At 33.1% G+C, this 72,089-nt stretch overlaps 2 protein-coding genes, 1 long non-coding RNA gene and 1 pseudogene across 3 annotated transcripts; 1 reads left to right on the top strand and 3 right to left on the bottom strand.

Moving 5' to 3' along the window:
- Positions 1–15,921: 15,921 nt before the first annotated feature.
- Positions 15,922–16,600, bottom strand: LOC126702259 (uncharacterized). Its single transcript, XR_007647695.1, has 2 exons — positions 16,414–16,600; positions 15,922–16,336 (listed from the first exon to the last, which is right to left on the bottom strand). It is a non-coding gene; the product is annotated as an uncharacterized LOC126702259 (long non-coding RNA).
- A 2,185-nt stretch (positions 16,601–18,785) lies between these two features.
- LOC126703155 (uncharacterized) lies at positions 18,786–39,505 on the bottom strand. The gene is made up of 3 exons (XM_050402083.1): positions 38,768–39,505; positions 38,351–38,453; positions 18,786–22,740 (listed from the first exon to the last, which is right to left on the bottom strand). The coding sequence occupies exon 3, from the start codon at positions 22,465–22,467 to the stop codon at positions 21,514–21,516; it is 954 nt and encodes a 317-aa protein (XP_050258040.1). The 5' UTR covers positions 22,468–22,740; positions 38,351–38,453; positions 38,768–39,505; the 3' UTR covers positions 18,786–21,513.
- Positions 39,506–52,406: 12,901 nt separating this feature from the next.
- On the top strand, positions 52,407–58,183 carry LOC126702729 (bidirectional sugar transporter SWEET5-like; annotated as a pseudogene).
- A 5,130-nt stretch (positions 58,184–63,313) lies between these two features.
- Positions 63,314–69,084, bottom strand: LOC126701669 (serine/threonine-protein kinase STY13-like). The gene is made up of 6 exons (XM_050399974.1): positions 68,588–69,084; positions 67,499–67,620; positions 65,122–65,318; positions 64,808–64,982; positions 63,967–64,101; positions 63,314–63,875 (listed from the first exon to the last, which is right to left on the bottom strand). The coding sequence occupies exons 1-6, from the start codon at positions 68,934–68,936 to the stop codon at positions 63,669–63,671; spliced, it is 1,185 nt and encodes a 394-aa protein (XP_050255931.1). The 5' UTR covers positions 68,937–69,084; the 3' UTR covers positions 63,314–63,668.
- Between the last annotated feature and the right edge of the window lie 3,005 nt (positions 69,085–72,089).

Genomic DNA, 72,089 nt, shown 5'->3' on the forward strand with positions numbered 1-72,089 from the left:
TTTCAGTCTTGTTATCTGCTTTATGTCAAGGTACGTAGTCACCTTCTGAGAGAAAGATTAAGAGATAAAGAAACAAAAGCAACAATTTCATTATTATTCAAGGTGATACAAAGAGGAATGACATGGATCTATTTATAGATAACTAGCCATAATTTAATTGACACACAAGATTCAAGACTATTGGCTCACTAATCTCTCATATGTTCTTACTAATATCACGTGTATATAAGAAATACAATTGTGATAAATGTGATTAGGGTCCTAGACTACTGATCAACTCACTCTTGCTTATCCAACTGTAACTAACTTTCCTAATCTAATTCCACCGTTGGGATCTCATCCATTTTAGCGGTCTGTGTATGCTTTGCAATGACTAGCTGACAGTACGAACATTTGTTTTAGCATTTTAATGTGGCTAGAGCGTGCGGTTTGATGGGGCATCAAAATTGAGGACAGAGTACATCATACCAGGATCTATCAAAAGCTGGTTATTTTTATGGCTTGAAAGTAACTTTTTGGAGAGAGGAATGCTAGGGACACCAATTTTGACACAATTTTTGTATCACAACTCACCATATGGCGAGTTGTGATTAATAAAGGGGTGTTTCCATATGGTCTACTGACACACCTTATTAATCACAACTCGCCATCTCCATATGGCCCACTGACACACCCTTATCAATCACAACTCGCTATGTAACACAAAGTTGTGAGAAAATTAATGTCCCTAGTATTTCTCAATTTGAGAGCAAGAGTAGATAACCATCTCTAAGGTGCTGGTCACTAGCTTGTGAGCAATCTAGATTGGCAGAAATAAAGGATTTTGAAGGCACTGGTGTTAATGCTTTATCCATTTATAATTTTGCATCCAAGTCTGAATCTATATTTAGGCACAATTCACAGTTCACGAAGAAGCTAGGTTGGAAGGAAAGGAGTACAGTGAGTAGCCAAAAGCGATGCAAATCCAATTATGAACATATTAAGCAGCAGACCCGTATGTGTACCAATCATATCAATCACAAACGAAACCACACCATATTCTTCAATCATTGCAATACGTAAATACAGAACATATATAACTGAACAGGAACAATACAGTACAGAATAATATACACCTTATAGAAGTTGCAAAACCATACTAGTCTTAGGTATTTAAACTAAATTAGATCAGAGCATGGAAGTAGTATAACGTACAAGAAATGCATAATTTTGAATCGCTCCAGTCAGTTCATATATTCAGAGGGACTGAAGTTCTACAGTACCCAGCTGGCTTCTGGCGCTGTTGCGTCCACACTTGCATAACTTAAAAATGAGTGCTGCAAAGAGGATCATCAGCACTACTATCGCTGTAGCGACTCGGATGTGTAGTAAGAACCATTCTTCACTGTTACCAACAAAAACAACAACAAAAATTGGTATAAAAAATTGGGAAACGTTAATAAAAAGAAAATTTGAGGTATATTATTACGTGTTCCGAGGAGGCGGAGGAGCAAGAGTGAAGTAATGTGGAGTGGGAGGAGCTAGAGGCAGAGAGTTTGCAATTGGGCTGGTAGGCTGGAACCCTGCCATTGATGTGCTTCCTGCTTCCTTCAATTGGAGAAAAGGAAATATGAGATTTAGGGTTTTGTGGGAAGACGTACTGGTGATGAAAAGTCATTTGTCGGGTTTACTTAAAGTCGTTCACTTTTGGTTTATTAGTATATGCTTTAAAAGCATGCATTAAAAACCCCTGAGAGAGTGTGAGAAGAAATCCAAAAAGATAAAAAGTGAAAAATAGAGGAATTAATGGTATCTGCCACTATCTCTCTATCTCTGTGTGTGTTGCTATCGTGTGCATGTGAGGCGTGTTACGGTCTCCTGTGTGTGTGTGAGTGAGTGAGACTAACACTTCCTCATCAAGCGTCACATGTGTGTATGAGAGGCTGGATTCGACAAGCTTGGGAATCTGTTTAGGGCTTTTTGGCTGAGGAGTGAGATATTATTTTGCCGTGGATTTAATTAGAACCGGGTTAATATAAGTTTTATCAGGGTTGGGTTAAGTTTATACAGTTTTGGTCATAAGGTATTTTTGGTATTTTATTTTTTTTGGGTATTTTAAAATTGAGTTCGGTTAATGTATCCTCTAAGGATATATATTAATTATCCATTTTAAGAATCTTTTTATTAGAAATTAAAAGAGCTGTCAAACTTTCAATTTCTCATAAAAAGTTTTTTAAAATAGTTTCTTAAAGTATGCCCTAAGCTCATACGTTAGCAAAACTCTTATACATATTCTATATTACAAAAATGGGTATCTACTAAATTTACCACTTATTTTGGTCTAATATGTCTGAGTTCCTAAGAAACTTGGCCACAAGTATTTATGAACTCTTTTAAGTTCATTCTGATTTAGCTCTCTCTCTCTCTTGGACCCCACACCCACTTAAGTTAATTTTTGTAATTTTCTAAATCAAATCTTCCAAGGGTTTTGCTAGAAAAATAGTACCCACCTGTCAGAGCTAAATTCATTTTTACAACATTCATTTGTCCCTCATGTGTTTACTCTTTTCTGCTTTTGTGTTTTAATTCTTCCAGTTTCAAACACGTGGCCTCTAGAAAAGTTAATCCTCGTAAATCTACTCGTGCTGCATCCCTTGTTCCTCTCTTTGTTGATTGTGATCATACTCTTTTTCAAACTGTTAAGCAATTTGAAAATTATCAAGATGATCAATGTCTTAGGAAGATTTAGGGTGAACAGGAAATATGAGTTGATGAGTTGGTGATGTTCTTGCTTCTTTGGGCTCTTCTATTGTCTAGTCCATATTGGAGAGAGTGGTTAATCTTCAAGCTACTCAAGGGGAGATGCTGCAGTCCTTTTTGTCTTCTCAAGGTACACAAGTTCAGTTGTTGGAAACGCCACTATAGGCCCAGCAAAAAAATAATAATAATTTGAGGGACATATAGTAATGTTTCAAAAATGCCACTATAGGTCGTTTTAGAAATGCCACTATAGAGGTCCGTTTGGATACTGCTTATTTTACTAAAAACTGAAAACAATAAAAAAAAATAATTTTCAGTTACTACTCATAAATGAAAATACTGTTCATTTGCCTATTTGCACTGTTCATGGGCATGAACAGTGCAAGAGGCGCTGGTCCAAAAATTTTTTTTAAAAAAAAATGCAAAACGTAAAATGCTGAAACGCATTAGCTATCCAAATGCTCATTAGGTCTTGGTCTTACAAAGTCCTATAGTGACGTTTATAAAACGCTACTATAGCCCAACTCAAAAAAAAAAAAAAAAATTGCCACACTTTCCCGAGTCTTTTGGGTGAATATTGCTAAAAATAAAGTTTATTTGTGATATGTTTATTGTTCAACTTTTTTGAAAAAATAAGGAGAGAAGCAAAATTTGGCAATGGTGTTTTAGAAATTTTAAGAAAAAGTATGAGAGAGGAGAAAGAAATAATATGACGGGAAAAGAGAGGAAAAATGAATTTCTGTGATGTAGTTACCAAAATTCTTGCCCAAGTTGTGTGTTGCCCAAAATAGAGGAGTGCCTGAAATAGAAGAAGTGTCTGAAAAGGAGAAAAAAAAAAAGGAAGTGTGGCAATGTAGTTGCCGAAATTGTTGGGGAGAAAAGAGAGGAAAAAAAAATAAAGCAATGGAGATGCTGAAATTGTAGGAGAGAGGGTAAAAGAAAAATGACAAAGTTTAACTACAAAATTTGTTGTAATTTTAGGTTACAAACTTACTCAATATTTTTATTGGAGATGAATTTTGACAAATCTACCATTGGATTACATCTTCTTCTTATATCCTCCATGCTTGCAAAATTTCAAGAAAATTAAAGATCAATAGGTTTGTCATCAATAAATTGTTTAAATTGTAAGTTTTTATAGTTAAAATTATGCATAAAATATTAGTTTATAAATAATATACAATTGACACAAAATTTGACATGTGTATTAAGAGAGTAAAGAACATGCAATTCAAACGTTAGATTTTCAAAATATATAGTAATATTTATTTTATTGAGTAAAATTATAGCCTAAAGTTATAACTAATTTTGTAGCTAAATTTTATCCAAAAATTTTTTTTTTTTTTGCCTAATAATTGAATCCAGTTTTTATCTACGAAAAAAAAAATCCAATGATTACCACAAAATATCTAAAAGCTTATTGCCTTCCTAAGAGTATTACCATCAGGTGTGTCAAATGCCAAATATTTGGCATTTGACACATCAAACACCAATATTCATGCTTCATGAAATGTTCCAAATCTCAAATTTTTTTTGTAACATGCTATAGTGCGGTTTCATTTATGAAACCGCACTGTAGCATGTTGCATAAATTTTTTTATCATTTCTTTCGTACCTAATGGGAGTATCTCTAATTTCTCTCTCTCTCTCTCTCTCTCTCTCTCTCTCTCTCTCTCTCTCTCTCTCTCTCTCTCCACTACTTAAGATAATTGCTCACTGATCTTTCTCACCGATTTGAAGCTCAGCTCGTCGATTGAAGCTTGCCGATCTTTGCTCATCGATCTAAAGTAGAGCTCGCCGATCTTTGCTCGCCGAAATGAAGCACGCCAATATGAAGCTCACCAATCTGAAGCTGCGTCGTCCTCTGCACCTCTCGTCGCCTTATTCTCCACAACTCGTCGCCGATCTCGCTGCTGATGGTTGGTTGAGTTTGATTGGTCTATTGGGTTGGGGTTTTGTTGAAGATTTTGAGGGCTTTTTTTTTTTTTTTTTTTTTTTTTTCTCTCTCTCTCTCTCTCTCTCTCTTTCTCTTTTGTTGAGATTTTTGGATTTGGAATTTGTTGGAGGATCCAGTGATTGTGGTTGTAGTTTGTGGCGGTGGTTGTTGTTGTGGCGGTGGCTGTTGGTTCTAGATTAGTGACGACTGCCACTAGGCTGTGTGTTTGTATATTGCCTGGATTTTGAGTAAATATGTTATTTAATGTGTCGTATATATTATTTTAATGTTTAGAATCAAAGAATAGAACATGTGATAAATGGTGTATTGTAAAATAATGTGGTAAAATAATAAAAGTAGGTTTTTTGTGTTAAAATGACATAATTTTGCAACGCTTGATGGAAATGCTCTATAAGATTAGAAGTCAAATATTAATGGCATAATTGGATCCACCATTTATCTACTAAAAAAAAATAAAAAGAATCCGATCATTAGCACAAAAGCACAAAATCCCACTTTCCCACACTTCCCACCTACCCCATTCAAAGTTTTGAATAATAATATTTTAAAAATATTGAAAATTAGTGGCTAGATTCAAAATAATTAAATTAGTGCTTCCTAAAAAAAAACAAAAAATCAAAATAAGTGGCGAGTACCTTTTCCCATTCCCAAGTCCAACCCACCTAACCACCCTGCTCATGGTTGTCAATATCATATGATACGAGATACATATTGTACGATACGTATCGTATCATGTGGAAAAAGTTCTGTATCGTATCGGCGTATCGTAAGTGTTCATGAATCGTACGATATAATGTGCGTATTGTATGAATCGTATCGTATTGTATCGTAAAATCATACATATCGTACGATACATAGAAAAATACTTTAAAATGAGATTTTTTTTTTGGTCAAAATTTGTACTTTTATTGAATCTAACAAGTTGTTAGACTTGTTTTTAGCAAAAAAATTATTAGTTTACTTAATTTAGCCTACTAAAATAACATATTCATAAGTTTTTTTCCCGGCTCTCCTACAATTGGACTACACAGTACACACTTAACTTTCACTTTAATATTTATTTTTATTTTTATCATTATTGTTATAAGTCCAAGATAATAGAATGCCAAAAAAAAATTATAAAAAAATTATTAAAATAAAAAGAACAAGAAAAGATAGTAAATGTTAATGACGAATAACAATGAAGAAAATTTTAATGAAGAAATAAATTTGAAAAATTATAAACATGATGATAGCGTTGACTTAGATGGGGTTAATTAGGTAATTTGATGAATATGATGAAAATAAATTATTATTTTTGGTTCATTTGTAATATATTATCACTTTTGAATTTAAGTAATTTGAATGTGTATGTTATTAACACATGCTAGTTTGATTTATTTAGTTAGCTTGTTAAATATTATTACATTAGTGATGAAAAAATTAGTTATTAGTTGAATACATTCAAAATTTATAATGAATATACCCTTTATATATGTATATTTATAATTTTTTATAAATTTTATTAAGTGTTTGTATATCTTACAATATACGATACGATACGATACAACGATATGAAAAAATTAAATATCGATTTACGATACGATTCACGTTTTGACAACTATAAACCTGCTTGTAATTGGGAAAGTAAGCTTCATCTTCTCCGGTTCTTCTCTTAATTTGTTCCCTTGCAGTGTAGATATTCTCTTCCTCTCTTCATCATTTTCTTATTTCCTTCGTCATTTTTTTTTCTCACTTCAGATTCACAGATCCACATAATTTCGGACCGGGTTGCTCTATTTGGGTGTGTTCCTATGAGATTTAGGTGGTGGCTAGCCGGCTGTCGCTCGTAGTTGGTGGTGATTTTTTAAAAAAAAAAAATAAATAAATAAAATAAAAAGTAGTTTTGTGGTGATTTTGGTGTCTCAGGCAATGGTTTCCGACGGAAGTGGTGGAGAGTTGTGGGGGTGATCGATGGTGGTGGTGGGATGTGAGGGTGATGGACAGCGGTACTTGGACTAATTTGGATATTTTTTTTTTAAATTAATTTTTTAATATAGTTCAGCGATTGATTTTTTTGGGTTGTTCATCATTTGTGTTTGATGTTTCTAGGTGGTTTATTGTGTTTGTGTTTTATTTTTCTAGTTCTTCAAATCTTTATCTATTTAGATATGTTGTTTTATTTTTATTCTTTTCTGTTTATGGAATTTTTAAAATTTTAGAGCATTTAATTTTATGTTTCATAAATTTTAAAATTTATTTAATTTATTTAGGGCATGTTTGGTAGATTGTAATAGGCGTTGTAATGTAATAGTTATTCCTATGGTGTAGATATTCTTTAGTTTGGTTATGTTTTTATTACAAGGAATAATCATTCTTTATGAATAGCTATTCTTTAAAATGAGGAATAACTATTCCTTTTTAAAAGGTTGTATTAGCTATTCCTTAGTAAGTGCAATAATTTCAAAACTTAATATATTTCCAAGTAAACAAACTTTCCATATACATCTAACAATTATAAAAATAAAAATTCATAAAAAATAACACATATCTCTCTTAAATTTAAAAATAACAATTTTTAAGGAAATATAATTGTATGAGTGAAATTTCCAAAAATAAATGTTAAGTTTCATTCTAATGTTATAACTCATAACCAAACTAATGAATATGTTTAGTTATTACATTACAACACATTTTATTCCTGGTAATAAATATTACAATTCCTGTCGTAATTCTTATTCAGTGTACCAAACATACCCTAAGACAATTTAGAAAGTTAGTTGTGAGGTGTCCGAGGACCAAGAAGGATTGAATGCCAAATATCACATATGATCCCACCCGTAAAAGCGTATCCAACCCAAGAACTTCATCTACCCGAAAAGGGATGGAGATGCGAGGTATCGTTCTATGAGAACCCGATTGAAAGGGATAGAACTTGGAGAAGGGGTCGGGATGGGGGGAGGAAGCTTCCTGAAAGGGTATACCTTCCCCCTCCGCATTGAATGCCCTGCAACAACCTTATCAACTACATTAATGAGGAAATGACCCCTGAACAGTAGTTTTACAGGTAGCAACCCCTTCTACCACCTTTAGCAGCACTCTGATGGGACAAGTATCCTGAGAAAAGCCCTAAGACATACAAGTGGAGGGCTAGCATTGCCCGGTGTAAAACTTGTATCAACCATATATAAGAACTCCACCTCGGAACTAACCGAGGAGAGCTTTATTCTCAATAACTACATGTTTTGTTTTCCTTTGTTTGGGCTCCTCGGCCTTAGTCTTGAACTTAACTCAGAACTATATTAGGATTGTCTTCCCACCCTCTATGTAATGATCTTTTATTGTTTGGGCTTGGTTTAAAGCACAAGGTACTACTGTTCTAAATGGGTTGGGGTCATCAAATTCTTAGTTCCTACATTAGTTATTGCATTTTTCACTTTCAAAAATAGTCCTTAGTTTAATTAATTTATCCTTATTCTTGAAAATAAGAAATAAAGTTAAAACTGTAAATAGACAAAAATTAAAAGAAAAAAACTTACTAGTTATTAACTCTCTACTAGATAGTCAACTCCCACTAGATAGTCAGCGTTAATCATAAAAAATTAAAAAAAAATAACTTCCCACTACTCGCGTTGAAAAAAAAAAAAAAAAAAAAAAAACTATACTACCAAAAAAAAGGGAAACATTATCCCACGTTAAAAAAAAAATGATAGGCTAAACTATCCCACATTTCTTTTTTAAACTATTATATTTTCAATTTTTTTATGTGTTACTTATTTAGATAAACACGCAAAAGCTTCTAACTTTATATTTATTGTATTGTACATGACTACATTTAATAGCTTCTCACACATAAATAACTTTTACTTTTCTCAGCTTCCCACACGTAAACAACTTTTACTTTTCTCTTTTTTCTAGTTCTCACGGCAATTTTTTTTACACCACCTACATAGCTACCTTCTCCAACAAAAAACAACAACAACAACAACAACAAAAAAAAAGAAAAAAAAAAGAAAAAGAAAACCTACATAGCTAAACTCTTATATACTCTTATATTAAAAACTCTAGTAATGATAAAAATAAAATAACTAGTAAAATAACTTACTTCTCTACTTGGAATGACATAATGCATCTAATACAGTTACTATGAATGATTGAGGATTAAAATTGTAAAAAGCAATTAAAAAAAAAAAAGTTAGAATGCAAAACTAGTAAAAAAAATTATAAAAGGGAGAGAGGCTAATTGCACCTAACACCAGATCCTAATCCTCTCTATTGCTACTTTTAAGCAACTACCATCAATATATATATTTCTTTTGGTATTATTCACTTTCAGTTTTAAACCTAGAGTTTTTGTTAAGTTTATAAAACCATACAAGCCATTGAGTCACCTATAAATATTCATAGGTATATTATCATATTCTTAATACTTCTATATTATTATTATTTTTTTTGAAGAATCAAATTATATGTTTAATGTTGCCCTCCAACATAAATTCTTGACTCCACCACTGTATATATTTACAGTACAATAATGGCGTTTTGTGGTGCTACTATAACCCAAAGGATCCTATAGTGGTATTTTTAGGACTTATAGTGGCGTTTTTTTTTTTTTTTTTTTTGGCGCCACTGTACCCCTTATTTTTGTAGAGCATGCTTTATAGTCTATATTCATTTTATCTTTATTTTATAGAATTGTGAAACATTTTGTTTATTTATTTTTCTTTCCAAACGTACCTTGATGTTCTTTTTAAGGTGTTTCAAGAAGGAAAAGTAAATCCTAATCAAGATTGACTGTCTATTCTTGCAACTTCTAGGATAATTATTTTGGTAAGCTAGCTTTCTTTCTTTTTTCTTTTTTATTTTTTCTTTTTTAAGTACGCTGGTTTGGTTTGAGTTTGCTTTTATTTTTTATTTTTTAATATTTAAATGCTTATTTTGGTTTAAGAGTTGTTATACTAATAAAATAAATTGTTACAATATTTTCACAATTGTAGAGATCTCAATTTCTTATAGATCAAAATAAATTAATTATAAAATGAGACTGTGTCCAACCACAACTGTAAATAAAAATATTGTGAAAATATTGTAACATAGGTGTTAATTCCTTATAGAACAAAATAAAATAAAATAAAATAAATATCATATCAGGATCCACTACAACTAAAAATAAAGGCATTGTATTGTAAAAATGTTGTGACATTTTGTTGTTATCAAACCATTTTCATAACTTTTAAGGTGTAAGTTTCTTATAGGTCAAAATAAAAAATAATAAAATATCAGATCGGGATCCAACACAATTGAAAATAAAGGTATTGTGAAAATGTTGTAAGATGTTATTGTATTACTAGGTGGTAGCTTGGTTGTTTTGATTTATTAAATTTGGAGAGTCAAAATTCACTATTTCACGCACAGTTTTCTTAGGCTAGCTTTTTGTTCTTTTTTTTCTTTTTTCTTTTTTTTTTCTTTTTTTTTTTAATGAAAGGTTTAAAGTAAAAAAAAAAAATTAAGAAAAAATTATGCCCCAAAAAAGGGCCCCTTTATGTTTGGGCTAGTTTCATTCTCCCTAATTTTTAAAACTAAGCAAATATCCCCTACTATTACTCTCTCAGTTAAACCATAACGAGTTCTTATAATTCCTAAAATATTCTATTGTGTAATATTTAAAATACCCCCACTAAATTTTAATATTACAAAAAATTTCTTCATGTATTTTGAGTTTTATGTGGTAGTTGTACTTAGAAAGTTGGAATGGTGATATTAGGTATTTTATTTGTCACCTAGAAAATGTTGATTTGCTAGATTTGAATCTTCTAGACTTGTAATTTAATCTAACGGAAACTTCAATGACACATTCCTTTTGTTATTTTTTTTTCTTACTTAAAAGGGTGTTCATTAAAAACTAAGTAAGCTAAACATCATAGCTAAAATCATAAAATGTAAAATGATAAAAAAAAAGGGTAAAATATCATTTTCATCTCTAAACTTTCACAAAAGTTCATTTTTAGTCCCTAAACTTTCAAAAGTTTGTTTTTCATTCCTAAACTCTGCAAAACGTTCTACTTTTCATCCTTCTGTCTATGTCTATTAGTTTATATCCTATGTGGCCTAATAAAGTGATGACATGGTATATGACTTGTACCATACTATTTTATTTAAAAAGTTTTGGACATGTGGCACAAATTTATTGGCACACATGGAAAAAATAATATGACAAATTTACATGAGAGGCAAAACCTAACCTTCTTCCAAAGCCACGAAAACCCAACGCCCAAACCCCCACAACGGCAGCCTCAACTGGCGAGCCCAATTGACGACTTTAAGGCGGTGACCCAACCATGAAATCCCAACCCTAAACTGGCGAAAAATGACCCCAAATCTTTAGGTGCAAGCATGTTCAATGGAAATAGAAGTGGTCTTCATGTTGTTTGGATCTGTCAATCTATCAACTAAGTCTAGGAAAATACTGAAATTAGTTCAAATCTAGAGTAGTCGATTGGTCACAGTGTAAGTTCTCCAATTCTTTTGACTTACTACAGTAGGTCCTTGAAGTGTGCAAAGACATTCTAATCATAGTTCTCCTAACCAGACCGGACCGAGAGGTCGGACCGTGAAAACCGAGAACCAGGTTGAAAACCGGTTTTTTAAGCATAAAGAACCGGGCATATGTGGCAATTCCGTGAACCCCTAAAACCGGGGTTGGACCGCACAAACCGGTGGCAAGAACCGTGCGGTCCAACCCCTTAGCAATTTTTTATTTTTTATAAAAACAACTTAACACAATTTTATTCTACTTAATTAAATTATCCATCTCTTACAATGAATAAAAAAAATTATAATTAAAATCCTTCAAAGATATTCAACTTTACTTCAAAAATTAATCATAAATTTTAATGTTTTCATAATTATTATTTTATTTTATTAACTTTCTTATTTAATTATTAAATATATGCTTGAAAATCATTAAATTTCCCTCACATATATAGATATATTAGTCAATTTTGCTAGTTTTATAAATTTAATATCTATATTTAGGCTTTAATTAATTAAGACGTCATCACGGTTCGATCTCAAAAACCTTGAACCTCTCCCTTTTACAGTTCAATGAACAGTCTGGGTCTGAAAACCTTGATTCTAATGCTTTGTTGGTACCTGTTGGCTAGCCGAAACAAGATTCCACAAAACCAACCTCATACCGACATACAAGGAACTAGAGTGATGGCATCTCAGTTACCGAGCAACTGAGTTTTCAAGAAAAAAAAATCACGTAAAGTCAAAGATGAATTTCCTAAAGCTTTATGCAAGCTTTTTCACAATGACAAAAAGATTCAGATCTACCATGCAAAAATTAATGTCATCAATCGTCGATTTGGGGAGGGGATTTCATGGTTGGGGTCGCCACCTTGGAGTCGCGGATTGGGTTCGCTAGTTAAGAACCTTGAGGTTTCCGCTATTGGGTTTGGGCGTTGGGATTGCTTAGTTGTGGAATAAGGTTAGGTTTGAGAGGGGTATTTTCCTTAGATTTTTTTTTCCACGTGTGCCAATAAATTGTGCCACATGTCCAATTGTTTAAAATTAAAATAGTTTAGTCCAAGTCATATTCCATGTCAACACTCTGTTCGGCCAGGTAGGACATAAACTAACAAACATAGACAGAAGGATGAAAAGTAGAATGTTTTGCAAAGTTTAAGGATGAAAAACAAACTTTTGAAAGTTTAGGGAGTAAAAATGAATTTTTGTAAAAGTTTAGAGATGAAAATCATATTTTACCCTAAAAAAAAGAAAGTATCAATAGAAAAATCTTCATTGTGGATAATTATAGGTTTTTTTTATGAAGAATTTCAATTGTAGCATATGACATCATTCATTGCAAAATTTGAATATTGTAATAATGTCTTAGCAAAATTCAATTGCTTATTGTTGGAATACAGTGATATTTGTTATTATTTTTAGAAAATTTTAATTAGTTAATATTGTCTTTAGCAAATAAGTTTTAAAAGCTAACATGCCAAATAAATATTCATATATTAAATTGTTGCTCTAAATTTAAGTACAATGTTTTATACTTCTTCGAATTGAAGTTCTGTGTTACTTTTCTCACTCAAGCTTCTCAGTCAAACCAGCACATGCTTTGCAACCAAACTAGTGATTAAGAGTCATATCACTTCAAAGTAAATGTTATGTTCTACTAAATGTCATATCACTTCAAAGCAAACGTTATCTTGTATAAAATAAATTATTTAGTGGGACTATGTATGACTAATTACCCAACATGATAATAATATTATATACTCTTTCAACAAACTGACCCAAGAACTTCTTGATGATAACAGCGAAGCACTGATAACAGCAAAGCAGTATAGTTCTCTCCAACTTGTCCTTACACGCTAAATTTGATCCAATATTTTATTCTTAAAAGAATTAATTTTGAATGTTTGATCTTGAAGTTCAGCAGAAAACTTGTTAGTCCCCACCATAAATCTCTTATCTTACCAAGTGATATCGTTGTGCCACCTGAATTGAACCCAACAATCATAATCATAGTTGGTTTTATGATGGTATAACAAAAACTTAACCAACCGAAAGTCCAACATGAGAACAATATCAAATTTTTAAAAATATTGTAAAAAAACCAATGATTTAAAACACTCACACATGAACCCAATCAAAAGTTGTTCTTGTTACCCCTTTTGTTAAAAAATTCCACCAAACTCTTTCTCAATGCATCCTAAAATCAATATCAACAAATTAAGCCACGACCCAACTCAAGTTAATAAAATCAACATCATGCTACTCGGAACAGGTATACAGTTAACACTAACAATACACGGTAATAATTCCAAAAACCTATTTATAGAACCTACACATTAGATTGAGATCCTTTAGCTAGCTGTCATACCAAAGATAAGAATGAAAGATGCACAAAAAAATTTGTCTAAAAAAAAAAATTGTTGGTTATATCTACTTGTAGTCTTTGTACCATGTTAGGGTGAGTTTGGTTCAGCTTTTTAAAACTGGTCTTTTTGTAAAAGTGGAGTTTTCAAAAAGTGCAGTATGAAAAAGTGCTTTTTGAAAAAATTGAGTGTTTGGTAAAAACTGTTAAAAAGTATTTTTTGAAAGAGCTGAGTATTTGGCTAGCACTTATAAAAGTGGCGATTTGAGTGGTAAATTACCAAAAAAGACAATGTATATATAAAGTATTGTGAAAGTAATATGAAAATACTTTCTAAAAAATTATTCTAAAAAGAACTTTCAAAGTTTCTAAAAAAATTATTTTTTTTTCACCAATATTAACTAATAATTACCTACTACTTAAAATTTATTGTGAAAATATTGTGATAGTATTTCTCAATTTTAATTTCTCATTCTTTATTTTATTTTTCCCTTATTTCTTTACTCTTTTTTTTACATCCATATTTCCTTCTTCTTTTCTTTTTCTTTTTTTCCCTCTTTTTTTCTCCTCCACACACGTACCCTTCTCTTTTCTTTTCTTTTTTCCTTCTTTCCCCTTTTTCCCCACCACTTCCTCCAAAACATTCCAGTTTTCTTTTTCTTTTTTTCCTTCTTTGCCCTTTTTCCCTACCACTTCCTCCAGAACATTCCAGTTGCCGCAGAGCTCTCTTTCTTTTTTTTATTTTTCTTCTTCCTTTCTCTCTTTTCTCTTACCACTTCGTCTGCAAGTTTCTTTCCCTCTATCCCATCAAAACACACAAACTTAAAGGTCACACACATCACACCATTTGATTCTCATCAAACGAAGATAAAGGGGGAAATCCAAAAGGGAGGAATGGGTCAAATCGGTGCTTGATCTTTGCCTTCACCATTGCCTGTCTTCCTCAACATGCCTCCATTGTCTACTAATCTGCTTTGCCTTCACCACTGCCTGTCCTCCTCCCCCTTGTTGCTTGATCTCTTCCCCATTGCCAACGACATGCGGCAGAAATGGTCAGATCGGTTTTTTTTTTTTTTTTTTTTGTTCTAATTTCATTATTGGGTTCCTTTGTAAAATTGTGTTATAAACAAAGGGATTAAATTGGGTTTTTGGGAAATTTGCGCAACGGTAATATGAAACGCATCAACGCTTTTTTGTAATGAAGCTTAGGGCTGCTTTCGCAAAACGTGTTTTTCCTTCACAAATGAAAACATAGTTTTTTCAAAAAACGCAACTTTTAAAATTTACCAAACACACATTTTATTTATTTGATTTCAAAAAGTGTGTTTTAGCTTCTAAAAGCTGAAATAAATGGGCACTTAATGTGGTGATTTTAGCTTTTGTTGTAGGGAAATGCTGACGTTAGCATGACCCTTTGTTGTATCACTACACTAGGTGGTAGCTTGGCTGTTTTGCGTTTTCTTTTTTCTGAAAGATATGCTGTTTTAATGTTTAGTCCCATGTCAGTTCTATTCTTAGTAGTGTCCTGTTAGTTTATTTGTGTACTTAGCTGCGTTTGGGGATGATTGAAAAGTTAACTTTTAGCTTATTTCAAGTTGCCAATGTGATAGAGTTAATTATTTGCGGATCCGCATGTTAGTCGTTTCAACTTTCAAGAGCAAAACATTATTTGTGGGCCTACTTTTACTTCACATTATTTACCTTACAGCCTAAGTTGGTTTACTTTTTCTGCTATACTTTAATGCTTTCATCAAAAATGCCTTTGCCGTGTAGTCTAATGTGAACTCTGAAAATGCTTTTTGGACAAGGATCCGGTGCAGCACCTAGCATATTACACCGGGTGTAATTCATCCAAATCTTTCATAATTTTTTTTTTTTTTTTTCATTTTTCATAATCTAATTCCACCCTCGGGATCTCATCCATTTTAACAGTCTGTGTATGCTTTGTAATGACTAGCTGACTGTACGAACATTTGTTTTAGCATTGTAATGTGGCTAGAGCAGTGCGGTTTGATGGGCATCAACATTGAGGACAGAGTACATCATACCAGGATCTATCAAAAGCTGGTTATTTTTATGGCTTGAAAGAAACTAATTTGACAAGAAGAGTAGATAACCATCTCTAAGGTGCTGTTCACTAGCTTGTGGGCAATCTAGATTGGCAGAAATAAAGGATTTTGAAGGCACTGGTGTTAACGCTTTATCCATTTATAATTTTGCACCCAAGTCTGAATCTATATTTAGGCACAATTCACAATTCACGAAGAAGCTAGGTTGGAAGGAAAGGAGTACAGTGAGTAGCCAAAAGCGATGCAAATCCAATTATGAACATATTAAGCAGCAGACCCATATGTGTACCAATCATATCAAGCACAAACGAAACCACACCATATTCTTCAATCATTAAAATACGTAAATACAGTACATATATAACTGAACAGGAACAATACAGTACAGAATAATATACACCTTATAGAAGTTGCAACCATATTAGGCTCAGGTTTTTAAACTGACCTGACTAAATTAGATCAGAGCATGGAACCTACAAGAAATGCATAATTATGAATTGCACCAGAGCTCAACATGGAACGAGGCTATGCCAAAGCCTCAGTCAGTTCATATATTCAGAGGTAGACTGAAGTTCGATATCGCTTTGGCTTCTGCTACTCCGTCCACACTTGCATAGCTTAACAAAGAGAGCAACAAAGAGGATCATGAGGACTACTATCGCTGTAGCGAATCTGATGTGCAATAGCAACCATTCTTCACTGTTACCAACAACAAAAATTGGTATATAAAATTGGGAAACGTTAATAAAAAGAAAATTTGAGGTAATTATTATTACCTGTTCCGAGTCGGATCGAAAAGTACTGTGGAGTGGGAGGAGGCAGAGGCAGAGAGAGTTTGAAATTGGGCTGGGAGGCTGGAACCCTGCCATTGATGTACTTCCTTCAATTAGAGAAAAGGAAATATGAGATTTAGGGTTTTGTGGGAAATCGAACTGGTGATGGGACGTCATTCGTCGGGTGTACGAAAAGTAGTTCACTTTTGGTTTATTAGTTTATGCTTTAACTAATAAGATACGAGCGTGAGAAGAAATCCAAAAAGATAAAAAGTGTCTCATCAAGTGTGTGTCTTTGAGTGAGTGTTACACGCTTACACTCTTTTTTAGATTCTTTAGTATGTGTTAGGATTCATGTTTGTGTTTCAGATTTCAACGTTTTTCTCTTTTTTTTCTTTTTTTTTTTTTCTTTTCACGCGTTTTAGGGAGACAATTATCATTATAGTAGTACTATTTACGCACTGTAATAGCACTGTTTATAAGACCCATAGCCACTTTATTAAAAAAAAAATGGGTCCATGGTTATGCTAAAGATTTTTGGATCTTATCTTGGATGATGATGATTGATATAGAATTTTCAATTTTCTAGTACATTGGATGAGGGACTCATGCTGTAATATAAACACTTTATACTCATAAGTAATGAGTAATAAGGGTTTCAAAAACATGTGTTTTTTTTTTTTTTTTTAATCTTTTAATGGAAGAATTGAATGTCCATTACAAGGATAAAACAGTTTGAGGTCTAAAAAAATAATTTTGAATGATCCTTTTTATATTTGAAGATCACTTAAATAGTATTTAGTTAATGTTGTATATTTTAATTTTATATATAATACTTACAATTCGTACTTTTTAATATGGTTAATTTACTTAATGGTAATTGGGTTAAAATTCTGTTAATTCATAATTTTTTTGGGAAATGCTAAAGTTTCTAAAAAAAAAACTTACAAAATTAATGTAGTAATGAATATGATTGGTAGCATTTCAACAAAATGAATAACAGTCAAAATAATGAATATGAACTGTGTAAAAGCTTAAAGCTAAGCTAAACAAGAGTGACTAAATAACTCAATTTTATCTGGATAAAATCATAAAAACGCTGGTTTCTTTCTTTGTCTCCCCCACTACCAAGGGTAAAACAAACACAAAATAAAGCTAGCTTTCACCTATAAAAACAAGGAGAGAGAGAGAGAGAGAGAGAGAGAGAGAGAGAGAGAGTTTTAACAAAAATCTTATGCAAAGCCAAACCTGAAAGAAACAGAGAAGAAGGTCCAACGCAGCTTAAAAAAAAACTACAACAACAACCACCTTGAAATTTTTAATTTTTATGCTTTAAATGGAGAGTTGAAAAATTTTTAGCATTAAGTACCCAAAATGAGGTTTGAGAATTTTTGTTTTTATTTGCTAATTTTAATTTTGTTTTGTTCAAAGAGAAAGAGAGTAAGTGATTTTCTAGCTTCTGTGTGTAAAAGACTAAGTTCTACCCTCTAAAACTCCCACAGAGAGAAAACCAATTGTTAGTTATACATTAGATGAAGAAAAAAATAATTCCTCTTTTTTTCTTTTTTCTTTTTTTTTTTTTATAGGAGTGACTTATGTCACCAGTCAACATATAAAAACATTTATTAGGGGTACTATTCACATTCACTGTCAAATTAGTTATTAGGTGGTTGATACAAATTGTAGTAATTTTATCATTTTCATTTAAAAAAATTTATTTTTTTTATCTATTAATAAGTAGAGCTGGCCTTGTGTATAGGCAAATCACCGATCTTAAGCACACCATGTAAGCAAGCCCTAAATCACGATTTCCAAAACTACGGGCGACAGAGTAGTGTATTGTACAAAGATCTGGAATTTTCCAAACCTTCTTTAAGCATCAACTAGAGAATTATGTTTATACAAAAGATCCAGAGATCAAAGTGAAGTTACTGCATATAATTTACAATCAAGTTACTAGTACAAATCTTTAACAAATTTTTCGAAGTCACAAGTGGGCAGATCATGTGCAAGAATGGAATAGAAGAATTCATGTATCTTGGAGTTACGCATGGTCATAATTTGTAAGTTCCACATGAAGTAGTATTAGATTTATTGTTAAAATTTTTGTACAAACTTCTATTTTATTACAATGGATTTGTTACCTTGAAGATTGACAGTTAATTCCCCTCAAGTTTTTATTGTGAAATGGATCATTTCATCTATTTTCATAGGTCATTATTGTCATGCCCCAAATCCAAAAGGCTCCAAAGCATGGGAAAGACATCTCAAAAGTACTTGTAGATTCTTCCTTTTTGACAATTCAATCAAAATAAATCATATCAAGTACCAACATCAAGAATTATTATAATAATTCCATTAAATATATTCCCAAAGTAAGTCAGAGCTCTATGCAATAATTACAAGGTTCATTGGCCACAAAAGAATGGAAGTCTGAATAAATACAATTACATATCATTAACGTGTCCCATCCGTGAAAATAAAGTCACAACCATTATAATATACAAAAGAATGAGTCAAGTCTACCCTATAATGTACATTATCTAAATATCTCTATTACAAAAGTTTAGCCTCCATAAGTAGTTAGTCTAACTACTGTTAGCCACCAAAGAGTTGTCTCAGAATGATCATTGCCTACTCTAAAAAAGTTTGTAAAATGATGGAATGAGACAGGGCCCAGTAAATAGCATAATTAATGAGGACGGGGGAAATGCAAGTTTCATAACGATGAACAGTTACAAAGCATGTTATAATTTGGGAATTTCCAAGTAAATTCTATGAAAACATTTCCAAAAATAATATGACAAGAATGAATAAATTCACACAGCACAAAGCTTCTCAAGATGCTCTCAGGAAATTACATATTATATATTCCTCAAAATATTTGAACATGAAACTATGTACTATACACTGTGAGCAATAACAACACCGTTCCAAATCAGAAAATCTAACCCAAGACCACATGACAATCGCCGGCACAAAGCCGAAACTCATTATCGACACAAAGCTAGAACTCATCGCCAACACAAAACCTAAACTAATCTACCAACACAAAGCCGGAACTCATTGCAAACACAAAGCCATAACTAATAAGCATCACAAAGACGAGTGCTAAGATACCAAGGTCACACAGACAATAGTATCTAACTGGGTAATCACATGTCACAGCCCAAGGGTAAAAATATAAAGAGCTCACAATTTATATGAAATCAAAACATAGTTCAATTTCAAGTAGATTCACAAATATCTTTGAAATATCCAAAATATTTACAAAGTTCTCAAAGCCTTCAAACTCATTTCTTGTCAAAAAGATTTTGTATCAATTTTCCCAAATATCAAAGCATCTTTAATTTTGCAAATAATGCAATAAGAAATAAAATTCATTCTCAAGAATTTAATCAACGATGCTAATCTTTTCCATGCTAACAAATCATGCATTTCCCCATATGCATAATATGATGCCATTTTCACAAATAATCACATATATTAAAGTTACAACATAAAGCTTTCTAGGAAAATATATTTTCCATAAACAATTTCCCAAAATGTGTTTAACCCAAAAATAATGTTTTATGCAACATGGTGATTTTCCAAAAATATCCCATTACAAAGCTACTTCCACTGCAACCCGCAAAAAACTTAACTCTCCAAGCTCCAAAGGAGATTAGCTAGAATCTTTTTCCTATGGAGTTTTGCGGTGATTTTGCCAAAAAAATGGTGGTGGAAGTGGTACCGGCAGGATAGTAAGGGAGTGTGAGAGAGGAGTGTTTGTGAGGAGAATGAAAAGGAAAGAAAGATGTAAAAGACCCTTGGTTGACTAGCCAAATAAGGAGAGATATTTATGAGTGAGTGGTGTGTGGCGGGGAAATAAGGGGTAGGTGGGTCATGTGTGGCTCTTTAAAAAAATTTGATCCCCCCCCCCCCTTTTTTTTTAAATAGTGGGCTGGGGCATTACATTCTTCCCCTCATAGTAAACTTAGATCTCTTTCCATTACTCACCTTATCCATATCAAATAAGAGTCACTACCTTGCAACAATTTCACTCTCTTTACTAGAGTTGGTTGAACTTTCAACTAGCCAAGTAGGCCTCTGAATGGCCTATTCAACCTCAACTCCCAACCTTTCTAAATCAATAAGGATTTTCCTCTAAGTGGTATGCAAAGCAGCTGAAAGAAAAAATAACTAGAGACTTTCTACTAAGTGCACCAATAATGACATAGCCTTGCGGAGATGATAGCTAATAATGTAATCATAGTACTTAAACAATTCAAATCATTTCATGGTCTCATGTATTGGCTCATTCTGGTCAAATAATTACTCTAAACTTTTATGATTCATACGAATATCATATCTCTCATACAAATCATATCTCCAAATTTTCAAACATACAAAACGGCAACCTACTTCAAGTCATGTGAGGAAATATTTCTCATAATTCTATATCCTACTAAGATCCAATGTAATTCCATTCTTAGACATCACATAACCTAACAACACTACTTGATTCAACAAAAATTTGCACTTCCACAGTTTAGTAAACAACTTATTTCTCTTAGAATAAATCAAAATATCATCAATGAACACAATGATAAAACAATCCCATTAATCATGAAATGCCATATTTCAAAAATTCATAAAGAAGGGCATTAGTTAATCCAAACAGCATCATTCATGTAATGACCATACCTAATCCAAAAGGCTGCCATTGGTATGTCCCAAATTTTCGACTAGTGGAAACCAGAACAAGATCAATCATAGAAATAATTGTGCTCTTTCCAACTAGTCAAACAAGTCATCAATGCAAGGCAAATGATATTTACTCTTAGTGGTAACTCAATTTAGATTATGGTAGTTGGTAACCTCATAGACCCATCATTCTCCCTAAATATGCATACAAGCATGACAAAAAGCCAACTGATCCATGCATAGGATAACATATAAAAATCATGCTTATCTAGCAACACCATTTATTTTTTTTTACCATTAACTCTCTACCCCCAAAAGATACAAGACTTAAGCACAAGATTATTCCATAAAATATCACCAATTGGGGTAGAAGCTAATAACTTAAAATCAAGTAGTTCCAATCTCTTATCACAACTTTTAGTAAGACACTAGAAACAAAATGATGTGTGGAACCAAGATCAAAAGAACTCTAGCATGTGTGGAGAACAAAGGAAGTATACCTGTCACCATTGTATCCGTGGCTTGAGCATCCGGAGTAGTCAAGGCGTACACTCTACCTTTTACTCTTTTCTCATCATCATTACCCTTAACAAACTGGGGTGTGGAAGAGGAACCCAAGACCTTGGTAGTTGGGCATTGCCTAGCAAAGTGTCCGGGTTTCTTACAAGTGTAGCACACCTTTACTCCTTCCATGCAAGTTTGACTGTCATGGGTTTTACCACAACGAATGCAAGGCCATTTCTTACCAAACTGAGGAGGGCTACCCTTGCCTTGCCCATAAGAATGATCCCCATTACCAAACTTTTTAAGGAATCCCTTCTTTGAATTTTGCCCCTGGCCCTCTCCATGTTGGGAACCAAAGGGTTCTTGCTTCTTTTCATCATTCTTGGAGACAAGGTTGCACTTAAAGTCTTCTTCAAGACTCATTGCCCGCTTCACAGTCTCAATAAAAGTATCCACTCCAAAGGCTATAATGAGGGGGAGAATCCTACCATTAAGGCATTCCCAAAACTTTTTCACCTTCTTGGGCTCATCCGGAATCAAGTAAGAAGCAAAGCGAGAGAGCTCAACAAACTTAGTGGCATATTCTTCCAAAGCCATAGTCCCCTGAACCAAATCAAAAAATTCTCTCGCCTTGCTGTCCCTCACTACATCGAGGAAATATGTCTCATTAAAAACTTCCTTAAACTTCTCCCAAGTAGTAGGAGTATTCTCTCCCAACTCTATCCTCAACAAACGTTTAGTACCTATCCACCATCTCTCAGCAGAACCTTGAAGAGCAAAAGTGGCATACACCACCTTCTTAGCATCTGTGCATTCAAGGGCTCTCAGTAATTTTTCCATCTTTAGCAGCCAATTCTCTAGTGCCATAGGATCAAGCTCCCCATTAAATGTTAGGGGTTTTTGCTTATGAAACTCCCCAAAAGAGCAACCCTCCTTACTACGTTCACGACCCTGGACAGCTCTAGCAATCCTAGCATAAATCCTGTCTGCCACCTCATCAATCTCACCACCATCAGGAGTGACAGATCTCTCACGCTCTCAACGTTGCCTATGGCCATGCTCTGGAGCTGCAGCCTCATCTACATGCCTTACTTAATATGCTTTCTCTTTAGGAGGCATAGTGTACAAAGGTACTTATACCTATACCCAAGAAACAAAGTAAGTAAATCACATGGCAACATAGAAGGTTAGCATAGAAAAGAAAGATAAAGATAAAGGAATAGTAGGTGGAAGCCGAAACAAAGGTACAGATTAAAGAATTCATCAATCCCTAATGCTCCGACTTAGATCAAAATCAATTCCTAATTTCAAAGTCTACAGAATCATAACCTAAGCTTTGATACCATAATTGTCACGCCTCAAACCCAAAAGGGTCCAAAGCATGGGAAAGACATCTAAAAGGTATCTGTAGATTTTTCTTTTTTGACAGTTCAATCCAAATAAATCATATTAAGTATCAACATCAAGAATTATTATAATAATTCTATTAAATATACCCCCAAAGCATGGGAAAGACATCTAAAAGGTATCTGTAGATTTTTCTTTTTTGACAGTTCAATCCAAATAAATCATATTAAGTACCAGCATCAAGAATTATTATAATAATTTTATTAAATATACCCCCAAAGTAAGTCAGAGTTTTATGCAATAATTACAAGGTCCATTGACCACAAAAGAATGGAGGTCTGAATAAATACAATTACATATCATTAACTTGTCCCATTCGTGGAAATAAAGTCACAACCACTATAATATATAAAAGAATGAGTCAAGTCTACTCTATAATGTACATCATCTAAATATCTCCATTACAAAAGTTCAGTCTCCATCAGTAGTTAGTCTAAATACTGTTAGCCACCAAAAAATTGTCTCAGAATGATCGTTGCCTACTTTGAAAAAGTTTGTAAAATGATAGAATAAGACAGAGACCAGTAAGTAATATAATTAATGGGGATGAGGGAAATACAAGTTTCATAACGATGAACGGTTTACAAAGCATGTTATAATTTAGGAATTTCCAAGTAAATTCTATGAAACCATTTCCAAAAATAATATGACAAGAATGAATAAATTGACACAGCACAAAGCTTCTCAAGATGCTCTCATGAAATTACATACTATATATTCCTCAAAATATCTCAACATGAAACTACGTATTATACACTATGAGCAATAATAACACCGTTCCAAACCAGAAAATCTAACCCAAGGCCACATAACAATCGCCGACACAAAGTCGGAACTAATCTGCCGGCACAAAGCCGAAAATGGTCGCCGACACAAAGCCGGAGCTAATAACCATCACAAAGATGGGTGCTAAGATACCAAGGTCACACAGACTATAGTATTTAGCTGGGTAATCACCGGGTAATCATATGTCACAGCCCAAGGGTAAAAACATAAAGAGCTCACAGTTTACATGAAATCAAAACACAGTTCAATTTCAAGTAGTTTCACAAAAACTTTTGAAATATTCAAAATATTCACAAAGTTCTCAAAGCCTTCAAACTCATTTCTTGTCAAGAAGATTTTGTATCTATTTTCCCAAATATCAAAACATCTTTAATTTTGCAAATAATGCAATAAGAAATAAAATCCATTCTCAAGAATTTAATCAATAATGCTAATCTTTTCCATGCTAACAAATCATGCATTTCCCCAAATGTATTGCCAAATATGATGCCATTTTCACAAATAATCACATATATTAAAGTTACAACATAGGAAAATATAGTTTCCATAAAAAATTTCCCAAAATGTGTTTAACCCAAAAATAATGCTTTATGCAACATGGTGATTTTCCAAAAATATCCAATTAAAAAGTTACTTACACTGCAACCCGCAAAAAGCTTAACTCTCCAAGCTGCAAAAGAGATTAGCTAGAACCTTTTTCCTATGGAGTTTTGCGGTGATCTTGCCAAAAAATGGTGGTGGAAGTGGTAAGCACCGGCGGGAGAGTAAGGCAGTGTGAGAGAGGAGTGTTTGTGAGGAGAATGAAAAGTAAAGAAAGATGTAAAAGACCCTTGGTTGACCGGCAAATAAGGAGAGATATTTGTGAATGTGTGGTGTGTGGTGGGGAAATAAGGGGTAGGTGGGTCACGTGTGGCTTCTTAAAAAATCTAATCCCCCTTTTTTTTTATATAGTGGGCTGCGGCGTTACATTCGTCCCCTCTTATAGAAATTTCATCCTCAAAATTGTACATAATAAACTTAAATCTCTTTCCATTATGCACCTTATCCATATCAAATAAGAGTCGCTGCCTTGCAACAATTTCATTCTCTTTACTAGAGTTGGTTGAACTTTCAAATAACCAAGTAGGCCTTTGAATGGCCTATGCAACCACAACTCCCAACCTTTCTAAATCAATAAGGATTTTCCTTTAAGTGGTATGCAAAGCAGCTAAAAAAAAAAAAATTCTAGAGACTTTCTAATGACATAGCCTTGCGGAGATGATAGTTAATAATGTAATCATAGTGCTTAAACAATTCAAATCATTTCATGATCTCATGTATAGCTCATTCTTGTCAAATAATTACTCTAAACTTTTATGATCCATACAAATATCATATCTCTCATACAAATCATGTCTACAAATTTTCAAACAAAACTACAACCTACTCCAAGTCATGTGGGGAAATATTTCTCATAATTCTATATCCTATTAAGATCCAATGTAATTCCATCCTTAGAGATCACATAACCTAACAACACTACTTTATTCAACCAAAATTCCCACTTCCATAGTTTAGTAAACAACTTATTTCTCTTAGAATAAATCAAAATATCATCAATGCACACAATGATAAAACAATCCCATTAATCATGAAATGCCATATTTCAAAAATTCATAAAGAAGGGCATTCGTTAATCCAAGCAGCATCATTCATGTAATGACCATACCTAATCCAAAAGGCTACCATTGGTATGTCCCAATTTTTTTACTAGTGGTAACCAGAACAAGATCAATCTTAGAAATACTTGTGCTCTTTGCAATTAGTTAAACAAGTCATCAACGCAAGGCAAATGATATTTACTCTTAGTGGTAACTCAGTTTAGATCATGGTAGTTGGTACATAACCTCATAGACCCATCATTCTCCCTAAATATGCATACAAGCATGACAAAAAGCCAACCGATCCATGCCTAGGATAACATATAAAAAATCAAGCTTATCTAGCAACACCATTTTTTTTTTTTTTTTTACCATTAACTCTCTACCCCCAAAAGATACAAGACTTAAGCACAAGATTATTCCATATAATATCACCAATTGGGGTAGAAGCTAATAACTTAAAATCAAGTAGTTCCAACCTCTTATCTCAACTTTTAGTAAGGCACTAGAAACAAAATGATGTGTGGAACCAAGACCAAAAGAACTCTAGCATGTGTGGAGAACAAAGGAAGTATACCTATCACCACTGTATCCATCGCCTGAGCATCCTGAGTAGACAAGGCATATACTCTACCTTTGACCCTCGTGGGTTTTACCACAATGAATGCAAGGCCATTTCTTACCAAACTGAGGAGGGCTACCCTTGCCTTACCCATTAGAATGATTCCCATTACCAAACTTTTTAAGGAATCCCTTCTTCAAATTTTGCCCCCGACCCTCTCCATGTTGGGAACCAAAGGGTTCTTGCTTCTTTTCATCATTCTTGGAGACAAGGTTGCACTTAAAGTCTTCTTCAAGACTTATTGCTCGCTTCACAGTCTTAGTAAAAGTATCCACTCCAAAGGCTATAATGAGGGGGCGAATCCTACCATTAAGGCCTTCTCGAAACTTTTTCACCTTCTTGGGCTCATTTGGAATCAAGTACGGAGCAAAGCTAGAGAGCTCAACAAACTTTGTGGCATATTCTTCCACAGTCATAGTCCCTTAAACCAAATCAGAAAATTCTCTTGCCTTTCTATCCCTCACTACATCGGGGAACTATGTCTCATTAAAAACTTCCTTAAACTTCTCCCAAGTAGTAGGAGTATTCTCTCCCAACTCTATCCTTAACAAACATTCAGTGCCTGTCCACCATCTCTCAGTAGAACCCTGAAGAGCAAAAATGGCATACACCACCTTCTGAGCATCTATGCATTCAATGGCTCTCAGTAATTTTTCCATCTTTAGTAGCCAATTCTCTGTTGCCATAGGATCAAGCTCCCCATTAAATGTTGGAGGGTTTTGCTTTTAGAACTCCCCAAAAGAGCAACCCTCCTTCCTACGTTCACGACCCTGGACAGCTCTAGCAATCCTAGCATAAATCATGTCTGTCACCTCATCAATCTCACCACCATCAGGAGTGACAAATCTCTCACGCTCTCGGCGTTGCCTATGGCTAGCATTGGAGCTACAGCCTCATCTACATGCCTTACTTTACGTGCTTTCTCTTTAGAAGGCATAGTGTACAAAGGTACTTATACCTATACCCAAGAAACAAAGCAAGTAAATCACAAGGCAACATAGAAGGTTAGCATAGAAAAGATAGATAAGGATAAAGGAATGGCATGTGGAAGTCGAAACAAAGGTACAGAATAAAGAATTCATCAATCCCTAATGCTTTGACTTAGATCAAAATCAATTCCTAATTTCAAAGTCTACAAAATCATAACCTAAGCTCTGTTACCATAACTGTCACGCCCCAAACCCAAAAGGGTCCAAAGCATGGGAAAGACATCTTAAAAGTACCTGTAGATTTTTCCTTTTTGACAATTCAATCCAAATAAATCATATCAAGTATCAATATCAATAATTATTATTATAATTCTATTAAATATACTCCCAAAGTAAGTCAGAGTTCTATGCAATAATTATAAGGTCCACTGGCCACAAAAGAATGGATGTCTGAATAAATACAATTACATATCATTAACTTGTCCTATCCGTGGAAATAAAGTCACAACCACTATAATATACAAAAGAATGAGTCAAGTCTACTCTATAATGTACATCATCTAAATATCTCCATTACAAAAGTTCAGCCTCAATCAATAGTTAGTCTAACTACTTTAGCCACCAAAAAGCAATCTCAGAATGATCGTTACCTACTTTGAAAAAGTTTGTAAAATAATGGAATGAGACAGAGCCCAGTAAGTAGCATAATTAATGGGGATGGGGGAAATACAAGTTTTATAACGATGAACAGTTTACAAAGCATGTTATAATTTGGGAATTTCCAAGTAAATTCTATGAAACCATTTCCAAAAATAATATGACAAGAATGAATAAATTGACATAGCACAAAGCTTCTCAAGATGCTCTCATGAAATTACATACTATATATTCCTCAAAATATCTCAATATGAAACTACATACTATACACTGTGAGCAATAACAACACCCTTCCCAACCAGTAAAACTAACCCAAGGCCACATGACAATCGCCAACACAAAGTCGGAACTAATCTACCGACACAAAGCCGGAACTCATCGTCGACACAAAGCTAGAACTCATCACCGACACAAATCTGGAACTAATTTGCCAACACAAAGCCGGAACTCATCGCGTACACAAAGTCGGAACTAATAATCATCACAAAGACGGGTCCTAAGATACCAATGTCACACAAACTATAATATCTAGTTGGGTAATCACATGTCACAACTCAAGGGTAAAAACATAAAGAGCTCACAGTTTAAATGAAATCAAAACACAGTTCAATTTCCAGTAGTTTCACAAAACCCTTTTTTATATCCAAAATATTCACAAAGTTCTCAAAGCCTTCAAACTCATTTTTTGTCAAGAAGATTTTGTATCAATTTTCCCAAATATCAAAGCATCTTTAATTTTGCAAATAATGCAATAAGGAATAAAATCCATTCTCATGAATTCAATCAACAATGATAATCTTTTCTATGCTAACAAATCATGCATTTCCCCATATGCATTGCCAAATATGATGCCATTTTCACAAATAATCACATATAAGTTACAACATAAAACTTTCTAGGAAAATATATTTTCCATAAACAATTTCCCAAAATGTGTTTAACCCAAAAATAATGCTTTATGCAACATGGTGATTTTCCAAAAATATCTCATTAAAAAGCTACTAACACTACAACTCGCAAAAAGTTTAACTCTCCAAGCTCCAAAGAAGATTAGCTAGAACCTTTTTCCTATGAAGTTTTCCAATGATCTTGCCAAAAAATGGTAGTGGAAGTGATGAGAAGTGGTACCGGCAAAAGAGTAAGGGAGTGTGAGAGAGGAGGGTTTGTGAGGAAAATGAAAAGGAAAGAAAGATGTAAAAGATCCTTGGTTGACCGGCCAAATAAGGAGAGATATTTGTGAGTGTGTGGTGTGTGGTGGGGAAATAAGGGGTAGGTGGTTCATTTGTGGCCCCTTAAAAAAATCTGATCCCTTTTTTTTTTTTTTTTTAAATAGTGGGCTGGGACGTTACAATTATTTTGGTGTATATGTGTGATGTTTGTGTGACGTTATTTAGTAAGTAAATTTAATTATTTAACTATATACTTCTAACAGTCTTTTTTTTTGTGTGGTTTCAAACTTCATTTTAATAGATAGGGCCTAACATGTGAATTTTTTTAAATGAGAGGTAAAGTAAAAGAGACAATGATTGAACTTAAAATATGAAGTATAATTAATCTAATTAATTATTTGACTAAGAATTTGTTAATTTTGTTACTACCCGAGCCTAAAACCCTAACAAACCATTTGTTTCGGCATTGTAACGTGGCCAGAAGCTACAGCAATATGGTTCGGTTTTGCATTCACATTGAGGACAGAGTATATCATACCAGGATCTATCATAAGCAGGTTATTTTATGGCTTGAAACTCGCTAATTTGACAAGAAGAGTACAGAACCTTATCTAAGGTGCTGGTCACTAGCTCGTGGGCAACGTGGATCCGCAGAAATAAAGGAGTTTGAAGGAGTTAGTGTTAATGCTTTATCCATTAATTCTGCATCCAAGTCTGAACCTATATGCTTTCAAAAAAAAAAGTCTGAACCTATATGTAGGCACAAAGAAGCTGGGTTGGTAGGAAAGGACAGTGAGTAACGAAAAATGATGCAAATCCAAATATAACCATTAAGCAGCAAACCCATATGAGATTGTTGCTAAAAAATCCTACAAATAAAGATGCACACCCAACCAATGATATGTGGTAACAGGGAGGCACATGACTACGATAAAATCCCATCGATGGTTTACTCTTTTGAGCACTAATAAGTAGTGGAAAATTGTGTCCCGTGACAGACTGAAATTAAGGGTCAGAATTGAATGCTATTTCTAATCATATATTTTTGTAACAGTCCAAATCTTCTGCTGAAATTAAGGGTCAGAATTGAATGCTATTTCTAACCATATACTCTTCTGCTGAAATTAAGGGTCAGAATTGAATGCTATTTCTAACCATATACTCTTGCAACAAAGTCCAACCTTTAGTAAATCTTCTGTTTTAACATCCATTCTATACTCTACCGATCAAAGTTTACCACAGATATTTAATTTATATTTAATTTTAAGCATTTTTTACTCCAACTTTTTAAAAAAAATAAAAGTTTCAATAACCCAAACCATCCCACTGGTCCTTCATTACCACCATCAGCTTTCGTTGGCGCCACCAGGAGTAGATCACCGACAACATCAACGGCCAACAGCCACCCATCACCGCAACACATCCCCTACTGTAACAAAATAGAAATGAAGGAAGAAAAAGATGTGTGAACACATAGGAAGAAAAGAGAGAGAAATTGAGAGAAAAGATAAGAAACTTTCTCTAATTCTTGTATTGAATGAATCTGTACACTTATTAGGCTTATATACATCTCTGAACCTAAATACCCAAAACAGAGTGCAACGGAATAACAGAAGAATAAGAGAAACTAAGGGAGCTAAGGGAGTTAGTTACAACACGTGTAGGAATTAGTTACAGCACACGTGTGATATAATCTGAGTTAAATAAACAACTAAGACTACATGCCATTTAGCTGCTCTTCTAAGTAGACTTGTAGCTTAGCTTGTTTGTGGTGTCGTTTTACTCTTCTTTTCATTCTTCTTATTCTCTGATCCTTTCTTCTTAATTATCTGATACTCCCCCTCAAGATGAGACTCAGAACTATGTATGTTTAATACATTCATCTTGGAAATTAAGAACTTCAGCTGCTGACTGCATAATGCCTTGGTAAACAGATCTGCTAGCTGTGTATGTGTGGGAGTGAAGAATAAACGAATCACCTTTTCTTATACCTTGTCTCTAACCAAATGGCAGTCTACTTCTATGTGTTTTGTACGTTCGTGGAAGACAGGGTTCTCACCAATATAGATTGCTGCCTGATTATCACAGAAAAGCATGCCCGGTTGTGGATGATCAACTTCAAAATCCTTTAATAGAGCCAACAGCCAACTCATTTCACAAACACTTAAGGCCATTGCCCTATACTCAGCTTCAGCTGAGGATCTAGAAACTATGGATTGTTTCTTAGACTTCCATGAAATCAATGAGTCTCCTAAAAACACACAAAATCCAGTAGTAGATCTTCTGGTATCTACACAAGAGGCCCAATCTGCATCCGTGTAAGCCTTCAAATGCAAATCTGACTTTGATGATAAGAGAATGCCTTGGCCAGGGCATCCTTTAATGTATTGCAACACCTTGTAGGCTGCATCAAGATGTGGCTTTCTAGGCTTAGCCATGAATTGGCTTAGTTTATGAACTGAATAGGTGATATCTGGTCTTGTTATGGTTAGGTAAAGTAGCCTTCCAACTAATCTCCTATAAACACCCGGATCAGTCAACAATTCTCCTTGAAATTTGCTTAGTTTTAAGTTTTGTTCCATTGGCACTTTGCTGGGTTTGCAACCTGTCATTCCAGCATCTTTAAGAACCCCTAATGCATACTTCCTTTGACATAATGAAATTCCTTTCTCTGATCTAGCAACCTCAAGACCAAGAAAGTATTTCAAACTACCAAGGTCTTTCAACTTGAATTCCTGATTCAAAGAAGTTTTAAGATCTTCAACTGCTTGAGCATCATTACTTGCAATTAGAATGTCATTAACATAAACAAGCAATGCTATGAAAGTCTAATTGCACTTCTTAGTGAACAAGGAGTAATCTGATTTGGATTGCTTGAAACCATATTTTAAAATGGTTGAAGAGAACTTGGAGTACCACTGTCTTGATGCTTGCTTGAGACCATACAAAGACTTGTTAAGCTTGCAAACTAGGTTCTCCCCCTTGCTGTGAAATCTCTGAGGTAACTGCATATAGACTTCTTCATGGAGATCACCATTAAGAAAGGCATTGTTCACATCAAGTTGGACCAAATGCCAACCTCTCACAGCAGAAATTGCAAGCAAAGTTTTGACAGTAGTGAGCTTAGCAACAGGTGAAAATGTATCAGTGAAGTCTAAGCCAGCTTGTTGAGTGAACCCTTTGGCAACAAGCCTGGCTTTGTATCTGTCCAAAGAGCCATCAGCATTGTATTTGACTCTATAGACCCATTTGCACCCAATGGCCCTTTTATGAGGAGGTAAAGGTGTAATGGACCAGGTCTGATTGGCCTCCAAAGCAGCAATTTCAGATGCCATAGCATCCTGCCAATTAGAATCTTTGATTGCCTCATGGTAAGATGTAGGTTCAGGAATGGCAGAGATGAGGGAGCAGAAATGTGCATAATTGGAGGTAATTTGGAAGAATTAAGGTAATGAGACAAGGGAAAGAGGATACCTGACTTGTTGGCAGAAAGGGAAGGTGGATTATCAGTAACAACTGTGCTGCATTTAAAATCAGTTAAGTATGCAGGTGGTTTAGAGATTCTGGATGACTTTCTTAAGGGAATAGAAGATGGAAGAGTAGAAGGAATGATAGGTTGGATAGATTGAGAAGGTGAAGGATTTGCAGAATTTGTAACAAGGAATTCTACAGAATCTTCAACAGGTAAGTCTGCAGAATTGTGAACAAGTGAATCTGCAGGAGCTGAAACTGAGATATCAGTAGGTAAAGTAGCTAAAGGAACATCATGATTGGAAAGAGTATCAGTGAGAGGAACCTGAGGGACATAAGAAGAAGTGCCAGAGGTTTCAAAATCAAAGAAAGAGGCAGGTGGTTCAGCTACTGAAGGAAAAAGGTGAGATAAAGGGATATTTGTGTTTGGAGAAAAAGAATGAGGCTGTGAAATGAAAGGAAATACAGTCTCAAGAAAATGAACATCCCTGGATATGAAAAATCTCTTGGAAGTCAAATCAAGTAATTTGTAACCCTTAACTCCAAACAGGTAACCAAGAAAGACACAAGGGGATGATCTAGGATCAAATTTTGATCTGTTATGGGATAAGGTGGAGGCAAAGCAAAGACAGCCAAATACCTTTAAATGAGTAAAAGAAGGAGGCTTTCCATAGAGTTTTTCAAAGGGAGTTTTCTAGTTCAGAATTTTAGAGGGTAATCTATTGATTATATGTACAGCAGTCAATACACAGTCACCCCAATAGCAAATAGGAACATTAGATTGAAATTTTAATGCCCTTGCAATGCTTAAAATGTGCTGGTGTTTCCTCTCCACAACTGAATTTTGTTGTGGAGTGGCAACACATGAATGTTGGTGAATGATGCCTTTGCTTGCATAAAAGTCTTTTAAGAAAAATTCAGGGGCATTATCAGTTCTAATGATCTTAATATTTGCATGAAATTGTGTATTTATCATGTTATAGAAAGAAATCAGCAAAGGTCTAGTTTCAGCGATTTCATAAGATAAATCCAAGTGGATCTTGTGGCATCATCCACAATGGTAAGAAAAAATTTGAATCCATCATGAGTGAGCTTGGCAAATGGTCCCCAAACATCACAATGGATCAAATCAAAAGCAGCATTTGAAATATGATTAAGAAAGGGAAATGGAAGCCTCTTCTGTTTTGCAATGGGACAAAGAACACAATTTTTATTGCTATGAAAATTTTGTACATCAGGTATATGACTGTGTAAGGCCTGAAACTTATTATCAGAGGCATGTTCTAACCTCATGTGCCAAAGGTAAGACTTGGTAACACTAGGAATGGACATAGAATCAGATACAGAATTGACAAAAGATTGAAAAACAGACTCAAGAGTTGAAGAATCTTCTGAAACAGATTTGCAAGAGGATGCAGTGTGCAGCAGATACAGATTGTCATGTAATTCACCCACTCCAATCGTTTTCCAACAAGGTCCTGTATAAAGCACAAATTTGACAGAAAAATGAAACAACATGAAAGTGTTTTGGTTAATTTGCTAATAGAAATCAGGTTGAAGGTGAAAGAGGGGACACACAGTACATTTTCAAGTTTCAAAGTTGAAGTAACCTAAATTGTACCTATATGTGTAACTGTGACCCTTTCACCATTAGGTAATTGAACAAATGTGGAAATGGAGCTAGTGATGTGTGTAAACAAAGATAAGGAATGCACTATGTGGTCTGTGGCTCCGGTATCAAGGATCCAAACATCAGTACCATAGGCATTCTTATTGACAGGATTAACAGCAAAAACTGAATGTTGCAAGTCTAAGGAAACAAAATCTGACCAAGTATTACACACATTACCTGAAAGAGCAGAATTAGCTGAGTGCAATGCATCATTGGCAGCACCAGATGTGGATGCATGATGAGAGCTAAGCATTGAGATTAACTGTTGATATTGTTCTGAAGTAAAGGGAAATGAATTGACCTGTTGATTGCCAGAATTGTTAGAATTGCCTTGATCATCTTCAGTCAAGACTTGATTGGCCATGGCCACTCTGCCCTTCTGCTTGTAACCTGGAGGATATCCTACCAATTTGTAGCATTTTCTACAACATGTCCAAGCTTGCCACAGTGACTACATACAGGCCTCCCTTTTGCATTGATTCCTTTAGTGCTCTTGTTGTATCCTGGATATGGAATCCCTTGATTGAATCCTTGATTCTTGACTGCAAGGGCAGTTGATTCAACAGAAGGAACAACAGTAAATCCTGAATACCTTTGCCTTTCCTCTTGAATCACCAGAGAAAATGCCTTATCAATGGAAGGACTAGGCTCCATCATGAGTATTTGTGTTTTCACTTGAGAATAGGAATCATTCAACCCGTTCAAGAATTGCATGAGAGAATCTTGATGCTGGAAGGTTGTGATCTTATCATTCACACCACAGGTGCACTTTCCACATGAACAACAAGGTGAAGGCCTGAAATTCAATAATTGATCCCAGGCAGCTTGAAGATCAGTGAAGAAACCTGTGACTGTAGCAGCACCTTGCATCATAGTTGAGATTTGTTTCTGAAGTTGAGAGATCCTAGGTCCATTTGCTTGAGAGAATCGTTTCTTGAGAGTATTCCACACTTCGAATGCAGTGTCTCTGTAAATTATACTGGCAGTGAGGTTAGGAGAAACTGAATTCAAGATCCAAGAGGAGATTATTGAATTGCATTTGGACCAGGCTTGCTTCTCTAATGGTGTGATCGCCATTGATGCATTAACAGTACCATCAACGAATCCAAGCTTGCTTTTGGTATCCAAAGCCATTCTCATTGCTCTGGACCACATAGGATAATTGTCCTCCGTTAATGGTTGAGTAACCAGAATCGCACCTGGTGTTTCACCATGATGCAAGAAAAATGGACTTCGTGGATCTTCCATCGGAGTCAGTTCTCGTTGAGAGGAGAAAACCTGAGTAGCCTGAGTAGCTTGAGTATTCGACGCCATTGAAGAAGGCTCGAGCTTTGATACCATGTAACAAAATAGAAATGAAGGAAGAAAAAGATGTGTGAACACACAGGAAGAAAAGAGAGAGAAATTGAGAGAAAAGATAAGAAACTTTCTCTAATTCTTGTATTGAATGAATTTGTACACTTATTAGACTTATATACATCTCTGAACCTAAATACCCAAAACAGAGTGCAACGGAATAACAGAAGAATAACAGAAACTAAGGGAGCTAAGGGAGTTAGTTACAACACGTGTAGGAATTAGTTACAGCACACGTGTGATATAATCTAAGTTAAATAAACAACTAAGACTACATGCCATTTAGCTGCTCTTCTAAGTAGATTTGTAGCTTAGCTTGTTTGTGGTGTCGTTTTACTCTTCTTTTCATTCTTCTTATTCTCTGATCCTTTCTTCTTAATTGTCTGATACCTACCGAAAATAATTTCAATTTTTTTTTTTTTAAACAAGCCCAACAGATCCCCCACCAATTGGAGAAAAGGAAATATGAGATTTAGGGTTTTGTGGGAATACGTACCGGTGATGGAACGTCATTTGTCAGGTTTACTGAAAGTCTTTCACTTTTGGTTTATTAGTATATGCTTTAATTCAAAGCATGTGTTAAAAACCCTTGAGAGAGTGTGAGAAGAAATCCAAAAAGATAAAAAGTGAAAAAAAGAGGAATGGTATCTGCCACTATCTCTCTATCTCTGTGTGTGTTGCTAGCATGTGCATGTGAGGCGTGTTACGGTCTCCTGTATGTGTGGGTGAGTGAGACTAACACTTCCTCATCAAGCCTCATATGTGAGTGTTACACGCACTCTCTTAGTTAACTTGCTGTTAACTTGTTCATTTAATTTGTGTCATGTACATGAGTCAAAAAGGAGATCAAAGTTACTCATGGGAACTAGGCCCGGTTACGTGTATTTTGTATCAATAAAGCAACACCTATATTGCTATCAATAAAAAATGTGAAGTTATAGCTAATAACCCCCCCCCCCCCCCCCAAAAAAAAAATCAAATAAAGAATTGTAGACATGACCGTGTATATTATAATTTTACATGGAGATTTTTGAAAAGAAAAAAAATGGAGAGAGATAGAGAGAGAGAGAGAGAGAGAGAGAGAGTAAGAAAGAGAGGCCTGAAAAAGAGAAATGAGTGAATTATACTAAAGATTTTTGGATCTTTTCTTGGATGATGATGATTGATATAGAATTTTCAATTTTCTGGTACATTGGATGAGGGACTCATGCTATAATATAAACACTTTATACTCATAAGTAATGAGTAATAAGGGTTTCAAAAATATGTGTTTTTTTTCTTTTAACGGAAGAATTGAATGTTCATTACAAGGATAAAGCTTCTTAGTTTTCCATTCAATTCAATACAGTTTGAGGTCTAAAACAATAATTTTGAATGAACCTTTTTATATTTGAAGATCACTTAATTAGTATTTAGTTAATGTTATATATTTCAATTTATATATAATAGTTACCATTTGTACTTTTTAATATGGCTAATTTATTTAATGGTAATTGGGTTGAAATTTTACTAATTCATAATTTTTTTGGGAAATGCTAAAGCTACTAGTAAAAATTTTCAAAACTAATATAGTAATGAATATAATTAGTAGCACTTCATCAAAATGAATAACAGTCAAAATAATAAATATGATTAATAGCACCTCATCAAAATGAATAATAGTCAAAATAATGAATATGAACCATGGAAAAGCTTAAAGCTAAGCTAAACAAGAGTGACTAAATAACTCGATTTTATCCGGATAAAACTGGTTTCTTTCTTTGTCTCCCCACTACCAGGGGTAAAACAAACACAAAATAAAACTAGCTTTCACCTATAAAAACAAGGGGAGAGAGAGAGAGAGAGAGAGAGAGAGAGAGTTTTAACACAAATCTGAAGCAAAATCAAACCTGAAAGAAACAGAGAAGAAGGTCCAACGCAGCAACAAAAAACATGAAAATTTTACTTTTTATGCTTTAAATAGAGAGAGTGGCAAAATTTCTAGCAATCAGTACCCAAAAAAGAGGTTTGAGATTTTATTTATTTATTTTTAATCTGCTAATTTTAATTTTGTTTTGTTGAGAAAGAAAGAGAGAATAAGTGATTTTCTAGCTTCTATGCGTAAAAGACTAAGTTTTACACTCTAAAACTCCCATAGAGAGAAAACCAATCATTAGTTATACATTAAACGAAGAAAAAAAATAATTCCCCCTTTTTTTATTTGTTTATAAGAGTGATTTCCGTCTTGTTATCTGCTTTATGTCATTTTGTATAGAAACATGGTGCTGATATGTAGATATTTTAGACATGCCTCTGTCCAGAAAGGAAAGGGAGGAACCTATAGAAACTCAAAATGCCTAGTGGTGTTTATCTGGAGAATTTGCAGCAATGCATTAATGGTGAAAGCTAGGAAGATGCTCTCTGAAGGCCTGTTACCCTTTGTAATGACAAGGATGAGACAATACATAGAACACTTGTTTTAGCATTGCGATGTGGCTACAGCAGTACGGTTTGATTGTGTATTAACATTAAGGACACAAACACAGTATATCATACCAGGATCTATCAAAAGCAGGTAATTTTTATGGCTTGAAACCGAGTAATTTGACAAGAAGAGTACAGAACCTTCTCTGAGGTGATGGTCACTAGCTTGTGGGCATTTTGGATAGACAGAAACAATGGAGTTTGAAGGCATTGATGTTAATGGTTTATCAATTTATAATTTTGCATCCAAGTCTGAATCTATATGCAAGTTGGCACAGAGAAGCTAGGTTGGTAGGAAAGGACAGTGAGTAGCCAAAAACGATTCAAATCCAGATATGAACATATTAAGCAGCAAACCCATATGTGCACCAATCAAATCAAGCGCAAAAGCAAGGTTGGAGCTAAACAATCTTACAAATAAAGATATACACCCAACGAAACCACACAATGCACATCAACCAATACAAGAAGTAAACACAATACATAACTGAACAAGCAGCAAAATCAAAATCCACAAACAGTACAGTACAGTAATTGGAAAATGTCCATTAAAAAAAAATTTTGAGGTATATTGTCACCTGTTCAGAGGAGGAGGAGATGAAAATGGCAGTGGAGAGGGAGGAGGCGGAGGAAGAAAGGTTGAAAAAATGGGTTTGGAATGAAATCTTCCAGGGGTTTTTCCTAGAAAAAATACCGTTAAGAGTTAAATCCAGCTAAGTAGGACTAGGTTTGCATGGATTAAAAGGGACGAAAGAGACTACGTAAATTGAAAACTTTTTCCAAAAAGATAAATTTTAAAAATAGATGAATATAATAAAGTGAAATTAACAACTTTTTTTTTACTAAAAGATAAAAGATTTTTTTTAATAAACAAAAGTTAAAAGAAAAAGGTAAAGATTAATTAGAGTAATAAAATAAAAGTTATGAATAGTAATAAAAGGTACGAATCTATAAAGATTTGTAAAAATAAAATAAATTGACTTTTAAGTCAATACCTATGCTCTCGTTTACAGAAAATAGGTCCCACACGCTGTTTGTGTCAGAGAAATCATTCTCCAAAGATTGACATGGTAAACAGTAGCCAGCTGTAGCCCCCAGTTTTACATCGTAAAATCACCAGCAACCAACCATCACCATCTCTGCCACCCAAACACCGCTGGTTCCAACCTCAACCCCATACCAACTACTTCGCCATTCGGATCTATTTAGATCCAAACCCAAAGTGCAACACCACCACCAGAAGCTGATCCCTAGCTTGCTGCATCGTCTCAATTGCAAACCAAATCATCCGCAACCTTCGTCGAAGCCCCAAAGAGAACCGCAATCCCACCGATGGTCACGATCCGGCACAGCACCACCACCAAGCCCATCGATCCGTGCTCGCAGAAGGCAACCTAATACAGCTCCATTTGAGTTACCCACCTTCTTTAGCTTGTGAAGATGATCCTAACCGACCCTTCTTAAAAACAAAACCTAGACCCCACCAAAAACAAAAAAAACCAACTCAGTTTTTTTGTCTAACCCAAAACCATCTACCAGTCCGACCGGAAAAAACCCAGCCGGTGGTGGCCGATGTGAGAGGCTTCGGAATGTGTTTAGGGCTTTTTGGCTGAGTGAGGATATCATTGTGCCTTGGATTTAATTAGATCCGGGTAAAGTAAGTTTTATGAGTACCAGGTTTGGGTTATGTTTACACGCTTTGGTCAGGGGCTATTTTTGGTATTTTATATTTATTCGGGGTATTTATTCTGTTAAATTTAGGAATATTTGCTCATAAAAATTGGTTTAAAGATCCAAGTATTGGCTTAGGAGATATTTAAAAAAAAAAAAAAAAAAAAAACAGTATTAAATAAACTTTAAATAGTTCAATTAACAAATGTGAAAGCAATGGCAGCAAGGAAAGCGGCAGAGTTCGCCCTTGAAGTTGGTTTTAATAAAGTGGTCTTGGAAGGTGTCTCAGTAATTGTTTACAAGGATCTCAAGAATAATTAATGGTCCCTCACTGGCCTTACATGGTCACTTGATACGGATGTTAAAGCATTGATTCCTTTGTTTTCTAGCATCTGTTTTAGTCATGTAGGTTGGGCAGGAAATAAAGTCGCCCACTCACTAGTTAGAAGGGCAATTCTTTCACGAAATTTAAATGTCTGGATGGAAGATGTATCACTAGACATTCTTGATGTAGTTTAAGCTGATTTCAGCCCTCCTTGAATTTTAATACAAGTGCACCTTTCATTCTCAACAAAAAAAACAAATGTGAAAGCAGTTTTTTAAGTTGACTTCTTGGATGTACAATGTACATTACTCTTTCCCTTCTTGGGATCCTTAAATCTTAATGCACGCAACATATTTATTTTGATGCTCTTATGGTACATTGCCCTGACCCTTTCAAACCCATCTTCTCTCCTTCCTACACATATTCAATAATATGTTATAGAAAGTAACTCTAAAATTATACTACACAAATTTTATAAAAATAAAATTATCATATTTTATTTTAGGGCAAACTATATATTTGGTCTCTATCCTTTATATCATATATTTTAATTTGGTCTCTGATCTTTCAATTGTGTCAATTTAGTCTTTAATCTTTTAGTGTCGTGTTAATTTAGTCCACATCATTATTTCTTATATATAAATTGCTAACGTGACAAATGACCAAAATAAAATATTAGTTTATTTTTACATTAACAAAAGCTAATTTTTTATTTTTGTCGTTAGACACGTCAACAATTTTCATCTAAAAAATAACGGTAAGGACTAAATTAACATGATACTTAAAGGTTATGGACCAAATTAACACAATTGAAATGTTAGGGACCAAATTGAAATATGATGTAAAAGATAAAGACTAAATACTTAGTTTACCCTATTTTTGTAAATAGTGAATTTACATAAATTTTTTTTCAATTTTTAGGTAACATAAAATGACTAAAGAAATTTGATTAAAAAAACTGAAAAAATAAGAGTAATTGAAGCATTTTTCTATTGTTTCTTTCACATAATTTGTTTAAAATCCTTTTGTCAATAAAGTTAGATTAAAAAAAAAAAAAAAAACACAAAGACATGATAATTCAATAGTTATAACGAGAAGTGGAAATTTCAACCCCGAATATCACAGACACATTAAAAGGTGTCAATTAGTTAAGTTACAAAGTTTTTAACAATTTTTTTTTTTTTTTTTGGAGAAAATTAACAATTCTATATAACTAAATTAATACTACATTAACATTCATTACCTTTGATCATTTCAAATTATCCTTATTGACTTTCCTTGTAGATCATGAATTTTATATCATACTTATTTTTTAGAAACAAACACAAGGGAAAAGAAAAGAGGTTATATCATACTGTTTAAAGGTAGGTTGGACTAGTATAAATTTGAGGCTTAAGATGACATAGAAGGCAATTTTTATATTTAAATACCAATTAAATAGTATTTATTTTACTTTATATATATATATATATATATTATCATTTTAATTTAAACCATTATTTTTTACTTTGTGAGATGTAATTACTAATTGTCTTTTTAAAAAAAAAAGTTTAGGTTTTACTAACATATACTTTATTGATAACATAACAAATCCATTTAATCTTTTCATGACAATCCATTTTAAGTAAGATTTCATCAATTTTAAGTTTTTTTTTTTTTTTTTTTTTAATTTGCAAAAACGATTACAAGAAGTATTTATTAGAACCACAATCCGAGGGAACCAGGATGGTTCAAATATCTCCCATCGATAGTGAGTCCTAGAATGGGAGCTCAAAAAACAATGTTTATTACCTTAAAGTGAATAATTTAAAATGTAATTACCTCTTGATTATTATGGGAAAAATCAAGAAGAAAAAAACATCTTATTGCAAATGGAACTTATGATTACATTGTCCTCATAAAATGAGAAAATTAAAATCACATAATTCTTTTCTTAGTAACAGACTAAAGAAAAGTTATATCACTTTGATCCCAGCTTACAATCTAAAAAACAAAAATTAGATGAAAATATACTAATCTAGAACTCTTGATTTAAACTCAAAGATTATTTCTCAAAAAAACATAAAAAGATCTAAACTCAAAGACTAAGTTACTGTTACAAGATGGGATTGTTTTTAGCACCCATCTCACCTAATTCGAAGATTGGTCTCATAGAATTAATGGAAAGATTTAGTTTTCATCATGCAATCAAGCAATAATGTCATACCAAACATAATTGAAGTACAAAAATAGCAAAAAATGACAAGCAATCAATTAACTATTTACATAACCGCTGCTTACTTTCAGCGTGATGGTTACTCCACAGGTATAAGTTCTTATAAGGTGGAAGGATAAAGATTGTTGTATATATAGCTATATACAAGGATAGGTTGTAATAATGATATTTGAGTTTGGAAAATATGGTTTCATAAAGAGAAAATTCAAGTTCTGAAATTTTCTAAGTGAAAATTTGAAAATTTGAATTTTCTGGAATTTTCTGGTGACTGTTCAAAAAGGTTGAAGAGGTTTCAATCTTTGTTAATTGTTTTATGAAAAAATAACTAACTCTCCATACGTGCATTTTCATGAAACATACGTGCCTTGTCATGAATAGAGGCTTATGTTCACTTGAAAAATAACTAACTCTCCATACGTGCCTTTTCATGAAACATAATCCTATGGGTATAAATAGAGGCTTATGTTCACTTGAAAAATAACACAAGAAACACAAGAAATCCTGTGGTCATTCTCCAAAATTGTTATCTATAGAACTCAACATCTAGGTTGTATCTTGGAGACAAATTTGTGATAACCCTTTAGCAACAAAAGTGTGGGGGGGAGGGGGGGGGGGGCAAATATTGTCTAAGGAAAATGATATAATGTCCCCAAGTTATCTATTTTATATTTTTCTTTTGTGTTAACCTTGTTCTTCCATTATTACTTTGTGTAATATCCCCAACAATCTTAGACAATATTTGACTATAAGACAAGAAGTAAATGATGGTACAACTTTGAAGGTGTTGAACCATGGTTTGGTGAAATTGGATCACTTTGATGGAACCAATTTTACACAATAGAAAGAGCAATTGGCTTGGATTTGAAGAGTTCTTCAAATGATGAATCGATCATAAAGAAGATTCAATTGAATAAGTCTTAAAGAAAAAAGTTTCTTTGTTGGCAAGACAAGGTGATGATTCTTTCACATTGTGAATGCATTAAAAGCCATGTTCATAGTTTGAACATTGAATGTACGAATTTCTTGTTCATGGGCAATTTGAATTTCAAATTGATTGATGAGTTTCTTTGTTAGAATATTTGCATGTGTTGCGAATTTATTTGAATTGAGATATAAGAATGAAATTTTAACATGTTTAAATGTTATAAAGTGAAGTAGAAAATCTAAAAGATGAGAATTTAAACTCTTAAAGTGATAGAGTATATGAATATTTTCCTAAGTGATTTTCTAAACTATGTGAAGACATTAAGGAACATGTCAGAAGATCTCACTTTAGATTAATTCAGACCACATCACTGAATTGAAGAGGAAAGTCTAGTTAGAGGTATATCTAACACCGATCCTAAAGTGAATCTAAACAATGTTAAAATTTAAAGTTCTAGTAAGAACAATAAACACTTGAATGTGAATAAGAGTATGAATGGTTTTAGAAGAACAACTCTAAGGATCCCAACAATGACAAGTAGAATGTCATGTTTCCTTTGTGGAAAGAAAGTCCATTACATTTGAGAATGTAAGTTCTTAAAGAATAAGAAGGATGAAGATGGAAGTGCCAATGAAGCAATTATCATTAAGGATATTAATGCTATGGTGAGTGATGTATGTAATAAATATCAGTATATTTCATATGACTGTAATTACAAATCCTTTCAATTGGTGTTTTGATTCAGGTGTAATGTTGCATGTGTGCAACTACAAGGCACAATTCAAGACTTATGAAGAGTCTTCCATAGAACTAGAGGTGCCTGTGGACATCCAATATAAGGAAAAAGTTCATGGAAAGTACATTGTTGAAGTGAAATTGAATTTTGGCAAGACATTCTCTTGACCAATGCTATCTTTTTCATGAACCTAATATCAAGAAAAGTGAATTTGTTATTTAAGAATGGTCTTGTCCAAGAATGGGATATTATTAGGCAATGGATATGTTACTATCTGAGTGTTATTTATTAATATGTTTTGGTTGTGCTTATATTGTTGATTCTTTATTTGTAGCATGCTAGATTGAGACTTTTAAATTTCAAATTCTTGAAATTTATATCAAAACATGATATAATTTATATAAGCATGATGATTTGAATTGAATGGTGTATTAACTAGAAATGATGAATATTTCTAAATGTATATTATTCTTTATGAGTAACATGTCATAATACACCAAAGTACAGTCCCTTATACACCCTAATAAAATGGTTTGGTCAAAAGAGAGAACTCTATTTGATATGGTGAATGTCATAAACTTGAATGCAATCAGCTAAGTTCCTATCTAATCAATGGGAAGAAACTTTGTTTAGTATATGCTATGCGCATAATAAAGTTTCATCTCAAAGGTATTTCATATGTGTTATGAAATGAGAATGTGACCAAATGTTTATCATTTTAAACTGTGGGGGTGTTTAACCTTTTGTAAATGTTAGACCAAAGATGACTAATTAGTCAAGGAGCTATATAAAGTGTATATGTAGGTTTTGAGTAAATTCAAGGATACATATTTTATTAGACTTAATGTCTAATATAAGATTGAAATCAAAGGATATTGAATTTATTTAGTTTAAATTCAAAGATGATTTCAAGAATACCCCGATACCTACTTAAACACGAGTAATTGACTCTAATGTTAAATATCACATTAAGTGATATTAAATATTTAAATGTGGTTCACTAAGTGAACAAAGGTAGAGTCAAAGTATGAGAAATAAAAAGGATTTTAATCCAAATTTTATTTCATGTGAAGTTCTTGTTTACCTTATTAAAGATAATAAAAGTGTAGTCCTAATTAAATACCCATGTTATTCTTTGAGGGAAGTGATCCTAAAGTTTTAGAAAGCTTTGTGTTTCTAAAAAGATGTAGTTTTCTATTGTAAAAACTATTAATGATGAGATAGACTTGATATTATTTAATAATAATTGGATCTTAATGGATCCATATCTAGCTTTAAAACCAATTGGTTGTGAGTGGGTATTAAAATAAGATATAAAATCTTTTGGTCTAAGGTTAATAGTAAAAGGTTTGAAACAGAGGGAAAAGATAGATTTTGATATCTATACACTAGTAACTATTTGTGTTATTAGTTTGATATCTTTAAAACCATTCATATAATTTTAAATAAATTCACTATATTCTATTATTAAATTTTTGTTATATGTAATTACAGTGTGTGTATATATGTGAATTTTGGAATGGCTGAGAACCCAAACTATGGGGTTTAGAAACTCAAATTGTGGAATTATGATATCTAAGAAGTGTGGGGGTATAACCCTTAAACGAGTCATGGACTCATAAGAATGCTAATGTGTATCAAAGATGTGCTTGTTAAAGGTATTGAGAATTAACATCGAGGGATGTTAAATTCATTGTGATTAAATTCTACTGTGTGTGGTAGATGTCTTGAGTTTAAACAAGCACATATTGTGATCCTATTTTGGAAGTACCTATTTGTGAAGTATAGAGAGTACAAGAGAGTTCATTAATTGAAAATTCAAAGATCAATAATGAAATATTGGAATGTGTCTCCACATATAATTTGAATATGCATCATATAGATGTGAAGTGACTTAAATAAAATAAAAAAATAAAAAAAAAGTGATCTTGGTAAGGAAGTTTGCTTGAAAGACCTATGGGTTTGTACTTCCTTAATTAATTAAATGAAAGTCTTTTATGAATGAGAATCAAGTAAAGAAATATAGTGGAGATGTGCACTATATTAATCTCATTTTGAGATTCATGTTATCTCATTTTGTTGAGATTAGTAATTTCTCATTCTATTAGGAATTGTGTTATCTCATTATGTTGAGATTAGTGTTAAGAACTTGCTTCTTAGATTTTAATATCTTTAAAGGGGCAAAAACACTTTGATTCTAATAATAAATAAAGAAATTACTGGAAGGGCGGATGCACAGCTCGAGTTTGCTAGTGAATTAAGTACATGTTGCACATCATGTATGGAACTAAACTAAACATTGTCTTCACAGTATATAGACTTTCAAAATTTCTAAAACATGAGGTTGATCACTAGAAATTGCTTAATTGTGATGAATATCTATTAAATAGAATATTCAAGTTTAATTCTATTATTGATGTGAGTGATAATATCTATGTCTAGTTAGACAATCACTACATGTGGGGGTTCTATGTGTAAGCATTAAAGAAATAAGGTGTATTTCTTACTCTACTATGGAATTAAATTGAGAGCATTGATTACAATGATAACGGACAAGGAAACAAATTGGCTAAGGTCTTGATAAAGTGTTTTGGCCACGACCATAGTAAGCCATTTCTTGTACTATAGTTGTAAAACTACAATGGGTATTGTAAACATGAGTTGTATACAAAGTGAACTTAGACTTAAAAGTCTAAGACAAGAATACGTAAGGCAAGTCAAATGTGGTTGGACTAGTCTATTCCCTACGTAATTCTATATATAAAATAGGTCATTTACTGAAGTGTGTCTCGAGACTTGGTAAGGATAACATCCATTGGAATGGGACTAAAACCATTCTTTTAAAAGAATCACCAATAGTGGGAACTCAACCTCGAACTGATTATATCTAAGAGGTTTAAAGAGTAACAACAAGCTATTGATACGTGATTAATAAGAGCACTAAATTTGTGTCTCATTCAGGATGGATTAGTGCACACTGTTACGATGAAATTGAGGATGAGTTTTAAACTCTTAATAAAGTTCATAAATCATAAATGTTTGTGTAACAGGGACATAAGAAGGAACTTCACCTTTGTGAACATAGGAGTGGTGCCACTTCTAGCAAGAGTAAAAGGGTTTTCTCTTGTGCATGTTTACTAAACCAAGTAGAGCATAAGGCCATGATAGTACTAACAACTTGGATTTCTAAATGTGTTATGGATGTTCTCATATGTGTGTCGTTTCCAATTTCAACACATAAGAGTTTTGGTTTAAGCACCAAGCCACTATTAACTCTGTTGATTTCTTGAGCAATTACACTAAAAGGAGATTTAAGTTAAAAGACACCTTCCATTATGCATGATATGATATCAATCAAGTGAGACATATATTATTACAACCTAGTGGGTGATTGTTGTATATATAGCTATATACAAGGATAGGTTGTAATAATGATGCTTGAGTTTGGAGAATATGGTTTCATAAAGTGAAAATTCAAGTTTTGGAATTTTTTAAGTGAAAATTCGAAAATCTAAATTTTCTGCAGAATTTTCTGGTGACTGTTCAGAAAGGTTGAAGAGGTTTCAATCTTTGTTAACTGTTTTATGAAAAAATAACTAACTCTCCATACGTGCCTTTTCATGAATAAAGGCTTATGTTCACTTGAAAAATAACTAATTCTTCATACGTGTTTTTTCATGAAACATAACCCTATGGGTATAAATAGAAGTTTATGTTCACTTGAAAAATAACACAAGAAACATAAGAAATCTTATGGTCATTCTCCAGAATTGCTATCTGTAGAACCCAACATCTTGGTTGTATGACTTGTATCCTAGGGATAAATTTGCAATAACTCTTTAGTGATAAAAGTATGAGGGCAAATATTGTCTAAGGAAAACGATATGGTGCCTTCAAGTTATCTATTTTATGTACGTCTTTTGTATTAACCTTGTTTTTCCATTATTATTCTGTGTAATATCCCCAACAAAGATTGAGGTACAAGTTTTTAGAAAAGAGCTTCCCACTTATATATATATATATATATATATATATTTAGATGGGGTTAAATTGACCGGAATTTCCATCTCAAATAAAAAAATTTAATTCTCTACATATATTTTAATCACATGATTTGTTAAATTATTTAAAAGTCACATGGCTATTAGATAAGTCTTGTAACATCAAATAGACATGAAAAATCATTTAATTTAATCATTGCATAAGAGAATGGAGGATTTTTTTTTTCTCTAAACTGATTAGAGAAAAATTAAGTTCTTTATGAAAAGAAAAGTGTATTTGATCAAAGCAAATGAGTATCAAAATATTGGACCTTTGGGGGCATTGTAGCAACTAAAGGCTCGGTTAAGATTGCAGTGAATATGTTCATATTTCTTATGACTATGTTTGCGGAACAAAGCGAAATTGGTGATGAGAGTTACACTTTAGACCTCAATTTTATATTTTATGTTAATTTTAAACTAACTATCAAATAAAGCCCAATTGTTAATGAAATTAGTCAATTAACACATTCATGGCTACATAATCAAAACAGAAAATCCCAAACAATCGATCACACCCATAAGAACACTGAAGTGTCATGGAGAGAAAAAACCCAAAAAACTAGGCAGAAAACTATCTGGGTACTATAGCACCAAATGATCCATAAACAAGAATTGTCACAATACAAGTCATTTACAAAATCCTCCAATCTAAATAATGACAATATACTTGAGTCTCTTGCTCCTACTAGCAATTGATGTTAATCATTAGATCTGAGAATACCAATCACAATACCAATCACAATACCATCTTACAAAATCATTACAAAAGAGTTATCGCAAATTTATCCTCAGGATACAAGTCATACAACCAAGATGTTTGGTTCTACAGATAGCAATTCTGGAGAATGACCGTAGGATTTCTTATGTTTCTTGTGTTATTTTTTAAGTGAACATAAGCCTCTATTTATACCCATAGGGTTATGTTTCATGAAAAAGCAAGTATGGAGAATTAGTTATTTTTCAAGTGAACATAAGCCTCTATTCATAAAAAGGCACGTATAGAGAGTTAGTTATTTTTTAATAAAACAGTTAACAAATATTGAAACCTCTTCAATTTTTCTGAACAGTCACCAGAAAATTCAGATTTTCGAATTTTCACTTAGAAAATTCCAAAACTTGAATTTTCACTTTATGAAACCATATTCTCCAAACTCAAACATCATTATTACAACCTATCCTTGTATATAGCTATATATACAACAATCCCCCACTAGGTTGTAATAATATATGTCTCACTTAATTGATATCCTATAATGCATAATGGAAGGTATCTTTCAATTTAAACCTCCCTTTAGTGTAATTGCTTAAGAAATCAATAGAGTTAATGGTGGCTTGGTACTTAAACCAAAACTCTTATATGTTGAAATCAGAAACAACACACACATAAAAACATCCACAACACATTTAGAAATCCAATTTGTTAGCACTATCATGGCCTTGTGCTCTATCCGGTTTAGTAAACATGCACAAGAGAAAACCCTTTTACTCTTGCTAGAAGCGACACCACTCCTATGCTCACAAAGGTGAAGTTCCTTCTTATGTCCCTATTACACAGACATTTATGATTTATGAACTTCATTAAGAGTTTAAAACTCATCCTCAATTTCATCGTAACAGTCTGCACTAATCCACCCTGAATGAAACAAAAATTTAGTGTTCTTACTAATCACGTATCAATAGCTTGTTGTTACCCTTTAAACCTCTTAGATATAATTAGTTCGAGGTTGAGTTCCCACTATTGGTGATTATCTTAAAAGAAGGGTTTTAGTCTCATTCTAATGGATGTTATCCTTACCAAGTCTCGAGATACACTTCGGTAAAGGACCTATTTTATATATAGAATTATATAGGGAATAGACTAGTCCAACCACATTTGACTTGCCTTACGTATTCTTGTCTTAGACTTTTAAGTCTAGTGTATACAATACGCATTGTAGTTTTACAACTACAGTACAAGGAATGGCTTACCATGGTCGTGGCCACAACACTTTATCAAAACCTTAACCAATTTGTTTCCTTGTCTGTTACCATTGTAATCAATGCTCTCAATTTAATTCCATAGTAGAGTAAGAAATACACATTATTTCTTTAATGTTTACACATAGCACCCCCACATGTAGTGATTATCTAACTAGACATAGATATTATCACTCACATCAATAATAGAATTAAACTTGAATATTCTATATAATAGATATTCATCACAATTAAGAAATTTCTAGTGATCAACCTCATGTTTTAGAAATTTTGAAAGTCTATATACTGTAAAGGCAATGTCTAGTTTAGTTCCATACATGATGCGCAATATGTACTTAATTCACTAGCAAACTCGAGCTGTGCATCCGCCCTTCCAGTAATTTCTTTATTTATTATTGAAATCAAAGTGTCTTTGCCCCTTTAAAGATATTAAAATCTAAGAAGCAAGTTCTCAACACAATGAGATAACACAATTCCCAATAGAATGAGAAATCACTACTCTCAACAAAATGAGATAACATAAATCTCAAAATGAGATTAATATAGTGCACATTTCCACTATATTTCTTTACTTGATTCTCATTCATAAAAGACTTTCATTTGATTAATTAAGGAAGTACAAACCCACAGATCTTTCAAGCAAACTTCCTTACCAAGATCACTTTTTTTTTTTTTTAAGTCACTTCACATTTATATGATACATACTCAAATTATATGTGGAGACACAATCCAATATTTCATTATTGATCCTTGAATGTTCAATTAATGAACTCACTTGTACTCTCTTTACTTCACACTAAGATTGTAACAAGATTGTAACACTAAGATAAATCATGCAAATTTGGCGTGAAATATGCCAACACACTAAGATTGTAACAATCTCTCCCTTTGGCAATTTCATGGCAAAACACCCCATACAAACTTTAGGCATAAATTTGAGTTGGAACAATGGTAACAACTCACTCACACCTAATCTAAGCTTATGAAGTAAATCAACATCTTCAAAACACACCTAATCTAATGCATGGGAAATAGATAGATAATATAATTCACATAACATAATCACTTAGCTCAAAACTAAACCAAACAAGTTATGATTAGTATATAATAAAAGTGATGGTAGTCATGGTGCTAGTGAAAATGATTTTTACTAATTGGAATATGTCATCACAACAAATTGTGAAAAAATTATGAAATTTATTATATATATATATATATATATATATATGAGATGGGTTCAAATTACACCTGGTGTAACTCCACAAGAGTTACACCTTTTTTAAGCCATAGATTTCCAAAAGATCTAACAGTAAAAAAGAAAACATCATAATTCTTTACATCATTAAATGCTTTTCTAATTAATAGCATCCTCATTATCTCTCTCCTTATTAAATATTTCTGTGTCTCCTTTTTTTTCTCTCAAATTTCTGTGATAGATGCGCTTTGTTGATGGCTGCACAATAATGCGAGCAACCCCAGTTGTTGTATCTCCTCCTCCACTGTGTAAAAGCTGAGCACAGTGTGATGGGGTCAATGGTGTCCTTCTTTCCCATTTGTTGCAAGTCTCAGATGAAATCCCAATAGCTCCATTCCCAAGCATGGTTGTTGCTTATGCTTTTGTCTCCTTTTTTTTTCTTTTTGTGTTGTGTGTTGTTGTTTTGTGACCATAAGAATTGAATTTGAATTCAATGCAATCGAGAACAATGAAATCAAAGAAAGTAAAAAAGGTTTGCGTGAATTTTGAAGAATTACTTGGACTGAGGTGATGGAAAGAAAAGAGTGTGGTTGGACGCTCTTTTCGCTTCTGCAAATGGTAGTTTTAAAATGTTGGTTTGTTTTGTTCTATTTTGTTTTTATGGTGTGTGTATGAGTAGAGGATCAAATGAAATGAAATAATAATAAAAAATTCAATTTTAGATGAATAGAAGAAATAATGAACCCGCACTCCGTATGAACCCAAAAATAAATAAAAAAAAAGGCAATATATAAAGAGTAAAGAATGAACGATTTGCCGCTCCTGGTGAATATCTTCCTAAAAAAGATGAGGAAAGTGATAGAGGTTTTATTGAGGGGAGAAAAAAAAGGAGACAATTGAAATATTTAATAAGGAGAGAGATAATGAGGATACTATTAATTAAGTATTTAATGATGTAAAGAATAATGATGTTTTCTTTTGACTGTTAGATCTTTTGAAAATCTATAGATTAAAAAATGTGAAATTTGAACCCATCTATATATATATAACTGTGGTTAGAAACCACACTCAACAACATGTTCACCAATCCTGGCGTGGACAAGTGGTTCGCCACATAAGTACAGTTCATCTATAACCAAGATTAATGTAGTTAGTAGAGTACCTTATGAATTAATTCAAGGACAAATCGGAAACAAAGGATCAAGTTACATGCGTACAAATAGAGTAGTTGATAATTCAAGCATGAACACACAGTAACACAGCCCCAGTCACATCTTTTTATTTGCTTCCTAACTAGTTGCGTCTTTACAGTGAGTAGCATTCGACATTTGCGTCTGGCCAAGTTTTTGTTGAAATAAGAAAAAAAAACGTGGCATTTTGTTTCTCACATACAGTTATAATCATCCCAGTATATTGCTATATAATGAACTTAGGAAGATATGCTTTGTTTTGGAAAATTATCAAATGCGCAAACTCCATATTTGTATTTCTATTTTCTTCATTTTCTTCTTCTTTTCATCCTTATCTCTTGTCTGGACATTGCAACTATGGTTAACACTGAAACAAGTAGAACCATTGTGGGTATCATTGGTTAGTACCTTAAAACTTCACCATATATATGTATATACAAAAATTTAATGTTCATGTTCTCAAGAACCTTTTTATTTCATTTTTATTGGGGAACATTTCATCTTGTGTCATTTAATTTCACCCAAGAATACTGAGGTTTTGTTCTTATATTCCATTACCATTTTTTCATTTGTTTCATGGCCATGGCCATTAGACACTTATGATCACACATACAATGAGTGGGGAATAATCCCTTGAAAACTGTCACTAAGTAGGTAAATTGTAAAGCACTATTGTTGAGAGCAAGGAAAGAGTGCATGATCACATTCTAATTGCACTCTTTCTAGCTTTTCTTTCCAACTACAAATTCACCTTTAAATTTGTCGTATTTAATCTAAATCTTCAAATTGATTCATTTCAAGTGAAGATCATTTTTCTTCTACTTTTATATAAGCTCATAAAAAAATTCCATAATAACTTACAAATGGTCCTTTTTTGAATTAGTACTAAGACTAATAAGCAGATTTCAATCTCTATTCTTTTATGCTTTATTCTCAAAGGCAAGATGTTATCGTCTCATTTATATCATTAATTCACAATTTATCCATGACTATGTTATAATGGGCCACATTATTGGTTGTTACTTGTTAGTACTGATAGGGTATATGTTATGACTCATGGACAGGTGGAGTTGGAAGGAGTTGCTGAGTCAGACAGTGGCTAAGTTATTGGGATCAAGATATTGCCTCATGTAGTAGCTATCATTAATTCAGTTGTGTTAGGATAATGTGTATTTGAATTTGATTGATAATTGAATTAAGTTGTTGTTAGGATGGAGTCTATCTTGTGATAGAACTCTAGCTGATAAGATTAGGAGTTATCTTGTTAATTTGAATTCCAGTTCAGTGTATTTAAGCATCAAGATGAATAAAACGAGGCAAGCAGAATTTAACCCAATTATTCTTTTCTTCCTTTATCTCTAGGAGGGTAGTCGCCTCAAATACGACTAATTTATCTAATTAACTGCAGTTCACTGCAATTGGTATCAGAGCACCCTCCAACATATTACTTTCTTGAATTGTTGGTGATGCTTGGAGTACATCACTTTGATTCTCTGAAATTTAATGGGATCCTTCATCTTTTGATTGTTCTTTGAGTTCCAAAAGAACATTGGATTGTTTATCTAAGACCTCTATCATTTGATCCCAAGAATCTTGCATCTTTGCTTTCATCCTTGCTATGCTTTTGGACATGTCCTTGGTAATATCAACTACGAGAAGGAGTTGATGGCCATCGTTTTATCGGTCCACCAATGGCGTAATTATCTGTTGGGGTGGCGGTTTCACATTCGCACTGGCCATAAGAGCTTGAAGTATCTACTAGAGCAACACATCTCGACCATGGATCAACAGAGATGGCTCATGAAGTTGATGGGGTACGACTATGAAATCGAGTACAGACTAGGTCATGAGAATTTGGCAGTCAACGCTCTTTCACAGTTACATGGGGAGTTAATCGCAATAACATGCCCACGACCCACTTGGTTGGCCATGGTTCACCATGAAGCCCACAACGATCCACTCTTGATTTCCATGAGGAACAACTTGCAAAAAGACACTAAGAACACTAGTGGCTATGAGGCACGTGGTGGGCAATTGTGGTACAAAGGTAGGTTGGTCTTATCTCCAAATTCTCTGTACAAGGAAGCCATTATTTGAGAGTTTCACAATACACCCGTTGGAGGACATTCCGGGATTTTTCGAACCTTTAAAAGATTGGCTGCCAACTTCCATTGGGTTGGTATGAAGCGTGATGTTAGCGATGTGATGTTTGTCAACGTAACAAGCACGATACGATGACACCGGCTGGTTTATTACAACCGTTACCAATTCCGAACCGGGTTTGGGAAGATGTGTCAATGGATTTCATTAAAGGGCTTCCAACGTCTAGCGGCCTCTCTGTCATCTTGGTAGTGGTGGATCGACTATCCAAATATGGCCATTTTATTGCTCTTAAGCATCCTTATTCAGTAAAGGTGGTGGTTGAGACTTTCGTAAAAGAAGTGGTACGGCTTCACGGCATGCCGCGGTCCATAGTTTCTGATCGGGATCCTGTCTTTACTAGTCGGTTTTGGTCGGAATTCTTTTGCCTACAAGGTTTTGAATTGCGTATGAGCTCGGCTTACCATCCTCAAACAGATGGTCAGACGGAAGTCCTCAATCGTTGCTTAGAGACTTACCTACGTTGCTTTGCAAGTTCCAAGCAAAAACAGTGGCTCCAGTGGCTGTCATAGGCAGAGTATTGGTACAACACGAGCTATCATACTGCCACTCGCATGACTCCCTTTAAAGCTGTTTATGGTCGACCCCCTGTAACCATTCATTCTTATGAGCATGGTGACACAACGGTGGCACAGGTCAAGCAATCCTTGCGAAGCCGAGATGAGATTCTCCGGTTATTGAAAGAAAGTTTGGTTACAACCCAACACAGGATGAAAATAAATGCAAATCGCCACTGCCGTGAATTGGAGTTTGCCACTGGTGACTTTGTATATCTACGGTTGCAGCCATTCAGACAATTGTCTATGCAAACCCGAGGAAATATGAAGTTATCCCCACGTTTCTATGAACCTTACCAGGTGGTGGAATGTTTGGGAAAGGTGGCCTACCAGTTAGCACTTCTAGCCAATTCCCGGATTCATCCTGTCTTCCACGTCTCACAGTTGAAGAAACAATTGGGACACTTAGACCGAGCGGCGCAAGAGCTTCCTAAGGTGCAAGACGATGGCAAGCTACTGTTGGAACCCGCTACGATTTTGGATTATCACTAGAGCAAGGCAGGGAAGAAAGTCCTTCAGGAAGCACTAATGCATTGGACAGGAACAGCAAGTGAAGACGCCACGTGGGAATCGCTTCTAGAATTACAGCAACAATTTCCCTATTTGAATCTTGAGGACAAGATTCGTTCTCCAGAGGGTGGGAATGTTATGACCCATGGACACGTGGAGTTGGAAGGAGTTGCTAAGTCAGACAGTGGCTAAGTTATTGGGATCAAGATATTGCCTCACGTAGGAGCTATCATTAATTCAATTGTGTTAGGATAATGTGTATTTGAATTTGATTGATAATTGAATTAAGTTGTTGTTAGGATGGAGTCTATCTTGTGATAGAACTCTAGCTGATAAGATTAGGAGTTATCTTGTTAATTTGAATTCTAGTTCAGTGTATTTAAGCATCAAGATGAATAAAATGAGGCAAGCAGAATTTAACCCAATTATTCTTTTCTTCCTTTATCTCTAGGAGGGTAGTCGTCTCGAATACGACTAATTTATCTAATCAACTACAGTTCACTACAGTATACTTCCTATTTGCTCAAGGAATTCATTCATTCATCTAAAAAGAACATAAACAACATCATTATTTTGACTATCTTTCCAACTTCTCTCTCTCTCTCTCTCTCTCTCTCTCTCTCTCTCTCTCTCTCTCTCTCTCTCTCTCTCTCTCTCTCTCTCTCTCTCTCTCTCTCTCTCTCTCTCTCTCTCTCTCTCTCTCTCTCTCTCTCTCTCTCTCTCTCTCTCTCTCTCTCACATTGATTGTTCCATGAACTTACAAATAGTCTTAGTACATAATGGATAAATTGCAGCCCCACATTTATCAAAATACACAAGGCAAGAGCAGTGGAAAGCTTTAAGCCTGATCCTTATGTAACAGCAGTACTCAGTTGCGCAATGTGGTGTTTCTATGGAATGCCCTTCGTCCATCCAGATAGCCTTCTTGTCATTACAATCAATGGCTTTGGGTTCATAATCGAAATCATCTATATCACCATCTTCTTCTTCTACTCTCCCTGGTCAAAGCTTATGAGTAAAAATAAATAAATAAATGTCATATATACTTTAAGCATTCAAAATTAAGGTTTATGTGCTTAGCATTTTTGAAGTTGCTATGTGATGTGTATATGGTTTCTCCATGTAAGCTATCTCACATTCTATACTATGTAATCGAGGTTTGTTGCATGTGATTTATTATTTAAATGACAAAGTTTAGTTACAAAATTAGTTATAGCATAAAACTATAACCTTACTCAATATTATTAATATTATGACATATTACAAAAATTTAATAATTGGATTACATGTTCTTTACGCTTTTAATACATATGTCAAATTTTGTGTCAATCAGATATTATTTACTATAAGATTTATAAGATTATATTTTATGCATTATTTTAAACTACAAAAACTTACAGTTTAAACAATTTATTGATGACGTAACTATTGATCTTTAATTTTCTAGAAATTTTGCAAGTATAGAGGATATAAGAAAATAATGTAATCCAATGGTTGATTTGTCAAAATTCACATCCAATAAAAAGATATCGAGTAAGGTTGTAACCTTAGGCTACAACTAATTTTATAACTAAATTTTGTCTTTATCTAAACACATTTTTATTTTGTTATATTTGCAATTTCAGCGGAAGATCATCATTGCTCTTGTGATTGAAACCATCTTCTTTGTCCTCGTAGTTGTCCTTACCCTGAAACTTTTCCATACAACAAAAGATAGATCCACCATTGTCGGGGTATTGAGCATTATCCTCAATATATTAATGTATGCTTCACCCCTAACTGTCATGGTATGTATATTGTTTCCTCAGTTGCAAAACTTAAGTATAGTTATTTATATGTTGTTTTTTATTTTCAGTTAAACTCAACTATGTGGTTGAATTGCATTGTATATATTGTATTAATTACTCAGCACAATTATATGGTTGAATTCTATTAGGAAATTTAAGATACAAAAACTAACAAAATCATACATATGGTGTCTAATTAGTTCAACTAGTAAAAATTTTAATGGTTGAATAAGAGATTTGGAGTTCAATCTCCGCATACACTAAAAACTTATTAATATCTTAATCTGATAATAAAGAGCTATTATCAAGATCGGACACCTAAAATTTACACATAAATATTTGTACTTTAATTATTGGTAATTATATTTGGGATTTGTTGATGAAAATTTGCAACATTTTTTTTTCTTCTTTTGGCAGGGTAGGGTAATTAGAACAAAGAGTGTGAAGTACATGCCATTCTTTATCTCACTCGCCTACTTCTGCAATGGAGTAATTTGGGTGATCTATGCAATCCTCAAATTCGATGTCTTCATCTTGGTAACTCCATAGACTAAGTATGCGTTTAAGATTACGTATTTCTTGGTTTATTTAATTATAAAAAATATTACTGCATTATTGAATTTAATCTAGTGTGGTACAGTGTTAATTTATTACTTATCCAAAAAAGAAAGTAGTGGTGTTTTAGTAATGGAACATCACATTCTTTTGCTATAATCCGTAGAGTTTAGAGAATATGAGAGCAAAAAAAAAATATCTATCTTGCTTGAGACTATTTGTTTTGTTTTAATAAGATGGATTTTTGTGTTTTCTAAATATAATTTTCTAGTTTTAGACTACATGTTTACAAAACTAATATGTTTTCTTGGTGAATATTTCCAATTATAATGAAAGGCTTTATGTACTATCAATTGCTAACGAGTTTTCAAAGGCTTTGAGCACCATTAGCATACAATTAAAACTAACTTCTTTTCTTTCTTTTTTTCCAAATTTATATTTTTGCTAGGTTCCCAATAGTTGTGGAGCGGTTCTAGGTTTGATGCAGCTCATTTTATATGCAAGCTACTACAAGTCGACCCAATGAGACTCAACACTACGTGAGCTTCAATTGGGAAATGCATAAACCATAACACTGCTAATTCTTGTTAAATTTTTGGAACTGCACTCACTTTTTTTCGTGTGCATGGATGTGATTTTACACTCCTGCAAATCAGAGAAAAAGATCCACACCAAAAAATATATATGGTGGGTCTCTAACAGGGGCGGAGCCAAGGGAGGACAAGAGGGGGCAAGTGCCCACCGACCTCCCCAAAAACTCCCATACATTAACCATCCATAATAGGAAATTTTTTATGAAAAATTGAAAAAGTTGTGAAATCGATTAGTTACTTTTGCATTTTTCTGTAAAATAAACGTTAGTAAAACCCTACTTATAAAGCTTTTTTCCCCTTGACTAAATTTTTCTATCTCGACTTTGCCCCTAGCATAAATAAGAAGACTTCTCTACTTCTAAATGAAAGCAATCTAATGTCCAACAATCCGTATAAGTACATAGCACATTTTCGTTTTTTTCCAATGAAAACAAAGTTCAATGGCCCCACATAAGACTAAAAGTATTGTCTTTTGTTGTGAAATTTTAAAGTACTCGCAAGTGCACGAACCGTACCAAAGTATAATTTGACAAGAACAAGATTGAACCCACAGGAACTTGAATGAACATAGGAAAATTAATTAAACCTTAAACAAACTAATCCTAATCTATTTTAATAAAAATTGGTTGTTTTGAAATTAAATAAACTAAGCAAATAATTAAACTAAGCAAAGATATAAAATAAAGCAGTAAAGATATTAAACAATCCAGAGAAAGAAATTAATGTTTTGGAATCCGCCTTGTTAATTCATATCAGAATATATTCATGCTCATTAATTTTTCCCAACCCACTGCATGATAATCTAGAAATCAATCTTGCTATCATGGAAAATATTATCATTAAAACTTATGTTTAAAAATCTAAAGCATATTCTTCTTTGCTTCCAAGGTATAAAATTAAATCATCAATTGTATCCATTGATAAACAAATCACACAAGATATCCAATTTTAAAATCAAACAATCATAATCCAAGCATTCAATTAATTAAGTTAAATCCTAAATCATGAGAAAAATATGATTGAAATTATATCTAGAATCCTAACTTAGTCAATTAATGTGAAGCAATAGCAATTTAAATCATTAAAGAACAACTACTGTAAGAAAAATTAAATCATATAAATAATATTGATAATCCTTAACCTCAATTATAAATTTAGCTACTTATAGTAATTGAAATAAAACACAAAAATAAAATACTAAACACTAAACTAGACAAATAAATAAAACTTACTGTCATAGACGAAAACCAAAAAGGGAACCGTGGCTCTATACTTTCAGCCCTAGCCGTCCTCCTTAAACAAACTAACCTAAAACATTATATAAGAGAAGTCACTCCTAATAGGCTAATACAATTGGGACTAGCCTTCTTAACATTGCTTTGATTTGCTCCTTTATAATCCATCACATGCGGCTGACCTAAAGCCTTATTAATAAAATCCCGACATGGCCCATTGCAAGAACTCCCAAATATGTGTTTTGGTGAAGAAATCAAGTGGCCCAAGTCAAGCCCATCTGTATCTCAACCACGAAAACAAGCCTTTAATTTCTTCTTTCTCTACTTTTCTTCACCACGTCAGATTAACATTAGTCCCACTCTTCTTATTTTTCTTTTTCTTTCCTTCACTCCTTGTTGGACTTGCCCAGCCTGCTTTTATTCTTTTCTTTTATCTTTGCTTGCTTCACTTCATGCTTGGGCTGGATCTCTCAAATTGGCTTCACTTAATTGATCATTATTCTGCCTCAAATAAAACCTATTAGCATGTAAATCCTTTATCACCTATAAGACAAAAATAATAGATAATTAGTCACAAAATAACATGAAAGTAATGCTGAAAATACAGATATGAGAGTACCTTATTGTCTATATTTCATGCACATCATCCTTTAATTTGACAGGTTTCCAAAGTATTAACGGTAAAAAATGAATTTACACAATTTTTTTCACAACAAATTTTACAATTTTCAGAACAATATTATATAGTATATACAATATTTCTCACAATAAATTTCATAATTGTTGAACATTCAATTTTCATTTAAGCTCACCACTTACACTACTTTATTATCTACCAATTATATAATTCCCAATGTCAACCTGTGATAATACCAACTTTTCTCCTGGTGGGTTCTACATGATCATTATTTTTTATTAAAAAAAATGGCCTACTTATATTCATGTATGGCACTAAAACCTAGCCTCCACTCTTTATCTTATTTTTTTTAGTTTTTAATTTTTTTTTTCAATCTTTTTTTGATATAATCCAAATTTTAACGGCTTAAAAGAATAGAGAAAAAATGTTGAATTCAACATTATTTTTTAATAGTATTCAAGGCAACGAGGATACAAAATTGCTAGTATATTGTTATACTCTAAACACTTTTACAATAATTTATTTCAAGAAATCAAATTGATTATTTAAACTCTATTTATTTAGATTAATCTCTAAATTACATTAATATATATTTGTGTATTTAGTTTGCTATTAATATCATTTTTTTTAGATTAATTTTTCTTTCAATTTGCCCCCCCTAAATTGAATTCTAGGCTCTACCACTGGTCTTTGATCTTAGTAGCATATAATATAATAGTACGTGTCAAAGCTTGCAATGTATCCTTAACAAAAACCCTAATCTCAAATTCATCATCTTGATTAAAAAGAAACATAAAAAATAGGATTTTTTTTTTCTTTAAAGATTTGATAATTGTAATTAATAGGATTAGATTTTTTTTGGGGGGGGGGGGGGGTGAAACTATCCATTGTTTTTATTTTAAAAAATATCATGTTGCAAGAGATAAGTGAATGATGTAAACATAAGAAAAATACTTAAGAGAATATAAATTTGTATTAAAAATGTAGACCAATATGTAGCAAGTATATCAGCATGCATGTATTTCTCTTTATTCAATATTGTGAATTTCATAATATAAGACAAGCATGCATGGTTATGTCTCTACCTTGCCGATGGTCATCTGTAACGTGTCTTATTTTTATTACCATTGGATGAGTAATTTTTTTAGTTTGTTATGGTTGATTCAAATGTGTGTATATATATATATATATATATATATATGAGTTTCATATGTCCCATTTAATTTGGTCCATGCATAAAGATCAAAGTTATCAAACCCCCCAAGAAATGATTTCTAATTCCGTCCTTGAAGACAAGAAATTTTGGAAATAAAAAAGTAAAAGCTTAAATATACTTGTTGAAAGCCAGCAAAATTCATAAAACATGACCTAAACTTTGGAAAGACTAACACTTCACAGTTCAAACCTCAAACTATAAAAACACACCATTGCCACCTCAATTATGACAATCCTTGCAAATAGCATCCCACTATTTATTTGAATTCTCTCCATTTAAAGTTCTATCCTTTCTGTACATTTGCATGGTTCAGATTTTTTTTTTTCTAAATATAGCCGTACACAAATTCATTAATTATTTCAATAATTTCTTTTATATCTACATCTGAAATTGGTCCAATAAATCCAAAAGATTGCTCAATACACTTTGATATATTATGCTTATCATATCTATAGGCTTGGAAATTACCTTTTCATTCAACAAGGATTTTCGACAACTAGAGTTGGACAGAACGGACAGAAGTGGACTGAACGGATTAAATGGACCGAGATGGACCAAATGGACCGTAGAGGACCGAAAAGACCAAAGTGAACAAAAATGACCAAATGGATCTAACTAGACCAAACGAACTGTATTGGACCGGATGGACTGAACAGAACCAAATTGGAACCAAATGGACTGAATTGGACCGAATAGAGCCGAAGTAGACCGAATGGACCAAAATTAGACCAAAATGTGGTACACTCGGTCTAATTTTGGTCCATTCGGTCCACTTCAGCTCTGTTCAGTCCAATTCAGTCCATTTCTATCTATTCGGTCTATTTCGTTCCAATCCGGTTCTGTTCAGTCTATTCGGTCCAATACGGTCTTTTTGGTCTATTTTGATCTATTCGGTCCACTTTGGTCTGTTCAGTCCTCTAAGGTCCGTTTGGTCCATTTCGGTTTGTTCTGTCCACTTCAGTTCTGTTTGGTCCACTTCTGTCCATTTGGTCATGTTCGGTCAATTTCAGTATACTTACTTAAGAATGGAAAAAAACAGGTTTGAGTTGAGAATACCTATTTTTAATTTGAATTTATTAAAAAAATATAGATGACAAAAGGTAATATTATTATTTTTAATTTAATGATATATGGTATTATCATTTTTTTTATTCTTTTTTTTTTTATCCCCTTCGCTAATATTAGTATTCTACTTTTTGAGTGAACTAAACAATTTTTGTGTTTTCTTACGATAAAATTTGAATTTGAAAACCAATTAAGGTTTTTTATTATTATTTTTTATAAAGTGGTAAGAAATTTGTAGATTTATGATATTAAGTTCATTATCAATTCTTTGATGAGTTGGATACTAATATGAAGTTGTGCCAAATGCAACCTTTTAGTTGTCAAAAATCCCTGCTGAAGGAAAAGGTAACATCCAAGCCTATGAATATGGTAAGCATAATATATCAAAGTGTATTGAGCAATGTTTGAACTTGTAGGATCAAATTTAGATGTAGGTATGTTGAAATAATTAATGAATTTGAAATATAAATGATGAACTGGGGAAAAAAAATTGTTTAATTTTCATTGTTTGTTGTAATTATTGTTGCTTCATATTGGAGTTGCATTACTAACACAAAAAATTGTAACTATCCCACACATTATGTGAACCTGCAACTAGTTATACTAAAACTTGTAAACATTAAGGTTGAATTATCGAATTATCCTACAAAATCCTAATAAGGCTCATCCCATATTCCCATGCCAACATCCTCTTACAACAGAACTTATTTCACCACACCAAACGCACTAGCACATCAATTTTACTCTTCATACCGAACTAGTCAGTTTTCCCCCTATTGGCCACTGATGTGAGACTCTTTTTAGTCCTAAAAGATTTGCAATTCCACACACTGATGTGAGACTCTCTTTAACAGTAGTCCTAAAAGATTTGCAAGTCCACAATACAATCAATTGTACTTCCTAAATCAAAAGCTTTGGCTGAGTCTCTTGAGTGTACATAGCAAGTGCATTGAGATAGAAATGAGGTTCATCTTGATTATAGCAATGATAATAATTATCAATTGGAGATCTTACAAAGAGGTTTTAAGGCCAGTCCAACAAAGACAGACAGGCCAAAATAAATACACATATTTGGTAAACCCAAAAGGTATTTCTAAAAAATATATTTAAAAAAAGAAAAATAAATAAAAGATTTACATTCACCCAACAAAGTGAAATGTAGCACAGCTCCTTAGCCTATACCCACCACCATGTGTTTCTCTCATCATGATATCCCAAATTCTAATCTCTTCACTGTTAAGTACAATTGAGGTTTCTCTGGTCTTCAAAATAATTACACCGAGTTGTTCAAGGGACTAGAGATTTTAGGGGCCACGATACTTGCGGAAGCACAAACAACCTTGAGGCTGATCAACGGGAATCATACCTCCACCTTTTGATGTGTCAATGGCCTCTAACATGGAGACTACCTCTTCCATTTCTGGCCGCTTATCAGGGCTGGCATCCCAGCATCGCTTCATTACATTCGCCAGGGAACTTGGGCAACATCTTGGTATCTCTGGCCTCAGATTCTAGGTAAGAAATAAATTAGTCAGAAGGAATCTCAAGCAGAAACACTCAGCTTGTTGGGTACAATGATTAAGATTCACGCAGAAAAGTTACCTGCCGAACCACAGCTGTCGTCACTTCTGAGAAACTAAGGTCTGGATATGGCATGTCACAGCAATATATCTCCCACAAGCAGATGCCAAAACTATAAACATCACATTTCCTGTTATATGGGCTGCCATTGAGAACCTATAAATCACCCATTTGACAAATCACAGAAAATCAGTTCATTGATCGATTGTTTCTGTTTTTTTTTAGCTTTAGTTACCTATAACACAGATCCTTAGGGTATGTGGAATGCAAACAGGAACTTGGCATGCCACTTTTGCTTATGTAGAACTTATATAGATTGTTTCATTAGTAGTTAAAAGGTGATATGGAAACCTTGAAATTTTAAAATTCTTGCTTGGTTTTGCCCAAACAGTTTATTAATCACGTAAGATTCTACTATTGCTTTTTAAAGTTGTCACTAAAAAAAAGAGGTGAATAAAGAAAGAAAAAGAAGAAAATTTTTTATCTCTGGGATTAGTGTGTTTGAATGAAAATGTTCCACATTTTGGATTGAGCTGTATTACAGTTTGCTAGGGTAATATAGTGAATAATAGCTGAAATATTAGGACCAGTACAATATCCTCATTGTACTAAGAGGATACCTACAAGTTACCAAAGACAATGAGAAGACAAATTTGCCTCTCTTGATATTAGATAGACTTGAGATTGATGGAGACATTAGTTGCACTATGAGAGACATCCACCCACAAAGCAAGATCTCTTTTTGTTCCCCAAGTACAAATAGACAAGCAAAAGTCCCAGAGGAATTGATGAGAAGTTTTTTATATGGTTTCAAAGTCGAAGTCAAAAAATTATCAAGTAGGAGTAAATAAAATGAGCATACCTCAGGAGCCATATAACCAAGTGTCCCTGTCTCCCCAGTCATGTCATTAGGATTTGAAGCCTCAACACGAGCAACCCCAAAATCAGCAATTTTTACTGTACGTGTCTTGTCCAATAGCATATTCTCCGTTTTTACATCTCTGTGAACAATCTTCTGTGAGTGAAGGTAACTCAACCTGCAAGATACAGTACATATGAGCCTTCTAAGAGCTTAAACAGAAGAAAAAAAAAATTCCAAATCACATGTCATTTTTTAATTGAAATACTACAAAGAAAAAAAGTACAAACACAGAGCAAGATTCAGATGGTGAGTACCCTCTAGCAAGATCCAGTGCAAGCTGGACAACGACATTAAAAGCTAGCTTCCTTCTCCTGTTCTTTATGAGGTAACCTTTCAGAGCACCCCCGGGAAGATATTCCACAACGACACAACAGACATTACTTGGCATGCCAATTGGACCATTATCAGATTGTATCTGTAGTTCTGATGTGCCCATTGTTGCCCCTATAAACTGAAAATTTGAATGACCAGGATGTTAAAGGTAAGAGATACGACGAAGCATGACAGAGTATTGATAAGTATATACTATTTTCTACCAAAAAAAAAAAAACACCAAGAGCCTTGTAGCTCAAGTGACGTCTCTTGGTATTTCTAACGGAAACATTCAGGGTTCAAATCCCTCCTCCCCCAACTATTGAATTATAAAAAAATAAATATATTTAAAAAATTTTAATTTAAAAAAAAAAAAAAAAAAAAAAAAAAAAAAAAAAAAAAAAACTATAGATAAAAGGAATCAACCTTTAAATGTATTGCAACCTTCAAAATTCTAAAATATTCAAATGCATTAACTCTTTTAGTTAATCACTAAATTCCAATAAATTCAAACTGCAACAGTTCTCAAATTGCCACTATGTCATTGGGAGTCAAGAGATGAAATAGAGAAAATCAAAGTAAAGAATATTGAAAATCAACATGAAAGAAGTGGTTTGAGGCTTCCCTATTCAAAAAAATTAGAAGACCCAAACCTACACCCCCCCTCCTTTTTTCTCTCCTTCAAGGATTGAGGCTTCCCTCAACGGTTAAAAATTTAAGGTTTGTGATATTAGTCAAATGGCCCAAAATATAGAAAGGAACAGCAAAGACAAAGAGGTCTCTTGATCAAAATGATTATATAAATTAGGCAATTCCTTTAAGTATATATATTGGTATTGAAGTCCCATGTGATAGCATATTTCAACCAGAATTGAAATCCATCTTTGTTCCCTTGGTCATTCTTTTAACCCTTGTAGTGGATAAGTTGTAGGGGACCACGACTCTATTGATGTTGGCTTCAACTGAAAAAGGTTGAGGTTTGATGCCTTTCCATCTGTGTCACTTCCATGGAGGTCCATGCAATGACTAGGTTTAGGTAGCTCAAGAACATCTTAATAGCTATGGATGTTTGAATTTCTGCATCTTTAAAGATATGGAGCAGCAATATCATTGTTAGTTTGTTACCCTCTGTGTTTGACACATATATATTGTACTGGCCAGCAGCATTTGAGCTTATTTGATGTACTAAAAATTGCAAAATAAATGCAAAATAGGAGGTAACGTAACAATGAAGATGAAGTGCCTCTGTATCTATCTAGAAAGATCTCTCATATGCAAGAAAATTGGTTATCCAAAATGGCCCTACTCCTCAGCTCCATATTCACCAAAAGTACTCAGCCATCTTGATCTGGTAATATCAAGAGAAAACGTCCTTGGACCACATATGGTATTAATATAACCAAACACAGTTAGATGATGATTAATTTCATGGGTCATTCAACAACATTAATGATGGAGTCTTGGAAGGTAATGATGAGGAGTTGTAGGTATGGAACTGCATGGGAAGCAGGGCCAGCCTGTATTCTATGGTGCATTTAGAGAGAAAGAAATCAACAGATATTTGAACGGGAGGAGATGGCTATATCGAATCAAGTTTCTTTTCTTGAAAACTCTCTTCAAATGGGTGACACACTCTCCTACTATCTCAACCTTTTCTCTGATGGAGTTTTTAGACTCTTTGCACTTGTATCACTAATCTTTCAGCTTCCTTTTCTTTCTTTCATTTCTTTCTATTTTTCAAATCCATGTATACTTCCTGTATATTACTTATAAAATTTAATAAATAAATAAAAAAAAAAAATATATATATATATATATATATATATACTAATGAGTTGCTCAACATCTTGTTATGATGCATACCAAATGGCAAAATAAATGAAACTTTATAGGAGAGTTCAGTTATAAAACATCCATTAGTTTAATTTGTTCCAGCGGACATTGAGTTCCTATAATCGAAAGCAATGGTCACTAAGGAGTCATGTTCCTTATTATTATTATTTTCCCTTTATTATTGATATGTCTATGAATATTTTGGATGTTTAAGTAAGCATTCAAGAGCACGAGGTTCATATGTCGCTTTAGTAGTATTGCAAAGCTATTGGAATATCAAGAAACAACAACAATAGAATCAAAATCAATAATTTCATAAAAAAGGTAAGAAGAAATTTAAAGCTTCCATAATCTTCACCACGTAAGCTAGATATATGAGTTGCTCAATCCAATCATCATGAGCGATAAAGAAGCATATGGAATCCAAATATGGTTTGTATAAATATAGAAGAAGAGATGAAAAAGAAATTGCAAAATAGAACTAACCTTAGTAACATTAGGATGTTCCAGCTTATGCCAGACAGCAACTTCTTGAGTAAAATCTGCCCTTAATGTAGCAATCTCAGAATCAGTCCTATGGCCCTCCTCACCCCAATCAAGCATTTTAACTGATGATCAAGAAAAAAAAAAAAAAAAAACAGAAAATCACTGTTAATGACTTTTTTTTCCTTGGATTTGCTGGGTAATATTGTTAGTCATTTGTAACAAATGCAACCCAGCGAACCCACTCAACATGACAAACATAACGAAAGTGGCTTAGATAATATTACAAAGAAACCAAATAGGTCTTAGTTTTATTAAATTAAGATAATTAAAAAACCAAATTTTAATCTTTGGATAACATACTATTTTAGAATTGTTGTTTTTCTTAGCTGATAAGACTTAAACCAACAGCTGTGATCACATGAAAGTTCAGAAATACAACAACATCATCATCAACCAAGCAATTGCAATCACCAGCAAAATTCAACCCAAGCCCGTGTGTGAGTCACGGATTTCAAAAGAGTACATTCATTTACAATAGCCAATCGTTGTTTACCTTCATAAGAGTCGATTGAATTCAGTTATAGAGATTAAAAATTAGAAATAAAAAGAAAAGTAGCAAAAGTAACCAGAATGGTCCCCCTAATCCAAATGGGACCAACCCCAAATTAAAATATACTATCAAAATCAACCAAATTGATCAAACAAAAGCACATGCATTTATGCAAAAACCAAGTTGGAATCAGTTCAATAGTCCAATAATCAAGAAACTATGGCATATAATGTAAAACAAATACAAGAAACAGTTTTCATAAAGCAGAATATACTCTGGAAATAAATGAAAATGGTAAAAACAAAACATCAGCACCCAAAAAAAAAAAAAAAAAGGAAAAAAAAAAGAAGAACTGGGTTTTGATGGGAAGAAAAGGAAATCTCAAAAAATGGAGTTTTCAAAACAAACCCAATTGAAAAAAATTGAACTTTTTCTCTTTGGTTGAGTAAAGTTACAAACTTTTTTGAGACAGAGTTCAAACAATCAAAGAAAAAAACATAGAAGGCTAAAATGACAAAGTGGTTGAGAGAGAGAGTGACCAGCGACATCAAGGCCGTCGTAGATGCCACGGTGGACGGTACCGAAGGTGCCACGAGCAATGGCAGACTTGATGGTGAGTTTAGAGGGGTCGATCTCCCACTCTTTCCGCTCTTTCTTCACAATCTTTGTGCCGGTAGTAGTGGTGGTGATAAGGTTAAGACCATTATTATTAGTACTTAAAATACTACTACTATTGTTGCTGTTGTTGTTAATAAAAGTACCATCTTCTTCTTTTTTCTTGTTCTTCTCCATGGTCCACGCTCTGTTGAGGTGTCTCTCGAGCTGTTCATCCAAGCTTTTCAAATCAATCTGATCTGCACGAACAAACCCATCACTGCTTTTCTCCATCTTTTGCTTTTTTCTTTTTTTGTGTGTGTGTGTGTGTGAGAGAGACAGAGAGATCAGAGCAGAGTCAGTGAGTGCTGAGCTAAACTTTGCTTGGTTTTTGTACTTTCACTATGAAGTTGTTGTTGTTGGTGGTGGTATTTCTGAGAGTTCTGGTTTTTCTTTCTACAAATATAAATAACAAATAATTAATATGTAATTTTTTAATTTTTTTAATTAAATTAATTAAAGTATATTTTTTATTAGTATTTTCTTCTACAATTCATCATCCATGTGGGCACATGGAACTGCCTGACCGTAACGTGTGCTTTTGACCCACTAGGGGTGTCTCTCTCCATATTTACGTTTTTTTTTTTTTTTTTTTTCAAAAAAAATAAAATTTGATTGAGGATAGGATGTACTATTTGATATAGATTGAGTAATATTAGATATCCAAAAAATAACACATATTTATATTAAATTTAATTAATTGTTTAGATTGCATCGGTTAATGATTCAATGAATTTTTTTATTTTTCCCAAAAAAAAAAAATTTGATTGAGGATAGGATATACTATTTGATATAAATTGAGTAATAGTATAAGTATTAGATATCGAAAAAAAAACATATAGTTATATTAAATTTAATTAATTTTTTAAATTGCATTGGTTAATGATTCAATGAATTTATTTTATCTAAAAATAACATTCAATGTACCAATTTATTTGAATTTAATTTTAAAAATTAAAATCTTTCCTGATCCTTTAGTTAAGATTAAGTTTTATCTGATATTTAAATAGCTATAATGGTGGAAGGAAGCAATTTGAATTCTTGACGTCCTCAAATGAAGGATGTTATACATTTTTTTAGAATGAATACAGTTAATGACTCTCTAATAATAGTGCTTATATAAAATAAAAATTTTAAAAAAATAACTATCTAATAATAGTGGTTCTTTTTTTACGTTCTAAAATTGGTAGTATAACTTGCTCCACCCTTCCTTAAAAATTACAATAGTTTTTAAGTAGAGTTATGGTGTGCCTTTATGTTATAACTCATTTCCCTCTCCCTTGTGTGTGTGTTTGTTTCTCAAAAAAAAAAAAAAAAAGATATTGAAGTAATTATTTTCTTGCCTAGAGTCTTGTACTTGTATTACATTACATGATCTAATTTTCAAAGGGATCGAACTAGATTCATATTTTCCATTTTTTTAAGATATTCTTTTCTTTTATTGTGACTATCAATTAAATTAAAAAACATGTACTATGACAGAGAGTATTTTTCTCATGGATCATTCAATTTGTTGATATTGATTATTGAGTTTAATTAAAATTATTGAATATGACAAAAAGATTTCAATGAATTAATTAAGCTGAATCATTTTGTTATTATTGGAGTAAGATTCGTGAATCAGTGTTGAATCGGTGGAGGAAATTAAAATGCAACGTGCATTGAACATGAGAAATGATATATTCACAATATTTTCACAACAAATCATAAGTGACAGATTGTCATTAGTTGTTATTATTGAAGCAAAAAAGTAATCTTAATGTTAGGTTCAAATTTGAACCAATAACAACTAACCACCTGTGATTTGTTGTAAAAATGTTGTGGACGTAGCATTTCTCATCGAACATAATAACTACCTTATTAAAAGAATAGTGATTATCAAAAAAAACCTTATTAAAAAAAATAGTAGATTCATTGTTGAAAGAGACCCTTCTAATAAATTTCTTATGCCAAACACTTAAAATTAATTAGTGCCTTAAACAAAATGAGTTACTTACCTTTTTTTTTTGTGTAATTTTAAGCAGATTTGAATGTAAAACCCTTTTCTGTCAACAAAAATTTTTAATAATTGAGTTCATTGAAACACACATAAGTTCTTGCTTAATGTTATTTGTTAAGAATCGAAACCCGTCAAGGATGAATGGATTAGATTAATGTTATTCGTTAAATGAAAAAAAAAATTAATGAAGCCAGTAACCTTTTGAGCCATGACATGTGGTAAACATCGAGTTTTTTATTAAAATGATCGATAATCTTGGTCAAAGCTACATTAATCTATAAAATTGATCCATAGTGGAAATAATTTAATGTTAATTGTGTCAATTGAGTGAAGTTAATCCAATTACTATAATCTAATCTATAAAACCGATCCCTCAAATTAATAATTCATAGAGTTGTTAGTGATAATATAGTCTAACAATACCGACCTTATTTAGTATGATTTAGTTCAGGGAGTCAAATTCCCTTATTTATAATTAACATTTAACAGAATAAATTATAAAGTTGAGATTCTTTATTGTTTACAAGAGATATTATTTTAGTCAATAGTCATATAAGAGATATTAATCATGAGTTAGTATGATCACACACTACAAAATCTTGTGGTTGGGGATAGAGAGAGAGGGGTGAACTGACAATAAGGAACCTTGTAATTCAATTGATTAGACATATCTTAAAATTTCAAACCTAGATATCTAAAGTTCAAACCTAGATATCTAAAGTTCAAATTTCCCGTTTTCAAAAAAAAATAAATAAATAAAGTTCAAATTTCCTTACCCTTAATTATTGATGCATAAAAATAAAATTGATATTGAAAAATTAAAAGTAAATAAAAAAAATATATAAGATAAGATGTAAGGGGGAGTTGGGAGAGAAGTATTTGGAATGTATTGAAGGATGTGGATAATATTTCAGACTTTCAGTTAGAGTTTAATCCTCCACAATATTTTCCACAATCTTTTTAGTAGTAATTTGTTTACAAGAAATATTATAATTAACATTTAACTGAATAAATTATAAATTTGAGATTCTTTATTGTTTCCAAGAGATATTATTTAGTCAATAGTCATATAAGAGATATTAATCATAAGTTAGGGTGATCACACACTACAAAATCTTGTTGTTGGGAAGAGAGAGAGAGAGAGAGAGAGAGAGAGAGAGAGAGAGAGAGAGAGAGAGAGAGAGAGGTGAACTGACAATAGGGAACTTGTAACTGAATTGGTTAGACATATCTTAAAATTTCAAACTGAGATATCTAAAGTTCAAATTTCCTTACCCTTAATTAGCATAAAAATAAAATTGATAATAAAAAATTAAAAGTAAAATAAAATAAAATAAATGTAAGGGGGAGTTGGGAGAGATGTATTTGGAATGTATTGAAGGATATGG

Source organism: Quercus robur, chromosome 10 (assembly GCF_932294415.1).
Source record: "Quercus robur chromosome 10, dhQueRobu3.1, whole genome shotgun sequence".
In the NCBI taxonomy this organism is placed as follows: Eukaryota; Viridiplantae; Streptophyta; class Magnoliopsida; order Fagales; family Fagaceae; genus Quercus; species Quercus robur.

Excerpts from the sequence above, each read along its gene's own strand:
- LOC126703155 (XM_050402083.1), bottom strand. The coding sequence starts at position 22,467 with ATGGCACTAGAGAATTGGCTGCTAAAGATGGAAAAATTACTGAGAGCC.
- LOC126701669 (XM_050399974.1), bottom strand. The coding sequence starts at position 68,936 with ATGGAGAAAAGCAGTGATGGGTTTGTTCGTGCAGATCAGATTGATTTG. Across the intron at positions 64,983-65,121 it reads GCACTGGATCTTGCTAGAGG|GTTGAGTTACCTTCACTCAC; the intron begins GTACTCACCATC and ends TGTATCTTGCAG. Across the intron at positions 63,876-63,966 it reads CGACAGCTGTGGTTCGGCAG|AATCTGAGGCCAGAGATACC; the intron begins GTAACTTTTCTG and ends TTTCTTACCTAG.